The following is a 72,089-nucleotide window of genomic DNA, read 5'->3' on the forward strand; positions in this document are numbered from 1 at the left end:
ATGTTACGAATAACTATCAGCCCATAACCCTACATATATATGGTGTTTCCCCACACCCTTCCTCCTCCAAAAACTCCACAAGATAGTAGTAAAATACGCAGCCCAACAACAACGCAAAACAGTCCACAAAACAATAACATTACTACCAAACCTTTCGATATATATCTCACAAGTTCTAGCTTCAATGGCTTAGCCGCAACTTGGATAATCTTAAATACATATAGAGTAAGAGGTTCCTTACCTTTATACAGAAAGAACAACTCCAATTTGACCTTAAATTTCCATGAAATATCCCTCCAATGCTGCCACACAACAAAAAAAATGAAACTAGCGATCAATTAGTGTTTTTCGGCACTAGAATCACTTTAGAAGGCTTGAAATCACCTAGGATTGATATTAAGAACATGAGGGAGTATTTACAGAACATAAAACCTTTAAAACAACCTCCCACACGGGCTGGAACGACACAAAAATGAGCAACAACAAGAAGAACAAGAGACTTACTAGCGCCACGGAATTCCCGACATTTGATTTGTGTTGTTTGCCCTTTTTTTGGGTCTTGAATCTTGAGAGAACCTTGAGAGGATGTTCCTAGGGTTCTAAGGTCTGAAAATAGTGAAAATAAATGACTTAAAACGGGTTGTAGTCATCCTATATAGGTCCAAATATCTTAAACCGACTTAGTGGGCCCCATAGAGAGGTGCTTGGCGCAGTCTCGCGAAAACGCGAATATCTCTCTACTCCGAGATCGTATCGATGAACGGTTTAATGCGTTGGAAACTAGACTCATAGATATTTAATTTGGTGGGTAGATCACCCCGTAATTCCTTGTAAATTATGAGAAAAGATTAGAAACATTTGACCTAATGTTTAAGTAAAATTATGAACCTAAGTTGCGACAACTTTTGTCGACTTTTGTTTCATAACTCGTTTGACTTCAAGACTTATGATACGGATATTATATGATTAAAATACCTTAATAAATGACCTCTTGAGTGTATTAAGCACCGCTAGATTACCTGAAAATACGAGTTACAACATCCTTGATTCGTTTAACTTCTAATACTGGTTAATCACCCTTATACACTCTTGTATCACTTAAGACCAATAGGATTGACTTCTTATAATCTCAAAGATAATTCCTTCTTGGATTTATGTTAACTAATATATGGCATGAACTAACACATGTGGATATGGGTTGTAACACCCTCCCCCCCTTAGGAACATTCGTCCTCGAATGTAAGGGTTTATGGGGAGTTTAAATCATCGTGGATTCCAATGGAAATTTCCGATCAATTTTCCCCTATAAAATGGTCACTAGCAAAACTTGCAAGTAATTAAGCCCAACATATGGCTTCACAAGGCTACACAAAGCATTATGCATATTTACATTATCTACATATCACCATTTTGTATTAAGGAGGAGTATTCTCAAATTATTGCTTACCTCATAGAGCCGTTTCACCTTCCAATGTATCCTGTCTTCCACCAGCATCCTTGTTATCTTCATTCTGGAATAAGTAAGGGTATTTAGACTTCATCTCCTCTTCTGCTTCCCATGTCATTTCTTCCATATTTTTGTTCCTCCACAATACTTTGACGGAAGCTACATCTTTTGTTCTCAGCTTGCGGACTTGCCGATCTAATATCGCCACTGGCACTTCTTCATATGATAGGTCCGGGTTAGGGGTGTGGACAGATTAAAAAAGGAAAGGGGAAATCGTGGCCATTAATCAGATTGATCAACGGCCTGGATTAAAATGGGTTTGGGTCGGGTAGTTTTAAATAGGTTAAGGGTTGGGTTAAATGGAATTGGGCTATTCCGAAATTGGGTTTGAAATTGGGTCAATTAGGGGAACCAATTTTGGCTATAATTGAAGCAAAATGGACCAGATTTTAAATAGCCACTTTTCCCTTTTTATTTTTTTTTTATAAAAATAGTAAAATGACTTCTAAAATAAATTAAAGGTACTGAGTCAATTAGTGATATATAATATTAATTTAAAAATATTGGAACCAATTTCATAATTATAAAATGCTATTAATCTTAAAATAGGCTAAAATTGCAATTATATGCAATTTAGCTTTTAAAATACCAAATAAATTTGTAAAAAATGTATAAAAATTACCCTAGATATATTTTGGTATAAATATGAGAATAAAGTAAGTTATTCACCAAAATGATAATTTTGGAAATAATTATTGGTTTTTGTACTGCTAAAATGGGCAATAAATCAATTTAAAAATCTTTTAGAAATTAGGAAAATTATTGAAACACTTGGACATACTTATATATGCATATATATATGCTATTTTGAAAGTATTTGCATGCAAAAATACATAGGGAAAATTGGGTACCACATCGGCCGCCACATTGGCCTTGCCCGGGTGGTACACAATAGTGATATCATAGTCCTTTAGCAACTCTAACCACCTCGTCTGGCTCAAATTTAGATCCTTTTTCTTGAACAAATGTTGCATGCTCCGATGGTCAGTATAAATCTCACAAGGCACACCATATAAGTAATGGCGCCAAATCTTCAGGGCGTGAACAATGGCAGCTAACTCAATGTCGTGAACATGGTAGTTCTTCTCATGTATCTTCAATTGTCTGGACGCGTAGGCAGTCACCCTACCGTTCTGCATCAGCATCGCTCCGAGGCCAACCCTCGAGGCATCACAATAGACCGTATAAGACCCCAAACCTGTAGGTAGTATCAAAATTGGGGCTGTGGTCATAGCTGTCTTGAGCTTCTGAAAGCTTGCCTCACACTCCTTCGTCCACTGAAATGAGGCAGCCTTCTGGGTCAACCTGGTCATAGGGGCTGCAATCGATGAAAACCCCTAAACAAAACAACGGTAGTAACCCGCCAAACCAAGGAAACTACGGATCTCTGTAGCTGAGGATGGTCTGGGCCAACTCTGCACGACCTCTATCTTCTTCGGATCCACCTGAATACCCTCACTCGATACCACGTGGCCTAAGAATGCCACTGAATCCAAACAAAACTCACACTTCGAGAATTTAGCATATAACTTCTTCTCTCTCAGAGTCTGAAGCACAGTCCTCAGTTGCTGCTCATGATCTCCCCGACTTCGGGAATACACCAGAATATCATCAATAAAGACAATGACGAACGACTCAAGATACGACCGGAACACACTGTGCATCAAATGCATAAAGGCTGCTAGGGTATTGGTCAGCCCAAATGACATGACAAGGAACTCGTAATGACCATATCGAGTCCTGAAAGCAGTCTTCGGGATATCGGGCTCCCGAATCTTCAACTGATGGTAACCTGAGCGCAAATCAATCTTAGAAAACACCCGTGCACCCTGAAGCTGGTCAAACAGATCATCAATATGAGGCAAAGGATAACGGTTCTTCACTGTAACCTTGTTCAACTGGCGATAATCAATACACATACGCATAGACCTATCCTTTTTCTTCACAAACAAAATAGGAGCACCCTAAGGTAATACACTAGGCCGAATAAAACCCTTATCAAGCAATTCTTGTAATTGATCCTTCAACTCCTTCAACTCAGGAGGAGCCATACGATACGGAGGAATAGAAATGGGCTGAGTGCCCGGCAACAGATCAATGCCAAAATCAATATCTCTATCAGGCGGCATGCCTGGAAGATCAGCTGGAAATACATCGGGAAAATCCCGTACTACTGGGACTGAATCAACTGAAGAGGTATCAATACTGACATCTCTCACATAAGCTAAATATGCATCACACCCCTTCTCAACCATACACTGAGCTTCAAGAAAAGAAGTAACTCTACTAGGGGTGTAATCTAAAGTACCTCTCTCCTCAACACGTGGTACACCTGAAATAGCCAGTGTCACGGTTTTGGCGTGACAATCAAGAATAGCATAATGGGGAGAAAACTAGTCCATGCCCAAGATAATATCAAATTCAACCATGTTGATTAATAATAGATTGGCTCTGGTCTCAAAACCACTAAGAGCGACCAAACACGACCGATAAACGCGGTCTACAACGAGAGAATCTCCCACAGGAGTAGAAACATAAACAAGGGAACTCAAAGAATCCTGAGGTACACCCAAATGCGAGCAAAATAATAAGACACATAAGAGTAAGTAGAGCTTGGATCGAATAGAACCGATGCATCTCTTTGGCAAACCAATATAATACATGTGATGACAGAATCAGAGGCAACATCCTCGGTACGGGCAGGAAGGGCATAGTATCTGGCCTGGACTCACCCTCTAAGGCAACCTCTACCTCCCCGACCTCCACCTCTAGCTGGCTGAGCAAGTGGGGTAGCAACTGGAGCTGTAACCATAGCCTGAGAACTCTGCGGGGCACGCTGTGGCTGAGAAGTCTGTGAAGGTGCATCCCTCCCAAGTTTGGGGCAATCCCTCACCATATGGCGTGTGTCACCACACTCAAAACAAGCTCTAGGAGGACGTAGTAGTTGTGACTGGCTAGGGCTAGGTCTGCTGGACTGACCTCTGAAAGCACTCCGCGCAGGAGGCGCGCAAGAAACCAGAGGTGCATAATAAGGCTCCTGAGGCCTAGAAGGAGCTGGAGCACTACTGGCTGCTGGAAGAGCTGAATGAACAGGGCAACTCATATAACCCCTACCATGACGACCTACAGCTGGGGTATGGGCACCAGAATAATGGCCCGACTCTCGAGACTTCTTGGCCTCCCTTTCCTCTCTGTCCCTAGCATGCATACCCTCCATCCTCCTAGCAATGCTCACCACCTGCTGATAAGAAATATCCATCTCCAACTCCCGAGCCATGCTAGATCTGATGTTGGGAATAAGGCCCTCAATAAATCAGCGAACTCTGCAAGCAGTAGCAACCAAGGCTGGTGCATGCCTAGCCAAACTGGTGTAATGGACAGCATACTCTGAAATAGTTATAGCACCCTGGTGCAAATGCTCAAACTCTGCGCGTCATGCGTCCCTAAGGCTATGAGGAACATACTCCCTCAGGAACAGATCTGAAAACTGAGCCCAAGTCAGTGAAGCAGCCTCATCTGGACTGTCTAACTCATAGGTGCGCCACCACTCATAGGCAGCTCCTCGAAGCTGGAAGGTAGTGAAAGAAACCCCGCTCGATCCTGAGATACCCATGGTATGGAGAATGCGATAACACTCATCAAGAAATCCCAGAGCATCCTCCGATGCTAGACCACTGAATACAGGAGGTTTGTACTTCTTGAACCTCTCAAGCCTCAGTTGCTCATCCTCGGAAGCAGCTGCCTTGTCCTCGGGCTGAGCTGGCACTGCAGGCGGTACAGGGATAATCTCAGGGACCTGCTCAACATGCACTCACTGCTCAGAAGTGCAGGCGGCGGGAGTCTGTGCTCCTCCCCCGGCCTGGGATATGGCGGCAGCAAGGGGAAGCAACCCTACCTGAGCCAAGGTGGTGTACATGCTCATGAACTGTGCCAAAGTCTCCTGAAGAGCTGGAGTAGTAGTAGCAGTAGGCGTGTCAGGTGCCTGAACTCCGGCTGGATCTGCTGGTGGTACCTCGGCGGCAGCTTGCACAGGTGCTCTGGCTGCACCACGTGCGCGTCCTTGGCCTCTACCCCGGCCCCGACCTTTGACGGCTGCAGTAGGGGGCGCGGGTGCCTGATCATTTCGAGTAGCACGTGTCCTCACCATCTGTGAGAGAATAGAAGACAGAAGTTTAGAATTGTGATGTCAAAAATATCGCACGACAAGGAAATCAAATGAAGAGGAATTGTTTTCCTAATAGTTACATAGCCTTCTGTAGATAAGTACAGACGTCTTCGTACCGATCAGCAAGACTAATAAACCGGCTTATGATCCATGACTCCTATGAACCTAGAGCTCTGATACCAACTTGTCACGACCCCGGTTTGCCCTCTGTGAACCATCTTGACGGCACCTAGTCTCTACGACTAGGTAAGCCTAAACTTGCGGAAAATAACCAAACTTACGGAAGTAAAACAATTTAAAAACAAAAATAAAGCAATAACAGTGTTTAAATGTGCCGCTCGGCGTACACCATGTTTAACTCTCAACACCAAACATAAATCCAAGACTCGGAAACCCATGAATCACAAGCTAAGAAAAGAAAGTCTACATAGCTCTAACTCCGGAATTTGTCTAATAAGAACAGAAAGTACAGAAGGGCTAAATACTAAAAGGCAGGAATAGAAAGGGATTCATCGGTCTGCGGACGCGGCAGATGTACCTCGAAGTCTCTAAGTAGTCGCCTCCCTCAAGGATGGTAGGACTGAGTAGAAGTACCTGGATCTGCACAGAAGGGGCATGAGTACACCACAGCAGTACTCAGTAAGTGCCAAGCCTAAGTTCGATCGGGTAGTGACAAGGAAGGTCAGGGCCCTACTTAGGTTAAATACAATATAAGGGTTAACAGTGTGGAATAAAACAGTATAAATAAGTGCAATAGTAAGAAATAACATAGAATTGACAGAACAACAACAACAACTAGAACAGAGACAAAACAAGCCACGGAAAGAAATAAAGCTCAACACGGAGATAACAACCGGGGCACCTTCTAGGATATCGTCCTGTAGTCCCAATTACAACTGCCCATTGGATCTCCCGGAATACCGTCTCGTAGTCCATCATATATATGTCCAAAGGATCTCCCGGGATCTCGTCCCGTAGTCCAACTATCAATGTGCGGGGATCTACCGAATCCCGACCCGTAGTCCCAAATATAAATACCCAGTACTGGGAGAATCTACCAGGTACATTCTTGTAGTTCCATATTACTGTGCAGGGGGATCTATCGAGAATCTAACCCGCAGTCCCAAAGTAAATATGCAGGGGATCTATCGGGAATCTAACCCGCAGTCCCAAAGTAAACAGACAAGGGGGAGCTATCGGAATCCCACATCCGTAGTCCCAAAGTAAATACATAGCAACAACAAGAGGTATACAGAAATGACAAAATTTCATATTAAGGCAATAAGTGATTCTAGCCTAGCATGCTGCACAGAATTCAAGTAAGGCAGATTGAATCAATTAAAGCAATTAAGTCACTTAGACATGCTTTCCTAAGCTAATAACATGTTTAATAATGCAAGAAATAGAAATAGAAAAGGAAACATACTAGTAATTACTTAAGAAAACCGGATTTCCAACAATTAGCACAAGTACACATTCATCACCTCACGTACAAGGTATTTCAATTACCAAATCTACCAATCCTAAGGGGAAGGTCCTCCACACAAGGTTAGACAATCCACTTACCTCGAACCGGCTCAAAATCAACTCGACACCCACGTCTTTGCCACGAGTACTCGACTCCAAATGGCCCAAATCTATTCAATTCAATTGCATAATGTAAACAACACTTCAAGTAACTGATTCTACAATTAAATTCTAAGCTAATATGCGAAATTATGTAAAATGACCAAAATGTCCCTCGGGCCCACGTCTCGAAATCGGGTAAAATTTACATTTTCAGAAACCTCGTACTCTCACGAGTCTATACATAACAAGAACACTGAAATTGAAGTCTAAATGGCCCCTCAAACCCTCATTTAAAGGCCTTTTAAACTCAAACCCTAATTACCCATTTTTCCCAAATTTTTCCACCACTAATCAGGTATTAAATCACATAAAAACGAGTTATGAAGTCAAAAATGTTACCTCCAAGTAATTTCCCTTGAATCCCTCTTTAATCCTCTTCAAAAAGCTTTAAAATTGCCTAACAATGGAGGAAACTAGGCTAAAATTCGCGAAATAACCCTTTTTACCCAGGTATATTAATTCCTTCTTCGCGAACGCGGTCAAGGCCTCGCATTCGCGAAGCACAAAAAGTCGTTAACCAAAAGTCCTCTTACGCGAACGCGACACTGCTCTCACGAACGCGATGCTTCCACTGACCAACCCTTCGCGAACGCGTTAAACCTTTCGCGAACGCGAAGAGCAATTCCACCTCGAACCCAACTGACTACTTCCTTCTATGCGAACGCGATACCCTTCCCGCGAACGCGATGCTCAAACATCACCACCCTTCGCGAACGCGGAGACTTCCTCGCGAACGCGAAGGCAAAATTCCATCAACCCCCCCCCTCCCCACTGACTCTTCGCGAACGCGAAGGGTAAATATCTGGAACAGCTGAACTTGCAATTCTGCAACAGCTGAACTTGCCATTCTGCAACTTTTTGACAACTAAAAATAATCCGTTGAGCATTCGAAATACACCCGAGGCCCTCGGGACCTCAACCAAAGGTACCAACATGTCCTAAAACCTTATTCAAACTTGTACAAATCTTCAAAACACCTCAAACGACATCAAATCAACCAAAACACATCGGATTTAAGCATAAGCTTTCCAAAATCTTCCGAATTACGTTTTTGATCAAAAACCCAACCAAACCACCTCCGAATGACCTGAAATTTTGCACACACATCCCAAATGACATAACGGAACTACTGCAACTCTCGGAATTCCATTTCGACCCTCGTATCAAAATCTCACTATCGAACCGGAAACTTTCAAAATTTAACTTTCGGCATTTCAAGCCTAAATTAGATACGAACCTCCAAAACACAATCCGAACACGCTCCTAACCCCGAAATCACCCAACAGAGATAACGGAACCATCGAATTTCCATTCTGAGGTCGTCTTCACACTGTTCCGACTACAATCAACTTTCCAACAATTAAGCTCTCATTTAGGGACTAAGTGTCCCAAAACTCCCCAAAACTCAAAACCGAACATCCCGACAAATCACATTAGCAGAAATAAACTTGGGGAAAGTAGTTAATAGGGGATCGGGACGTTAATTCTTAAGACGACCGGCCGGGTCGTCACAATTATAGTCTGCGGCTTTATGCACTAGTTAATATTCGAGCTGAACAAAGTGAAGTTGCCAAACCGAATAAACCGAACCGAAATCGAAAGGAGATAAGCCCAACCATACCGAATTTAATTAGGTATGATATTGTATAATATTTTAAGAAACCAAATACCAAAAATACCGAACTAAAATGTCTAAATACATTATCGTACCGACCGACGAACACCTCTACTTTTTGTTACTTTATTTTGTTGTCTTAATTTTTTATTGTATTCTTTATTTTTTTAATTTTGTTGTTTCCAGTAAAATCTCTTCATCCAAAATATAATTGTCACTCTTTTTTACTTTTTTTTAATTATCTTTTTCCTGTTTTATTGTTATTTTTTTACTTTATTTTTTCTTTTTAATAAAATTTTGCACTCTTTTTTAGTTTTTTATTTTATTTTATTTTATTTTTGTTGTTTTTAATTCTTTTTTTGTTCTCTCTAGTAACAATCCCTTACTCTAGCACTTTCTTTTTCTTGTCTTTATTTTTATTAATTTTTATCTTTTCACTAAAATCTATTCGTCCAAAATATTTGTCAGTTTTTACCCCCTTTTATTATTACTAGATTAGAGTACGCACATTGCGCGTGTATCCTATCTAAATGAGTAAAAAGTCTTTTAAAAAATTATATAAATATTATATTAAAAATTATATTTTAATTATTATAGATTAAAAAACTAAGAGAGATATGGTAGAAATCAAAAGGTCATTATATAAAAAAGGATGTTTTGTTGGATAATGTTCGCTTGGACATTAAAATATGTTAACACTGATATCAATGATAAATAACCAAATTATTTAAAGCCAAGCTAATTAGTTTATTTGATAACAATATGAAATAAGAGCACGAAGAAATGTGTTGATCACATTAGCTAGCTTAATAAAAGAATAAATTCTATCCCACTAAAGTTCTCAAGTGCCTTATTGATTTACGTTTAGGATCGAATTCTCGTCCTCTTAAAAATGTATATTAATACAGATAGTGATTATACGTTGCACATGTATTTCGTGTGAATTTAAAGAGCATATTCTTTAACATATCTTATGAAATATAATTTTTATTTTAGTGATCTAATACTATATCAAAACTTTGTGTGTGAACTTGCTAATTCGAAAAACAAAATTTGTTAAATATATTTTGTTACCCACATTTAATAAAATTCCGACAAGATAAGTAAACTAGAACTTTTAACCTATCGAAGCAATGATGAATCTAGCTGAATAAAAGTAGGTTTCTGATCACGCCCAACTCTAATCCTAAAAAGGATAAGCGGTCGCTACAAATATAACCTGGCTTATGAGTCTAGGGTCAAATCCCACAGAGAACTAAGGCTTAGCTATAACTATTTAATATTCCTAAGGAAACAAGTTCAAACAATTTTCGAGTGACAAACAAGTTCAAATATAACCCGCTCGTACCCAAAGTTAGGATGCACATTTCAAATTTATTTCTAAATCGTTTTTCGATACAAATGCGGAGAAAAGATCTGAGGGTAATAAGTAGAGCCGTCAAAATGGGCTTGGCCCGTGAGGCCAGCCCAACCCAGCTCGCTATTTAGGTAGGGCTGGGTTGAGATTTTTTAGCCCATTTAAAACTAGGAATTTTTACATTCCTATGCCATATAGAAAACTATATTACCCTCAATGTTTAAGGTTTGATATAATTACATTTAGTATACCTAATTACCATTTATATACCATTAGTGGGTTTTAAAGGTATTAATTATACTCCTAATTTAATGGTACCGTATATTCCTTCTAATACCACTCCCCCCACGTTTCTCTCTCCAATTCCCACACCTTCACCCACGTTTTCCTCCCACACCCATGATTTATGTATCAAAATCCCATTATTTCTTCCATAGCCAAGGCACCATAGGCACCTCTGCAATCTTGTTCCAATGTTTTTGTGCCCGGGGAAGATGAGCACAAGCTTGGTCGATTTGATGGTTATGATTTCGGGTTCCTTCTGTAATATAAGAGGAAAGGAAAAGAGAGCAGTAATTCCACCATTGACAGCCATTAAAAAGCTTTGAAGCTTTGAATTCAAATTTGGATTTTCAAGAATCATTATTTGTTTGGAATGGTTGTTGTTATAAATAATTGGGAATATGGTTTGGAGTTTATATCTCAATTTTGAGGGGTTTTGGTGAAGATTAGACTTGGTTTTGGCTGAATTTCAGATTGAAACTCGAAGAAGAAGAAGAAGAAGAAGAAAAAGAAGATGACATGACATATATTATATTGCAGCAATTGTAGAAAAATTGTAGACTGTTGTTTATTTATTTTTGAGCTTTTATGTTTTTGTGTTAAAAGTTTTGATGGGAGCTTGTTATTCCATTTCGTCTGTTTTGGAGATAACTTGTGCAAAGGAGAAGATGTTTTTTAAGTTATATATATTGCTATACCTTTAAATTCAAGAAAGTATGGTTGTATTGTATTTAAAAAGGCGTGAATTTGTAGAATAGGTTGAATGTGAGTAATGAGTCAAATAAGACTCATAATGACTTGTTTTCTATATTTAATCTACAACAAAACTACATATCATTTGAAAAATTAATATGAAAATATAGAATTTCAATGTTTCTACAAATTATCTACAAAATTTTTACAAACTGTTCATAACAGAATTTATCTTTATTTTCATGCATGTTTGTCTGTAACACTAAAGTTACTTGATATGCCAACATCTCCCGTTATAGAGGAATACAACTTATCTATAATTTTCTACAACTTTCACACATTATTTCCACCTAGTTAAATATAACTACAATAACATAAAATTTGAGATTTGTGTTTTTGTGTTAAAAGTTTTGATGGGAGCTTGTTATTCCACTTCGTCTGTTTTAGAGCTAACTTGTGCAGAGGAGAATATATTTTTTAAGTTATATATATTGCTATACCTTTAAATTTAAGAAAGTATGGTCATATTGTATTTAAAGAGGCGTGAATTTGTAGAATAAGTTGAATGTGAGGAATGAGTCAAATAAGACTCACAATGGCTTGTTTTCTATATTTATTCTACAATAAAACTGCATATCATTTGAAAAATTAATATGAAAATACAAAATTTCAATGTTTCTACAAATTATCTACAAATTGTTCATAACAGAATTTATCTTTATTTTCATGCATGTTCGTCTGCAACACTAAAGTTACTTGATATGCCAACATCTCCCGTTATAGAAGAATACAACTTATTTGCAATTTGCTACAACTTTCACACATTATTTCCACCCAGTGAAATACAACTACAATAACATTAAACTTACATACAAATTTTATACAAAATTATACAATATGTCTTTTGTATATTTTGTATCTGATTTATACATAGTAAAAATAATTTTCATACAACTAATTATATATTATACAACTTATGTACAAATTATCTACACTTTTCGTACATTATTTCTACTAAGTTATATACAACTATAATATAATACCACTTAAATATAATTTTTATACAATGTTGTTCAACTTTCATACAATAGCTAAATGAATAAAAGAAAAATAAATAAACAACGGAATACAATTTTTCTACAATTTCTGCAATATAATGTATGTCATGTCTTCTTCTTCTTCTTCTTCTTCTTCTTCTTCTTATTCTTCTTCTTCGAGTTTCAATCCGAAATTCAGCCAAAACCAAGTCTAATCTTCACCAAAACCCCTCAAAATTGAGATATAAACTCCAAACCATATTCCCAATTATTTGCAACAACATCCAATCCAAACAAATAATGATTTTTGAAAACCCAAATTTGAATTCAAAGCTTCAAAGCTTTTTAATGGCTGTCAATTGTGGAATTGCTGCTCTCTTTTCCTTTGCTTTGTATTACTGAAATTTGGACATAATTGTATTTGATGTAGAAGAATTGTAGAAGATTTAGTCGTTTTTGATTTGTGAAATCAGAAAAAAGTTTAAAACACAATGTATCAAAAAAGCAGAGACGCTAAATTTGAAACAAAATTGACGAAGAAGATTAATGTGTGTGATTTGCGTTGTGGAAGATCTGGAAGAATATTTAATCCCCCAATTTTAGCACGCCTAAATAAGGAAGTCTACAGCTACAATGATTCTTTATTTAATGCATTGTCTATATTATGTAGAAATACTATTAGCATGAAGGGTAATATGCAAACTATAAACATATTTGGTAATATAGTTTCCTATATGGTATAGGAACGAAAATTTCCCTTAAAACTAAGGCTTATAAGCCCAGGCCAAGTTAGTCCGCTGGCCCTTGAGGCTTGACCGAGGCTGGGCCTGGGCCTGGGCCGGCCCGTGGACCAAAAATTAATTAAATTCAAATTTAAATATTTAGAAAAGTAAAAATTAAAAAAATCTTAAATATAATCCCCATTTTCCAACCTTAGATTGCTTATTTACCTTTCCATATCAACTAGAATTTATATTTTGATATGCATGCAGTTGACAAGATTAGTTTTTCTTTTGCTTAATTAACAACGAACTAGAAAAGTTTTAAGTGGTCATTAATAATTTTTTCAAAAAGAAAATATTACTGTAAGTGGCCAATGATCAGTTTGGCAACATATTATTAATTGTTAAATTGTCCTTCAGTAGAAAAAGATCAAGTTTTAATAGCCAAAGAAAATTAACAACGCTAGCAGATTTTATTAATTTTAAGATTTTTTTGGACTATAATGATGAAATCAAAAAATAATGTTAAACCTAAATTAAAAAACCTTAACATATAAACTTATTGAAGCAATCCTGAACCTAAAGAAAGTGAAAGGAAAGTACTAAAAAAATATTTATGTAACATTAAAAAAAGAAGAGCTAGAGATATAGAGAATTTGCATTTCAATTACGAGATTCCTTGTCAAATACCAAGATTCTTGTACACTCTAAATAAACAAAAATCGTTCATATGATTAAGAGATTATGCCACGGAAAAATATATAAAGATTTAAAAAAAAAAAAATTCTAAAAAAATTAAAGGGTCGGCCCGCCCTAGCCCCCGACCCTCTTAGGCCTGGGCTAGGCTGGGCTGTCCATTATAAGGCCCGTATAGATGGAGGGTCGGCCCGCCCTAGCCCAGAAAATTTAAAAGCCCACGAGGCTTGGGTTGGATTGGGTTGGGCTAGCCCGTTTTGACAGCTCTAGTAATAAGCCTCGTTGTACCTCAAATTGCTGTTCCAAATCTTAACCTAAATGATCCAACGACGCCAATGAGTCACAATCTACGTATGCGAGCTCACATGCATCAACAATGTATCTCAACAATATCCTTTTAATCCACAAGTAGCCAATACTTACATTAATTTCTCTAAATTTCTTAAATTAACCCATTTAGGTGATATCATGAATAATCGCTTAAAAAACTTCAACAGTGGTGTTTTTACATCTATTTAGATCCTTATAAACTAACATTAAAGTCCCAACACCACTATCCGTCATCTTTTCCACCAAATAATCAACCACAATTAATGCCAAGCTAAGATGACACATTATGACCTCCAGCCACCAACCAATGACTTTTAAGCATTTATTCATACCATAAATATTCATTAATCTTCCAAATGTTCTTGGTAGATTTTAAAAATCCAGAAAAATTCCATGATTATTTGATGTTAGTAGATGTTCTAAAACTTGTATTTAACACTAAAAATAAGGGTAAATCTTACCTTAGTTGATGGGGTTAATGTTGGGTGGAAGGATTCTTGAAGTTCTATCCAAAGGCCCCTTTTTCCTTTACAAAAAATCCATCGCTTCACCATAGACTTCTTTCACTTTTCCAACTTCCATTTTCGTTCCTTAAGTATTTTATATCCACTCATACACTTTCATACCACAGTACAAACACTTTTATACGCTTCTACAGTATAACTTTATTTGTTTCTATAATTTGGCATGCATAACAAGGATTTTAATGTCTGTTAAGCCTCTAATGGACTTTAAATATTACGAAATTTTCCAGAATGCTACACTCCGTCCCTACTCCTTCCCATTGAGGTTTGTCTATCGTTTCATTTGGGTAATTCCATAGAAGTTGATATTTCTGTAGTTTTGGCTTTACCTGAATTGATATCACTACAAGAAATCTAACTTTACAAAAGCAATTACCAGATTAATAGGGAAAAAAAAATTGTGCTCTTAAGCACATAAATACACATGCAGGGGAGCGAACCGTTGGTATACTTGGTCGTAGCTCTGAAGCAATCTCATAATTGCTTCACCATCTATAATGTCCGTAGGAGATAATAAAAGAGTATCGCCTTTCACAAGGCCAATATATATCTGAACAACATGCACTTGCTGACTTTTGAGCAAGCTGAAAAACTTTCTCAAGAATATGGAGAGCGGGACTCTTTAACCTGGCAAAAGATAGATAAAGAAATGCAAAAATGGGAGTCGTGGTTTATGCTGAATTTTTTTTCTTAGATAGAATAAATAGAAAAGGGGTGCGTATGTTGTGGTTTTCGTAATTGCAAGAATTTTTTTTTCGAGAAAAAGTCCCCTCCTTCAATATCATGATTGGGTCGACCAGGCCAAATCATGAGTGAATAGGAAAAAAAATGTGGAAATACTTGGAATAATTCGTACATTTTTCCCCACTTCAATTTACCGGATCGTGTTATTTACCTACTTATCCCTAGGCCATATCATCTGTTCTTTAGCCTCATTCTTCCCAAGCAATAAGCAATTCTCGCAGGAAGAAAAGTAATTTAAAGATGCTGCTTAGAATATGATAAAGTGTTCACTGGGAACTAATCTATTCATATTGAGATCTAAACTGGAACTGGGAATTTATTCTTTTTCAGCAACTAAACTTTCATTACCTCAGTCTCACTGCTGTAGTTAGTCGCGAAGCAAGGTGCATTTTGCTCATACTTTTGAGGATCCTTCTTCAGTGGTTGTAAAATGATTCAGTTACATGACAACTCATGAAATTCACGATCTATCATGATTCTCATATCAATCTATTATGCGCCTCTTCAGTTCCAAATCAGCTCCGTAAAGTGGCAACGTATTTTTTCACATTAACTAGTGTTTAGATTACATATGCAGGAAAACTAACATCTTCAATCACTGGCCTGGAAACCATGCTCTGTTTACGGGTAATGGGCAAAAATATAACAGGCATCAGAACGCACCATACTATCGAGGAACTTACAGAATTAGCCATACATATACTAGTATCAGTGTTTTAAAAGGCGTGGGCGTAAGGCGAGGCATTTTACATATGCCTCGGCAAGGTGTAAGCCCCGTAGATATTTAATTTTTAATATTCTATAAAATAATATAATTACAGTAAATATTTATAAACAAGTAAAATTGTATAAAAATTATAGAAAACTATAAATGTGCAAAAAATATATATAGATGTGCTCCATCCCCACAAAAAACTAATCAAAACAATCTATTATGCGCTACTTACAAGCACAAGTAACATGAATTGAAAAAATAAAGTTCTTTACATGGAGGAACAAAAAAGATTGAATATTTGTAAAAGAGAATTTTGAAATATTTGAACTTTGAAATTGCTGCTATGAAAGAGAATGAAGTTCCCTTTATATTTGTAAAAAAAATTGAATATTCGTTGTTTTTGGAAGATATTAGCAGACTGGTAGACAAATAAAGAATCGAGAAAGACCATAAATTAGGATTTCAATCAATAACAAAGGTCTTGACTTTTAAATTTAATACATTTCAGAAGAATGAAGTCTATCCGAATCGAATTAGCACTTCTCAGATCAAGGCCTCTCCAGCTGAGCTGGGCGCCGGGGCCTTGGATGCGCTAGCGATTGGCACATAGGGGAATGGTTGCCCGGGTTTCTCGGTCTGGTATCCTGCACCTCGCGTTCATGATATCTATATTCAACTGTGCCCCGGAAACACGGTCAAAGCACTTACAAGCTGACTTTGAGAAATTGGGTATTATATGAAGGAATTATTCAATAAATTTTGTTTTAATTCGAAAAAATCTCTTGAGCTTACACCTTACTGCAAAAACGCGCCTCAAACGCCCGAACGTACATACACCCGGGAACGCCCCGGCACACGCCTCTTGAGACTTCCGCCCCACACCATTACCTCAGGACATTTTTGGTGCGCCTAGCCCCAGGTCTCACCCCGAAAACGCCTTTTAAAACACTGACTAGTATAGTGCAATATTTACTTCTATAAACCTTCCTTTTTAACTTAAAATTCAAATACTCACTATTTTTCCAAACATCGACCAAATGCCTCTAAGTATGAGCAAACCAAACATTGATTAAGAAAAACACAACAAAAGAAACACATGAACAGATGATACCGTCCCTAGTATAATACAGAAAGATGAATGGACCATTTACAGCTGCATTCATGGAACCCCAGAGGAAAAGGGGGGGGGGGGGCGTGCAAGCCCATGTAATCTTGTCAAGCTTCCTCCTTTTACCTTTCTCTTTTTTCTTTTTTATAAATAATTATTCTTTAGATCCATTTTTACAAACACATGATAAAGCTGACCCACAGACAACAAAATAAACTTCATCGTCAACAAGTCACTCATCATCAGACACACAAACAACATCAGTTACATTAGTAGCTATGGCTGAAGAAGTAGAACCTCCCTGTACACTATCCAGCGTTTGAAAGTCGGATAGGTCCAATGAATCAAAGTTAGAGCTCATATCTGGTAGAGGTGGCATAATGTTCCGCCTGTTTGCATGAGGTCGATTCTCCATATTCAAAAGCAGTTCCTGCGCAGACATAGGCGGATTTCGTGGAGCAGGCAACCTGCCAATGTCATGCTGCGAATTCATACTCCGAGAAGCAGAGAGATCTACCACAGTAGAAAGATCTGTAGCTAACTGTGAAGGGGAGGATGTTGTTTGTAGAGAAGCAAGTTGGGGAAGTGAGGGTGATGATGCAGCCATGTTAGTGGATAGCGGTTGATTTTGCAAACCATGTGCAAGCGTTGAGGGGCTGCTCGTAGACATGGATGTAGGAGTTCTGAAAGGCTGCAGATGGGGGGCTGGAGCACGGATCTCACCAGCTACCCTGAGATTGCCAGTGGAAGGGGTAATTGCACTGATGAGAGGCGGCCTGCCAGGAATTCCAGCAGTAAATGCTGGTGAACGACTAACAGCAGCGGTCTGCTGAATGGGTGCTTGTTGGCCAGCTAAAGACAACCCGGTAACAGGTGTAGATCTAAATGCAGGCTGAGGAATCCCACCAGAATTTACTGAACGATTAATAACTGGCAAAGAGGGGACAGAAGGCTCCTGTCCAACCTGTGCTTGGCCAGCTGAGGACAAACTGGTGGCATGAGAAGCTCTCAAAATACCTGGGGCTAAATTTTGCTGGTTAGCTGCAGACGAACCAGTCACAGGAGAAGACCTCAAATTAGGCTGCTGTGACACCTGATGTAGATGCTGCATATAACTAGAAGGCACAACTGCAAAAAAAAAAAAAAAAAATACGAAGCTTCAGTACACAAAGAAAACTTTTACTTGAGAAATCACAAACCTGACTTGTATAACCTAGTAAAAATTGCCAACTAGCACTACCTTTTATCACCCTGATAATAACGTATTCTAGATAATATCTGGACACAAGTGTCAGTTCAAAATTCTGACAGGAAAAGTTAACTACTCTCCTAAAAATGCATAACCAACAATGATTACATACCTTGACGGATGCCTGGAAGCCCCGAAGGTTTGAGATTCATGCACTTGCATCTGAAAGCGTCTGCCAAAAGCTTATTCATGAGAACTTTGTTCAGACTCGTATCAAGTTCATTCTTCTTCCGAAGAAATGCTGCCTCAGTTTCCTGAAGATTAAGATCATACTTTTTACGGATTTGTGCAACCAATTCCTCTATCGCCTTCTCGCAATCAGATCTCAAACGCAATTTCTGCTCAAAAAGAGGAAAAGAGCTTGAAGAAAATAGAGAAGGACTAGGAGCAAATACTCACAACGAAGGAAATTGGAACTAACCGTGTCCTCAAGAATTTTAGTGGCTTGTTCTCTTTCTTTATGTATCCTTTCCCATTCTTTATGCAGAGGATCAGCATTGAAAGGAAGAATTGGATTCCCAGCGGCCATCTGATGGGCAGGATGAACTGGTATATTCCTAGGTCCTTGGACGAAGGCAACATTAGTGTTATGTTGCAGGACTGCTTGACTAGGAAGCTCAGCGGAACCTGGCACTTGAACAGAAGCTTCAGATCTCTTAGAAGATGCACCCTGTTCTGAAATGGGTCGAGGATCCACTCTACTGATTTCTGATAAATTAGGCCGATCACAGCTCAGAGGCGACATCTCAACATCGACAGATGGACACTCTCCCGAATTACCACCAGCCTGCAAAGTTTCCATCATCTCTCCATCCAAATGACGAGAAGACCCAATGTTTGGGATAAAATTCCTTTTATCATCATGGGTTTGACGTGCAGTGCCGCTTGGTGGCTCGTGAGCAGCAAGAGAAAAACCATCAGAAGCTGGCTGTTGTCGCTCGGAGCTATTAATTAACACGGCTTCAGAACTGTTGGGTCCACATTGGCCAGCATCAACATCAGCTTGTGTTCCACTCTGATTTTCTTGGAGTGGCATCTCATGAGTGAGTGTTTCATTATATCCTGAAGACTGGAAACATACGTACTGATTTAGCTGATCCAGTTTAAGTGCAAAGCCATCCATAACAGAACAGCCAAAAAAATTCTACAAAGTATCGGGAAAAAATGCATTGGGTTGGCAAATCACACATATTATTTTTTGAATGGTAGAACTGCAATTCACCAGGAAAAAATGATCCAATTACTTGTTTTACGGCTTGGAATAAAACTAGAAAGTTAAAACTTTCCTAGGGAGAGCTTATATACATGTGTCCAGATTCTGAATCCAGATGTTCTACAGAAACAACACAACACAAGCACCTCATAAATTGGGAAGACAAAGAGCACTTACTTGATTTTGAGGTATAGAACCACCACCATCAGAAGTAGGAACTGCTGCTGCCAAACGCAAGTCCACTACCACTTCCTCAAGAGAAATTTGGTTTCTATCAGTGGAGCTAACTGCATCTCTCGAGTTTTCTTCATCATTTGGTAAATGAGAATTATTTTCCAGACTACCATGTTCTGTATTCAATTCTTCAATAACATTATTTACTTCTGAATGATCATTCTCCACAACTACATTAACACCTGTTCCAGATACTTCCAACATATGCTCTCTAGTTGGATTCCCTAGTGGAACTTCAGTATGTTCTTCGGAAAGAAGAGGAAATACAGAAGCAATTTTCTCTGAACCACCACCTACTTCATTAGGCTTCTCGTATCTAGCAACCAACGCTCCAGCCGTGGACGCAATCTCAACTTGCTCCTCTGCTGCTGGTGCTGCTAAAACATTTGTATTTCCAATAGGACGAATATTTGACTCATTAGAGGTAGATGAAGGTACATCTGGATCACCTACTTCATTAGGATGTTTGGATGCAGCAACCAAAGCTCCAATTTTCTCTGAACTACCACCTAAATCACCTACTTCATTAGGCTCCTTGGATGTAGCAACCAATGCTCCAATTTCCTCTGAAATACCGCCTGAATAAACTACTTCATTAGGCTGTTTGGATCTAGCAACCAATGCTTCAGCCGTGGAAGCAATCTCAACTTGCTCCTCCATTGCTGCCGTTGTTAAAACATTTGAAGTTTCAACAGGAAGAATATTTGACTCATTGGAAGTAGATGCAGGCACATCCGGGTCACCTACCTCATTAGGCTGATTAGATGTAGCACCAAATGCTCCAATTTCCTCTGAACCACCACCTAAATCACCTATTTCATTAGGCTGCTCCAATCTAGCAACCAACACTCTAGCCATGGATGCAATCTCAACTTGCTCTTCTGTTGCTGGTGTTGCTAAAACATCTGTAGTTTCAATAGGAAGAATATTTGACTCATCAGAAGTAGACGTAGGTAGTTCAGATGCTACCCTGTCACACTGCGTTCTATCCACAATATTACCATTCAGTTCCTCAACATGTTGTCCAGATACAGGGTGAACAGTCTTGGGACGATTATGAGAGACATTTACATTTTCCTGAGAGCACCCTATGTCATCTATAGGATTAGATCCAACACCCCTAAAGGAATTTGCTTCCGCCAACCAAGAAGCCGCCTTTTGCATTTCCTTGTACCTCATAGCAGTGTGTTCTACCTCAAGCTCTTTAAGCTGTTGGTCCTTGAGGCATTTGAGCTTTTGTATTTTGCTTGAAAATTCAGTTTCTAATATTTTTTGTTTATCCTTTATTGCAGCATTCTGACCAAAGATAGACCGAATAACAGAAAAATTCACTCTGTAATCCAGCTCAAGCTCTTCCTTCTTCTTCTCCCATATTTTCTGGAACTCTTTGATTTCCTCCTTTTGCTTCTGTACCAGCTTTGACATTCGCCTGTCACATCTATACTGGACCTCCTTAATGAATTTTTCCCTTTCAATATCCACAAGTTCTTCTTTAGGTGTGACAATGCATTCCATGGATAAGTTTTTAACTTTAAATCCTTCAACCATTTCATTTTCCACATTCAGCTGGGAAGATTCTACAGCTTGTGACATGCTTCCCTTCGATGGCTCTTCTGGAACAGATCGCGCAGCTAATAAAGAAGACTTAGAAGAACTTGAAGCATTATCATTTTGATCCAACTGCTGCAAGAACATCTTTTTCAAGGAATGGATCTTCAGATAAACACCGTTTACCTCTTCCTCGGTGCATCCGAACTGTAAGTGCTGCTTCGCCAGCAAGAATGTCTCCTCTTTGTCAATTTTTTGCTTTAACATTGAAGCTGCAACCCAACACTGATAATTCACAGTAAACGTCAAATAAAAAGAATCACATCGACATGTTTTTCTTGAAGCAAGAAGCACACTAAATATATATGATAAAGTTGAATGCTAATTTAATGATAATCTAATAAGACTTGAGCTTGACATCAAACTAAATTGGCTGTAGCACTACCATCAATCTATAAGACATGATTGAATTCGAGAACATGCATACTGCCAGCTTAATGGGATCTGACAACTCGACAGGTTAGTTGATGTAGAGTGATAACTAGACAAATATGGAATGCCAGTTTGAAACCTAAACTGGACTGATACGTCAAAGTGAGGCAGTAGAAACAAGAGCCGCAAGTGCGGAGTTTGGAGACGAGATTTTCACTGTTGTATTCATCCTGACAAGATGAACCAGAAGTGAGTGGAACAAAGAACACCAAAGACAGACACAACAAGAGATGTAGTCTCCCTGAAAGAATCATTGAAAATAAACAAAGATAGTAAACTAAAAAAGTAAAGAATAACTTTGGTCGAGCGGCCTCCAAAGAAGCTACTTAGATTTCTACCAAGATTGTAGAAACTCCGATACCGAGTTTAACTAGAAGAAATAAGACACAAAACTTCTTACTGACGGTACGATTAATAACAGGCTCCTTATATAGGAACTTTGAGCCGCATGAAACAAAAAAGTACCTCATTTTTTAGGATTCCTAGTTATTATGACGTGATTATATTTCACCTGAACTTTTAAGATTGTCCATGAAGAGAAGGATAAATTCCACTGACAAAATAACATAATTAAAAGGATGCAAGCAGATGATATGGGCAGTGAGGCAAGAAGATACTAACCAGAGATAACTGGAAAGCCTGTAAAATTGTTGCACATTCCCTACTAACATGATGATTCTCCATGACATATTCCAGAAACTTTTCTACAGTATGTTTGGCATCGTCCTGCATTTAAATTTTGGTCATCTGGCCAGCAAGCAAAAGACTAGAAGGAAAAACCTTGGCTTACCTATTCCTTTGGTATATTATACTAGGGAGTGTTTGCAAGCAGGAAAAGCCACAACTATGGCAATCATTCCGCAAAATATCCTTTTTATTCATTTACATAGAGTACCAAGTTGTTCTAGCTTGAAGCGTGGTTGATATAACCAATTAGCAGTACGGAATTTGGTAGTGGCACAGAACCTGGTTCGTATTATTATTAAGATTTGTAGATACTAACAATAAACCACTGTCATGAGGATTGAATTACAGGATGAGATGGTGATAAACAAACAAGACGGCACATTATTTACGAAAAAAAACCATTTAAGGAAACAATTAGAAATCAAAAGCATACACCAAGCAAAGAACCAGGTGGAAGGCCTTCAATAGAGCCATAAGAAATCAATGACAGCCTTTATAGAATTAGCAGCAGAACTCTTCGGATAATAAAAGAAATATAAGAAAATAAAACCTCAAAGTAGCTAAACTATTGGAGTTCTGTAAAATCCAAAAATTTGAGGAATAAAACACAAACATAAAGTTGCTGCCCTTTATCACAAAGACAGCAATGAAAGAAGTTCCAAATAGCAAAATTTGTGCCCTTGATTAGTTTTGTAGAAACAATTTTACCCATTTTATGGGAAGATGAACTAGTTTACTGGCTAATTTTGAAGTGGTCTCAAAAATGCAGATGCTGCAAGTGTTAGAAAAAAGAGCTACAGCAGCACACTGTCCTGTCATGTGAGTTCCCAAGATGAAAAATGCAAGATGCATATCACTCATGTATTCCTGATTCTTTGTTACTTAACTTAAAGCTACTAAAACAAAGATACAAAAACCCATTTAACAACTACGACATACACCTTTACGACAGATGGCACAAGCAAATGAAGAACACCCTTTCTCATGCTACACATGTCCTATACCATTTGACATAATAAATGTATCACTCTCTGCATTTTGGCAAATTAACTAGGGCAGTTAACCCTCCCTGAGCACAGCGCGATGGCGGTCTTAACGACCATACTAGGTTTCCAAGATTTAAACAGGTTTGGATGTACGAGTACCGCAAATGCAGAAAGAATGTAATGGTGCTTACCATTGTGCCAAAAACTGCAGTATTATATATCTACTTGAAGAGAGAGTTTAATCAAAGAAAAATTGCTAATCCAGAGGCAATCACAAGACCAGGACTCATAGAAAAAACGATTAAACCTTTGACAGGTTAATATAACACTTATTCACCTTATCAAAAAATAAATATCATACTTATTCACTAGAAGCTATCAACAAATGCTTACAACTCTTTTGCCATGAATACGAAAGGTATGATTTCCCAAAATGAAGAGCTTTATCTTTTATACATAACAAATGTTTCACAGATTCAGAATATGACCTTCCAGAACCCACTCATTATGATTAATCTGGACAAGCAAAGATTTCTATTTTTTTCATTGTTCATCAAAGAGCCTATATATGCTCCAAAGACAACATATAACTCAAAAAATTATAACTTCTAAGAAAGGGCAGGCAGGAAATGAATACCGGAAGTTTTAGCACTTCAAACAGTTTTGCAAACTCAGCTTTCAGATGGATATGAAGGCTTTTCTGCTGTATGCGTCCTTCTTCAGGCCGCCCAACAAGGTTTACCTCATGCAAGACATGAGACGGAGACCTAGAAACATGCTTCGCACCAATACCATCCTTTTCATGAACACCTGGACCGAACCAAGAATTAGCAGCTGATATTTCTTGACATATTTAAACTTATGGAATAACAAACAAACACTAACAGGAAATATATTGAAAATAGGTTAATGAAGTGATAGCTCCTTTGGGAGCTACAATTTCACCTCTTTCAAGCGTGCGGTGAGTGGGGTTTGCATCCACACTATGGTTCATTACCGCCTTCCTGCGCTTCTTTCCTATATCATCATTTCCATTAGGTGGATCTGGGGATTCATCAAAGTATTGAACTCTCTTTCTGTTCCTTGGGGTTGCAATGCTTAAATTTCTCCACAGTGGATTTCTTCCCTCCAACAGCTTTCTCCAAAAAACATGAGGTTCTTCTCCAACTTTCAACTCCATTTTTTTCTCACCAAACAGCGGGATATCAACACTGTAAGTTCCCATGCTCATTTGAACTTTTGAAATAATGGAATGGCATGTGTCCTTGTAGTCAGAGCTTTTACAAATTATTGCAGAGAACTCGCTAATAACATCATCTAAACGCAACTGTCCTGATGAGTTATTTGAAATTAAGGTCGGACTGCCTCCAGAGTGGTACTCATCCAATCTACTGAACAAATTTGAGGCTCCCCACATAAGGGTGTTATTGGGGCTCCGATTTATGATATGCAAGTTACTATCAAGATTCAGGTCCTGTTTAGCAAGGAATAGGGCTTTTTCTTCTACAGTAAAACTTGAATACAGCCGGAAAACATATGTGTGCTTAGACTGCGAATCTATTGACAGCTTCTGTAGTTGTCTCAAATCATTCGTGGGATTTGTGTCACTATCATATATAATAACACTATCAACTGACAATAGTTTAATGGTTTGATGGCAAACACGATTCTCTAATAAAAGAACAAAGCGCCCACTTTTCTTGTCGTTAAACCTGTTAAGAGAAGCTTGTTTCTTGGAATGAATAACACACGTCTCAACTCTTTCATAAGAGTTTTCACCAAATCTTTGACGCAGAAAATCATCCAGAATATCACCAATTGATGCCCCGGAGCCAGCAATAGACTGCATTAATTAAAGGCAGGAACGAAGATTTTAACAATCAGGCGAAGAAATTAAAGGCAAAAGTGACAAAACACTTCCACAGAACATCAATCAGGATGCAGGTCCACTTATCGTGTATGTTTATCTGTGTATGTGCGCATGTAAGCATATACACGCGCGCACACACACACTATCATATAGAAAGAGGAGACGCGTAGCGATTTGTACTACCGGAGAAGTTTCGCTAACCGGCAGGCAATAGTATCAGCAGATAGCCGCAGGCAAGCGTAGCGAATCACATTGATAAGCCCCTACCTGCCCGCACATAGATGGATAGGGCGGGCAAAGCACAAAGAGGATGGATGTCTGAGCGGTTGAAGGAGTCGGTCTTGAGAACCGAAGTATTTATAGAAATACTAGGGGTTCGAATCTCTCTCCATCCGCGAGGTCATAAGTTCTCTCTTGCGTTATCTATAGAAAGAATGAATTGTATATATATATATATACTAGTCTTAGCGTGCGCGCTTTGCGCGTGTCCCCATATCAATGTGTAAATAATTATATAAACTTTTAAAAATAATGTGTTTGAGTTATAAAATAAAAATTAAATTAGAAAATGTAAGTTCCTAAATATAATTTAAATATAATGAATGTTAATTGCATTTAGCTAGCTCTATAAACAAAAAAAACATCGAGTTGTCATTTGTTGGAGTGAATGCAAGAATATAATGATAATAATAATAACAATTAATGATAATTTAATTAGAATACAATTTGGTCTACAAATTTCTTCCTATTACTTCAAACGTATCTAACAGCTTGCTTGGATAGTTGTTACACATTGTTTTATAATGTATTGTATTGTACTGTATCGTTTGATGAATATAATGTTTGGATAGATTGTACCGTTTTCCGTTGTTTCATGATATCACACACCAGCAATAAAAAGAATAAACTTGCAATATTATAAAGAAAAATTATGAGACAGAATAAATTTATTATATATAAAAGGTAGGGTAAATGATAAATTATCAAATAATAATGAAGGGTGAGATGGGAGAAAAAGATAAGATAACGACGCAACCACACCAAATCGGTCGTTACATAAAGTGGCACATTTCGTCTTTACGTAATGACGGATTTAACGATACGATACAATAAAATTTAAGTAACAACCAAAACAAACATCGTATTTAAAGTAACAATTCGATACAATACAATAGGTAACAACCATCCAAACAAGCTGTAAGAGTTTTGTCAACTTAAAAAATAATTTTACTTAGAAGATGCATTTGAAAAAATAATTGAATTGTATTTTTTTGGCAAATAATTAATTCAAAGACTTATTGTTGGTTCTTATCATTATAGTAACTCGTTAAAATTTGTTAATTCATATAAGGTAATTCAAATTTAAATAATTTTAAATTACAACATAAATTAGCCCAATAGTTTCTATGATGCTCAGCTAGATTTTCTTGCCACCATGGGACGTGCAAATGTTGAGTACAATTTTGATTAGGTGAGTTTATTGAAGCAAGTAAGGAATCAATTAATAAAATTTTAGTTGATATCAAAATCTTAAATAATAAGAAACTAAATATGAAATGTATTATAGTTATATTAAATGATTCAAATAAGGAAAGAATTTATGTAAGGTAAAATCTTAAGTTATTTTGAACTCCTAAATATTAGGACTTTATACAAAATTCAAATAAGGAACCAAGTCCTAAATATTAGGAAAATAATTTAATTTACAATGTTGAACAATGTGAAATTTATTTTTAAAGTGTAAAAGAAGGCGCAGAATCTATCAGACAAATATTTAGGACAACCAACATGATGATTCATGAAACTTCACAAAAGGAGGGCAGACTATGTAATTTTTTCCATAGGTGATGTAACTACCAAATAGTTTTTTTTTTTTTTTTTGTGAGAAGGTAACATAATGTAACTACCAAATATTAATAGGCTATTAATAATAGCTTTGCATCCAGAAACAACCCTTAAAGGGGAGCCTTGACGTAACTGGTAAAGCTGCTACCATGTGACCAGGAGGTCACGAGTTCGAGCGGTGGAAACAGCCTCTTGCAGAAATGTAGGGAAACTGCATACAATAGACCCTTGTGGTCCGGCATAGCGGGAGCTTAGTGCATCGGGCTGCCATTTTTATCTAGAAACAACCCGAGGCAGCACCCTACGACTTCTCAAGGTAGTTGGGTGATAGTTCTTTTAGTTTGTTTTTTTGATAAGTTAAATGGTGCCTCGGATAATAGCATTCAAGGGGGATGTAAACCGTATACAAAAAGAAAAGCCTAAAATAAAGAGAACAGCCCCTTCACAGTGGTCATATTTAAGATGTTTGCTTGACCTACATGGCATCGACACAGGTGCTGATCCAAAGTGTCAGATTTGCAGCGACTTAAATATTAGGTTCAGGGCTACGGATAAGCTACGAGTGTAGTTACTGGGATTTGAAAATGCATAAATATTATATATGATGATTAGTTACTTAGAATATTCAAAAAACATCTCATTTCTTAGTTAAAAATGTGTGATTGTTATCAGATTTGTATTTCACAGATCGTTATAAAGTAATTGTGATTTAATATTCAATAAACCTGGTTTTTAATTAATTGAATGTTCTCAAAATATGATTAAACTTCACCAGCTACATTGAAACATTATTGAACTTAGATATCTAATGATGGAGCCATAAGCAAATGGAAAAGAGGAGAGACCCAATAACCGATATAGGCCTTTATTAGAGAAACGTCAGGGTCAGACAAGTCCACTACATTCTAAAAGAATCTGGGTCTCTTTCCAAATTGTAGAAGAAACAAAAAGTTAAAAACCCAATGAAAACGCAGAGTTGGTGGCCCAAGACATAACGGATTCTCTTCGTATCATCCTAACAAAAGAACACATACAGGGACAACCACAAATGCAGCCGCAGCCACAGCCACAATCAAACCCTAGGAAAGGATCATGTATCTCAAAACCTTTTATAAGCCTTTCAAGGGTCTAGGTCGACCCATAATCCAGCGCCTCTAATCTCTAAAATTGGATCATTTAACCGGCCCGGCCCAGCCCAACCCAACCCATTTTTTAACCAGATCAACCCCTAAAGTAAGAGGCATAAACTATTCCAATTTGAATCGTGAATTGGACCCAGGACCAGTTATGTGAAATGAGAACCAAACTCATACCGGACCAGCCCAGTTACATAAAAATCCTACAGAGTGATGAAAGGCTTGCTTGACACTCACTTAAACCCTAAAGCTCGGTGAAGCCCAAGTTGTCTGCTTTGGCGCTTTAGGTAGGCGTTTTGGTGCTAAGGTGTGGGAGCTTCCACCGCTACCTTCTATTTTTAAGGTAATACAACATACATATAGCTCACTTAAAGTGTTTTCATTCTTGTGTCCAATTTCAAATAATTGTTTTTATGTTTATAGTTACATTTTTGTGCATTGCATTTCTAATTTATTTTTTCTTCATCGACACATTTATTCGACAAAACCCACGCTTATATTGCGCTTTGCGCCTAAAGCTTCAATAGGCGCGGGTGATCTTTGCACTTTTGGCTTTGACTACACTGATCCCAATATCCCCACCCAATTGTCGACTTGACCATTATGCCCCCTCCACTTTGCACCTCCCACTGATCCCACTCACATCCTAGTCAATTTGACTGTTAACCCCACTCACCCCCCCCCCCGCCCCCTCTCCCTTCTCCCACACGGCCATCAAACCATTTCCCCCCTCACCTCCATTTGTTTTTTATGTTTCAAGAATTGCAAATAGGCTCCCCAAATTTTTTTAATAAATACCCCCACCTTTTAAATTCCTAAATCACACCACCTCCATCATTCTATTATCTCTCTCAATCTCAAAACTTCTCAAGGCTCTTAGCTTTCAATATATATATATATATATTATACTATGATCATTCATCGGTAATTTGGGATTAAAGTTTGAGGGAGCAACTTGAAACGAGTCAATTCAAACTTCATTCAATTATATCAATTTCTGAATTTCCATCTCTTTGTAATGTTTTAATTCTAATTGTGTTATTTGCTTCACATCTTCTTCTCAATCTAATATTGGTAGAAAAGGAAAATGTTAAAGTTAAAGAGGAGAAATATGAAGAATTGAAATTACAAGAAATATAGATTTAGATCATACACTAGATTATGATGACACAGAACTAAGATTTTGGTACTTGTGGAAGTGGTGCTACAAGTAAAAACAACAAAGTTATAAGAGAGAACCTCTAAGGTTAAAGGTATGACCATATCTCGATCGAATTCCCAATCAAGATAGGCTAGTATGTACAATATGCAGAACTACACATAAGATAGGGAGGGGGTGAGGGGAAAATAGATCGTCGTCGGGTAAAACTATAATCCTTAGGAAGGTAACTAGTTTAGGTACCAGTGGCGAAGCCAGAAATGTTTCCAAGGGTGTTCAAACTTGAAAGAAGTAGAAAAACAATTCCAAAGGGTGTTCAATAAAGGTTTATATATCTAAAATTAATAATTTAGTTATATACACAGTGTAATTTTTCGTAATTTTTCAGCGAAGAGTGGTTAGTTGACCACCCTTTGCTAAAGGTGGCTTCACCCATGTTAGGTACTATTCAAGGTATACTACTCTCTTCGTCACGATTTATGTGACGCTCTTTTCTTTTAAGCCAGTTCCAAAAAGAATGACAACTTTCTATATTTAGTAACAATTCTACTTTATATTTTCCTTTTTACCCTTCATGAGATGATTTCTAGCCACACAAATTTTATGGTTTGTTTTAGACCCCAAGTTCCAAAAGTCTTCCTTTATTTCTTAAACTCCGTGCGCAGTCAAACACCTCCACACAAATTGGGACGGAGGGAGTAAAAATTAAACTGGTAAAACCTTCAATTATAACAAAAAGATGGACAATAATTAATTAGCAAAATATATAAGTACATAAACCTTTTACCACAGGTAAAAGTCCTCAACTTGCAGAATATATTATTGTTGCACATAATCCTTTGTTTTCTCTAATCCCTAGAACAACTCTTAGAAGATATTTTTATTAAATACTAGTCTTACAGTATAACCATATTAATGAGCACACAAGTTTTTAAATTAAGAAATACGTATTTAAGTTATCTGATAACATTATCTAAATGTTATTAGATAATGTATTTGAGTTACTTAAAAATATATAACAAATATTAAAGAAATTCCTGAAAATGATGAACGTTGTTCTTATTTAGCAAGTTCAATATATGAAGAAGTCATTTCCCTCAGAAGTTAAGATAACTTATTGTGTTTTATGAGGCCTTATGTGAAAATATTTCATGAAAATTGTTGTTATTTTTGCGACCTAATACTTGAAATAAAATATAAAAATAATTTAATCACGCTTCTTTAAAGATTTGTGTATGAAAATGTTGGCCCTATATGTTTCTGAAGCTGTTATGTAACGCTGTTCAAATAATATAATGATTTAGATATGATAATTGAAATCTTAATTGGTTTTAAAGACTTCCTACCTACTTCAAATAAATAAGCATTTAATAAGTACATTTTTAGTTAATTTTAAAATCTTAAATATTAAAAAAATTAACTTGGATGTATTACAGTTAACATGTTGATCCATCTTCACCTTTAAAAATAGATTTTACCAGTGAATAAATTTATATTTTATTATTTTTATAGTATTTAGAACTTTAAAATCAACTATTAGTTATTAAATGTTAAAAAGGTGATTTAACCAATTGAATAACAAATCAAGTGAAACACATTTATGTTATCTTTCTCACCATATAATATGCATATATAAAATATACTTAAAATATTAAAAAATATTTATTTTTGGCTTAGACGTCTTAATTAACTATTTATTTATCAAAATATGATACTAATGGTATGGACTCAAGTTAATTTGGTGTTGAATTTTCTCGATCTTTTAGAAATTTTAATAATTTGCCTATGAGTTGATTTTAAAATTCAAAAATTAACATGTACAATATTATATTTATATTACATAATTCAAATAGAGAAATAATTTGTGACTTTAAAGTCCTTAATATTAGGACCTTTCTACCTAATTCAATAAGGAAAGATTTTAATAACCAAATTTTAGTTGATTTTAAAGTCCTAAATGTTAGGAAAATAACTTATTAATTACATATTTGTCCCATGTGAAATCTATTTTAGAAGGGTAAAAAAGGCGAACGACATTTCGCTAAGGGTCTTCGTACTTTAATATAGTATAGATTAGAAATATCAAAGTATTTTACATGAATTACTTCATCATCTTAAATATAGAGTTTCATAAACTTCCAATATTGGATATGCCAAAAATAATTTAGAATTTTTTTAGCTGTTACTTGTCATTAGATTGATCATAATTGGATAATACAAAAAAAAAATTAGCTTTTCATGCGATTGATGAAACGAAAACTGGATTTGTTATTTCAAGAAGGGGAAAGGTCCTGATGCCCTTTACTATCCAAAATTATTCAATTTTTCTATCCACTAAACTTTTAGTCCAATTCATATGCTTGCTTTCTTCATAAAGAAAGAATATGTATTGGTTGGGCTCGAACCCCAAACCCAAATTCATATTTGGTTCATTCATACGCTTGCTGTTAAAAATTCTCATATTTGCTCTTACCATTGACGAAGCTCCATGGTGAAATTGGTGGACTCCATGTGTCAAAATTCTTCGAGAAAAAAAAGGCTCAAATTCACCCCTCAACTTTTGAAGTTGGTTTAAAGTTGGAATTCAGTTAGGGCAGACGTTTTATGGGATAAGATTAGACCAAAAGTCTTACCCGGGGGGGGGGGGGCCAAAATTGAGCAATTTCAGATAGTGCAGGAACAAATTTGACCCTTTTCTCTTTCAAGAATGATTAGCAACAAGTTGCTTTTTATGGATTTGATCTTAAAATGCTCTAATTTGCTTTTGACAATGCTAGCAACAAGGTTTATTTTTTGATACGGAAATGCATATATTTAGCTTATGTTTCAAAAGTCTTGATTAATTTCTTAACTCTCTATCCCATCAAACACCTTCCTATAAAATGGGATGGAGGGAGTATATTGCTTTATTTAGTTGAAAGTTCACTATTTCATAAATTTTTGAGATGTGAGTTAATTGGACCTGCTATTCCTTTTAATGAAAGAAAAATTAAGAAAATTTGTCTATCTTACTTGATCCATTCTATAAAGGAACTCAAATATGATTCTAAGAATAATCAGGCAGTCCTCAGACAAGATACAGGAAATACATACCATGATACAGGAAATACATACCTGAAAAAGGATAACCACTCTGTGCTGTCGGAGCCTCATTTCTGAGAGCATCTTGTCAAGGAGATGTAGTTTTCCACTTGCTTTTATTCCGACTTCAAGAATTTCAGCAGGAGAAAGCCCCTTATTGAAGGGTTGCAGGAATGGATCCAGAATATATGGATGATCACAACACTACAAACAAAAGCAAGAACATATAATTCAGATAACTATCACTATAGGAGTGGCTTTCATTGACTTTTGACCAGGAGGATGAACAATGAAAGTTAATATTGTCTATGGAAATGGAACACCAACAGTTCTACGTAAATCCTAATTTGAAAAAAGTGCTTTTCACTTCCATTGTGCCATTCAGCAAACTTTTTTTGTTTTCTAATTTCTTTAAAGTGGTCTCAGAGCCGGCTCCGGTGCACCTCGACTAGAGATAACCAGCACAGGTACCAAGTGACTCTACGCACGAAGGCTGGGACAAATGGGAAGAAATTACCTAGATTTTTTTTTTGCCTCAGCTAGTATTTGAGCATGAGACCACATGGTTCTCCTCCCACTTCCTTAGCTACTAAACCACTAGGCCATACTCTTGGGTGCCACTAAGCTAGTTATTTAACAATCCTCAAGATTAATGTTTCTATTTAGAAACTCCCTTTTTCTCAACATTCACTGCCGCTAGAACCAATCACCTTTGCCCACCTCCAAAGGAAAACAGAACAAAGAAAATGATAACAACACAACCATCATCCAAAAATGTAGTAATGTCAAATGAAATGACACACCTAACCTTTCGCACAGAGAGAAGAGTATCGCGGAGAGCCCCAACAGGATCACTTTTATAGAAAGTGCGAAGAGCATTAGAATTTGTGAGTAATGTAGCACAATATTGCTCAAGCTGCAAGTCAGACATCTGAACAGGAACCCAATACTCCACAAACTTGGAAGATTCAGGCTTGCTGCAAGGTGCAGTGACCTTTGAGAGTCCTTTCAGTTTTCCAAGATGGTCACTGATATCAGATGCCAAGCCACCAGTCTTGTCCAAACCAAATTTACATTGGAGCAAAGAGAGTAGATTAATGTACTCAGATGAGGTGATCTGTTAAAATTAGAGGGTCTAGTAAGGACGATGTATTAAATGAAAGCAGTTCTATTAAGGAAAAAGGCAAGATGCGGAAGATACCTTCATAGGACCATTAAAGAGAAGCACCCTTAGACCCGTAGAAAGCATTTTAATTTGCTCCACACCAGCAGATATTCCTAAGTTTTGGCAGTCATCAATAACAGTCACTTCCCAATTCAAACCGCTCAACATTTCTACATCCTGCAGAAATAAGAGACTGAATAAAAACGACATGGCTACAGAACTTTGAAGCAGTAAGAACTTTCAAATATTTGGGGAAACACAAGAATTAGAAACTTCCCACTTTTGGGGGAAACAAATGAAGAATCCATTCAATAAAAAGACTACAATCTATCTAAATCACAAAAGAGAAACTTTAGGGCAGAATTTGAAACGTCATGTGTGAGTGACTTCTGCAAGTTTCATCTTCTTACCCAAACCTAGGATTTAGGAAGTTCATCAGCCATCAGGAAATATAGTTTCCTTTTTTTATAAGGCCATCAGGACTATAGTTACAGTCAGATACTAGGTGTCGAGTCACGCAAGCGTGCACTCGAATTACTATTTAATAGATTCATGCTCTGCCTTAGTTACACTTATTACACCAAAAAAAAATTACAATTTTTAATAGTCAACAATGGTGCAAACCCCGTCTCCCTCATCACCACTGTAGACCAGCAAACATCCAGCTAAGAAAGAAAACAAACAATATTATAATCCAGATCTAGCGTTTATTACATGGATCTAGCGTTTATTACATGGATACCTCTACAATAACTACAATCCAATTCCCCGTACTAAAATATAGATTCTAACACAAGCACAACCAATACCCCTTTTCCTTCACATGATTCCTCCATCACGCCAATTTCAAACCAACTGTTGACAAAAATTATAAGCTTACATATCCAGTTATCATCACCAAGGAAATGTTTGAATCATCACATACTATAAACAGGTTTTATCAAACTTATGATTAATGACAGGTTGAATAGCAGATTTTAGACGTATAGGTCACACGGGACCATCATCCTCAACAGATTTTAGATGCTAGAACAAACAAACAGGTTTAGTGTAAATGATAAAGGAGCATCAAACAAACAATTTCATTTGTACAAAAGTCAAAACGCAATACTCTAACCAACTCTTCAACCTCTGCCTCTATGATGTGCGTCAACGTCAGAATCTCCAATTCCTAACTTACAGGTTGTGTGTACACCACCCAATCTATCGACATACTTTAGGGAAAACCAGGACCCACCACCTCCCAGCAGGACTTTAGCCACATGCTGCCTCTACTTCAAGTATAGACAGCTCAGCAACCACATGATAGTGTTGGAACCACAATCCATAGCCTCCTAGACCCACCAGCTCCCCCCCCCCCCCCATAACCAGGAAGAAAAATAAGAATGGGAACTTCTCTTGCTATACCAATAAAACTTAGAATGGATGAGAATGACAACTTCTCTTGTTAAACGGATGAAAATCCGAAACCAAAAGGTTCTACAAAGATCTATCAAGGCTTTTGTGAGAAAGCACGGGGGAAAATATTATTGATTATCTAAAGTGTTGTACAACGCCCTATTTATATATAGCGATTACATAATAATAGGTATCTACTTCCCGTTGTGGGACACTATACATGACTAACTACTTTTTTTTTTTGATAAGGTAAATTGTATTAATCAAAAGGGGGAGAAGTCCCGTATACAGAAAGTATACCAAAAAGTAGAGAATTTACATCAGAACATGATTCTCTACAAAAGACACCCAATCTTCTATACAAGTAGGGGCTATATGAGTGCACCAAAAAGCGATCAAAGAAAAAAAATACTATTCTTAAGATGTGAAAAAGTAGACTCAATCCCCTCAAAAGCTCTCCTATTTCTCTCCCCAAACTATCCACATGAGAGCTAACGGGGCGAACTTCCACGCCTTTTGCTTTCTTCTTCTACGGAAACCTGCCCAACTATATAACATTTCCTTTATGGTTAACTACTTAACAGCTTTATTATCAAAAAGTTCACAGCATGAAGCATAGAACATCACTTGAATTAGGATCAAGGAATATATAAAGATAAGAACGGACTAAGGAAGCCAAAATACAGAAGAAAGAACAACTACACCAGGTGCAGAGAGGAAAAGGGACTGTTACCCAAGGGTGCTTGTGCTCGAACTTTTTCCTTATCACAAAATCATGAGTATCATAAAATCATGAGAATCAGAGAGTAATGGTTGGCCTCTCTATTAAGTCAACAACGCACTGAAAACCCGTTAATAATGGCATCAAAGGCTTTCTCGCCACAAACACAACATAACAAGAAAAGAAGCAACAGACAACTTATAGAAACTATTCTTGAACTCTAAAGCCACACACCTAATGACACAATGACGACACCCAAATTTTTTTTTTTTATGACACAATCACATAAAGAAGAAATTTGCACCGTTTGGCACCAAGGAATTCAATGCAATATAAGGGTAGTATGGCCAGAAAACCTTTTCAAACTGAAGCATCACGTTGCTATTACAAAAATACGAAAACTTCCCAACACAGAGATTCCAAAACTGAATTGGAAGTAGCTAGTTCGTTGACTAATTCCTAACATAACTTTAACCTAGCTATGAACCCAAAAAATTAAGAAGTCTAAATTAATTTTTAAAGTAAAAAGTTGCTTGACCTGAAAGGGGGCTAGGATACTAAGGAGGAGCCTTGAGTCCAAAGGCAGCAAATTTTAATTAAAATCTGCAATGCTGAAAATACAAGAGAACTTGCACGAGAAAGAAACTGAGAGAGACATCAAATACAAAGCTCTATTTGCATTAACAGGGCTAATATACATATTCATTTTATTATATCTTTATAAAAATGAAATCTTAATTTTAATCCAAAAGCAGCTCTCTACAGGGTTGTAAAAAGCGAGCGCTTCCTCGCTTAAAGCGAGGAAGCGAAGCGAGGCGAGGTATCTGGCGCTTCTCTTAGTTGAAGCGTAGCAGATTTACAAAAGCGCTCGCTTCCCCTGAAAAAGCCAGAAGCAATGAAGCGATGCGAAGCGTAAGAAGCGAGCGCTTTATAACTGGGCTGCCAACGTATTTAATTTAGAAAGCTGTCTTTTTTTAAAACACCATCGGGCGGCAGCAGCAGAGGAAGAAAGAGGCAACCTAGGGTTCAAGTTTTCTACACTTTTCAACTTCAAGATCATCAAGTTTGGTCCCAGGTATGTGATTTTTTCTTCCTCCTCCTCCTCCTTTTTCTTTCACTGTTTCAGCGTCCAAATATCAGCAAAATACTGGCAAAATTTTTTTTTCCCTTCAGTTCTTCTTTCTCATTCTTCTCCTCCTCTTCTTCTTCTTCATTTTGTTGCATTGTTGTAGAAGAATAGGATGCTCATTTTGTGCTTTAATTGATGCTACTCTTTAGTTTTTACATTGAAGTATTGAACATTTGCTTACAGTAACATGTGTTGTCTATGCAGTATTTATTTTAATATTTTTTTGTTAAATTCCGCTTCACTTCAAAATAGCGAGCGCTTCGCTTCTCGCTTTAAGCGAAAAGGGGCTTGTTGTTTTTCCTCGCTTCACGCTCTTCACAACACTGGCTCTCTACAAGTACCACACTTAGATAGGATGGAAGGTATTGGGATGAACGCAAAAATAAGGAATAGGTAAGAAAGAAATGCATTTCTTAGTCAAAATATACTTGGTCATTATTTTCCTTTCATTTACATCATCACAAACTGACCCCCAAAAATTAGGTGAAATCCTATTCTATGAAAACAAATAGTCATGTATTATCCACCAAGCATCCTATATAAATAATAAATAAATTTTATCACTTTGTTGGGATTTAAAATTAGCCAAAGGAGGAAACTTTTATTCGGAGCTGCAAGAATCATGCAAATGCATAAGCTGCTTGAATGAGTTTATACTTCTTGCGAAGAAGCACGTCTGCATAAATACAAGTCAATTTCCAATAGACTCCCGCTTTCATTCTCTGAGAAACATGAATCCCCAAGAAAGTCGGAGCTAAAATAACAATCAACTAAATATGATATGATTGAAAAGTAAAACAGAGAACATTTCACCAAAATGATACATCTTTAGCGGAACGTTCAATATTCCTGATGAAAACATCATAACAGGTTACTTAATTAGGAATCTTGGCCCTGATTATCTGTCGAAGTCCTGATATCTAAATTAATTCTAAAATAATCTATTTTTAGACAAACCTCAATGACGGCCTCCAGAGATGATAAAAGCACTTGAAGCATCATGAAACCCCCTTCGTCATAGAACTCCAATGACTTGATTCTTCTTCTAGAATCTCTGTTTCCACTGTACACTACAACATCAATACTTGGTGCCCATCGTCTAAATTCAGCTTCCCACTGGGAAAGCAAACTTGAAGGTGTGACAACAAGGAAAGGACAGCAGACATCTGACATAGATAGAATAAATAAAACCATCTTCATTGTACGATCCTGCAGAAACAATTAGTCATATTAGTCAAACCTTTCTTATGCACCCATAGATGATCACATTTCAGGTTATTGTCTTGAACTAAAGAACTAATGGTAAAAAATGCAAGTTAGCAGTACTATGAGAAAGAATTTAGACTCGCAACTATAGAGAATTGATATGTGAAGTCCAACTACAATTATAGGTTTACAAACATAATCTTACTGCTATTTGATTTTGATGTTGATGGTAGGACGAATAATCAAAAGAGGAACATTAGAAGCAGCGGAGAAAGAGGAGAATGGCAAGCAACTCATCCAAAAAAAGGGAAGAATGGGCTAGCTCTAGTTTTCTCGTGTTTAACCGAAGGTAAAGGATTCAAGGAAGCAGAAGTCTTAAACGGGGAGATTAAATATTGTCAATTCACTTTGATATAGATGTCTTAAGCAAAATGAATTGTTGGAGAGGACTTCAACTTGGTGAAGAATTCTTAAGCCGAGGAAGAGAGCTTCCGTAATGTCGTCAAAGGCTCGGTCAAGGCGTACTCAGGTTCCAGATCTAGGTGCATAACACGTTGAGCGATTTGGCTCGACTAAACAGCTTATTAGTTTAGGCGTTAAGGCTCGAGTCTTATCACCTATGGTTCTTCTAAAGTGCAACAATAATCAACAACTATTTCACTTAATAATGATATTTTCACTTCTTTAGTCCTAATAATTGTTGTTTGGGTTTATAGTTATTATTCTTGAATTACATATATATTTTTTATTTTTTATTCTTTTGTGATATGCACATAGACAGATGTCATGGATTTTTCTTCACTTGTCAGCTTTGATAACACAGATCGCAAGGACCTCCTGTTTTGCAGTAAATACTCCTTTTGGAGAAAGAGACTGCTCTGCCAAATTGCCTATGGCTCAACCATTGTGAGTTTTGCTTAGATGAGCACTTGTCTCTCACCTCTTTTACAAGGCTAACATATTCACTTTCAGTTAGCTTCAACTACAGCCTTCCACAACATAGTAATCCTTCAGGAAGCAGTTTTTCTAGTAAATTCTATGAGAGACAGAAATCAGTGTAACAACCATTCTGAGGTTTATTAGTTTTTAAGTAAGTTACATAGCTCAACGTGAAATTTCCAAGTACAACCGTTCGAAGACAGACGAAATGCTGCATCATCAGTTGGACCAAAAAGAGACGAACTCTCTGGATGTGAACTAGGTAAGTAAATAGTTATGCATGAACATCAATGAAGGATAACCGGTGGCTCATCTCCTAGTTTTAGCAATCACAAAAGAAAGGATTCACCCCATGAAGTATCCTTTAGAAATGGATGCTAACGAAGTTCCAAACAGTTCGTCAAAAGCCAACAAGAAAAAACAAGCCATCACAAGAGCGGATAAATGAAGAGGAAGATTTTAAAATGAAACTAAATACACAAGAAATAAGGTCCTAGATAAGGTGAAGAAAGCATCAAATGACAACTTCAAAACAATCAATCAAACTCGACATTCAAATCCTTTTCTACTGCTTTGACGTGTATATATAATAGTGATCCATTATTTATTCACATTATATAGTATGTTTAGCAATATCTCATTACCCACCTAGAAGAGCATTCCCTGTAGAATGAACTCACCTGGTCATCAAAGACAGCAGTGTTCTGGCACTTCAACCAACACTCCCGCAGCTTGTTAACATTGTTCAGCAGACTAGAATCTGTTATATGTGAACCTCCAGCAGAAAGTTCTGATAGTTTGACAAGTGGCCCCTTATGATTCTGCAGCAGCAGAAGAAGACATACAATTAGTATTACAAAGTTGACGAGTACTACCAATATATGACTTCAGGCACACAAACACATAGCAAGTTTCTTCTGGACTGATCACTCAAAATATCCTCAACAAACGGCCAACCTCTTATGTTTAGTTAAGAGATGTCCTATACCCTTTTTGCCGACAGGCAGCAGGAAACTGAGGTTGCATAAACAGTAGAGCAAAATGCTGGGATTATAAGTTACAACACCAACTAGTACAAGACATAGATACTTATCCATTAGCAGACTAAAGAAGTGAAATCATAGAATAATTTTAGCACTACCACGAAAATCATAAACACCTTGTCAATTCTTCGTTTTGCCTTTTCGCGGCGAATATTGAAATCCTTGATAAGGCTTTCACCATGCTGTGAGTTCAGTAAATTAGCATTCCCCAATTCCCATGTAGCATACTCATAATCAAGGCCCTGCCATTTCACAAGCCACTCAAACAGGCATTTGCTATTATCACCTGCATCTTGACAATGCAGCTTGGAGAACATCAATGATCTTTTCTTCAAGAGACGATGTGGCACTGTCCACTCTGAGTTCCACCTCACATCCTAAAATGATGGAAAAAGTCACTACTCGTGAAAACTATAAAAAGTATTTGTTATGCTAGATGGATATCATTCTTTGCATGTGTTTGGCAAATAATGATCCATTTACTTAAGTTGGCAGAAAATATGAAGAGAAGAAAAAAAAAAAATGAAAATCTTCAAAGAAATAATTCTGACCTGATTCTTATGATTATAGTTTGCAATAAGCAATGGTGCATCAATAAGCAATTGTGTCTCTGCAACCCAATGATTGTGTGCATGAGCAAGACCCTGGTATTTAACAAGATACTGCTTCTGCCTATGCATTCCTAACATAAAAGCAAAGAAGAAAAAACAAAATAATCAAGAACGAGAATTAACAGGAGCAAAGCAACATTAAGAGATATGACAAACGTTAAAACTATTCATATCACATAGTCATCCAGCTCCCGTACAAATGTCTACAGCATGTAAATACTTGTCCATCAAACCTTTGGTACCTGCTACTTCCACTTCTCTGACATCCTGGATTGATTCTACTCCTTCCGTCACTGAATGTACACCAGATTCAATCTTTTTCTTGACACACCAGGAACAATGCCAAGCTCCTGGTGGGAAATCATCTAATGGAGGATCTAGGCAAGAGAGGTGGTAGCATCTCTTGCAACCTCTTCCATCACAGATCCTAAAAAGTATGTCAAGTACAAATGATAAATATCAAGACATACACATGGCCATTCTAAGTCGGGCTTTAGTACTACTTGACAATTATTAATGCATTACCCAAATGGAACAATCATTATTGGGTGCATCCACAATCCAGTAACTAGAAAAAGTCTAGGGAACAAAATAAAAACAGAAAAAAAGTCAAAACAAGTTTTCTCCCTTTTGATTAATACAATTTACCTTATCAAAAAAAAAAAGTCAAAAACAAATGCTTTTTAGATAGAGCCGATTTTTTCCTCAGTTATGGTTTGAAAGATCTTTATTGGCCATCAAATTAATTGTGCATAGTTGCAAATGGTACCCACAGTATCTCTCCACCTTGCTTGCATACGGCGCACATTTTTTCATCAGCACCCCTTTGAGAAACTGCAAGTGCCTGATTTAATTGCATATTGCATCCTTCTCCAGAATCCAAAGGAATTGCAGCTTCAGAACCAACTCCATCCTAAAACGGAACGCATTTGAGCACAAGAAAATTATAAAATATTGAGAAGCAAACTAATTACAATAAAATAACTCTGAAATGCTTGGCAAAAAAGGATATGCACAGCTGCTAACCACATAACAGAAAATCCCTTCATTCTGACATGTGATTAAAGAATAAACAGTGAAGTGGAGCATAAACAGTGACAATAAACGAGGAGAACTGATATAACATGTCTCATTGTTTCCTAATTCAAAAAAAAAATCCTATTAAAAAAAACATGTCTCGTTACTGTTAGGACAAAGTGGTAAAGACACGATGATGCTCATACTACAAAGAAGAAACGAATAATCGCAGTAACTGACAGCTAGTTGACCATTTTTTTCTTCCCAGCATTTTGACAACCGAAAAAGTTTCTCAAATTGCTACAGTACAAAATGTGTTGTATTCAGCTGCTTCTATGTTTTTGTCATATGTTGTATAGCCTAGGTTACGTGTCCAGTAGGTCTTATAGGCTCCAAATATATTTTATGACCAATAATCTCCAAATCTTATAGCCATTAGCTTTCTTTTGCAGTCACAGAAAAAACTGTTGCATATACTGTATATGGATCCTATAGTAATTTTAGATAGTCTATTGGGTCTTTACAACCACTACGTCTACTATGAATATAAGCTGCTTCTACTTCTCCACGTCTTACAGCACGAACCTTGAGCCTAGATAGGTTATAGTAATCCCTGCCTGACATTCCAGCACATGAGCACAGCTCCGCTTCTGGTGAGTCATGATTTACCCTGCAAGTTATGAATGAGAAATAGTAAATAACTGCAGAAGAAAATAATAGAAAACTTTAAACCATACTTTTGTCTCTGGCAGATGGAAGTACAGACTGTTAACCTGATAAACTATCCAAGTCCCAAAAGTAATAATACATCTAGCATTATGATGAATAAAAGATCAAGGATGATTTAGAAAAACCTAGAAATCCAAGACCAATGATGCAAAAAAAAAAAAAAAATAAGGAGCAACTTCCCTTGCAGGGAGGTATACAGTCTTATCAGACTGAACTCTAAAGAAGGTTAACAAACCTCATCAACTTGAAGTTGAGGCAAACATTAGATAAATTACAGTTGCTCGATGCTTAAATTTCAAATATCTAAGCTAAGATGCATGATACATGAAGATGTAACACAGAGAACAAGAATAGGATGACTGAAATGAAAGTGCACAAAGTGTTATGCAGGTGAATATTGGACATCTACCACCCAACATATCCACAAGTGTGTGGTGGAAAGTACAATGTTAAGAAGGATGTGTTGTTATCCAAAATAAGACAGGATTAGAAATTGTTGAAGTGTGTGACCATCTCATCTAAAAGCTTAAGGTATTAAAGAGAACACACCATTATTTACTTAATTATGTCTTTAAAACACACCTCACATGCAGCCTGTTTCTTTTTCATGGCCAAGCACGTGATATTCTTTTTAACAATGGGGTGGCGATGTGCTCGCACTCAGGACCTCTTCTTGCACTGTAAGTTGTTAGAGGAGAACAAAGTTTTTATTTAGTTAATTAAGTCTTTACATAAGGCCCAAATGGAACACAAAGGATAAAATAAAATAATGTTGCCCGAATGCTTTTGTCAATTGCAAAGGCCCATAGGTGTGGCACGGTAAAGATTGAATGCTTTAAAAGATAAAATCATGTTGAGAGAATGTCTCAAAAGGACCTATAATCTCTAGGAATTCACAAGAACTTAGTGTAAAATAGGCGAAATAACTAATTGGTATTAAGGTTTAATCGTTGTTGGTACACTTCTGTTAGGTTTAGTGTTTGTCAGGAGTCCTTTTTGTTTGTTCGTTTGATTAGAGATTGTATGTCAGTATAGTGACAAGTGTGAGATATAGAAAGTAGTTGGTGTAAGAACCCCTAATTTGTTATCAAAGACGACAAACTCTCATTGTGTGGGCCTTGGAAACACATTAGCAAGTTGTGGCTGCAGTCAAGGGTGAGGTTACAGGTTGGTGATGGTGAGAACACCCTATTCTGGAGGGATAAACGGCTAGGCACATACCTCTCAAAGATGAGTTTCCAGATTTATTTGGTTTAGCTAATGATACTGAAGCTACAGTGAAACAGCTTAGGGTAAATGGGACATGGGACATGGAACATCAATTTCAGGAGGCATTGACATGACCGGGAAGTAAAAAACGTGCTGGATTGTTTATCCAGAATCAGACCCAACAGCAACAGAAAGATTATTTTGGGGAAACAAGGGCAATGGTATGTTCTAAGGAATGTTATGAGGAATTAGTAAACAGCAGCAACATTATTGAGGAATGGCCAAAAATTAATCTGGAGAACTAAAACCCCCACTAAGATTGCTTGCTTTAGGTCGGTGGCAGTGTTAGGAGCACTCTGCATTCCTAACACAGGAAAATTTAAGGAGTAGAGGAATAACTTTGTGCAATAGATGCTACGTCTATACAAAAGACAGTGAGGATACAGAGTACAGACCATTTGTTTCTGCACTGTACAATGACTAAAGATATATTGGACAAAGTTTTGTAATCTTTTTATATAAGCTGGGTTATTCCGAAGACCATGAAGGAAACATGTCATCTGTAGCTGTGTTAGAGTTGGGAAGTCCATCAAAAACATATGGAAGATGATCCATCAATGCATCATTTGGAGCATTTAGAAGGAAGGACATCAGAGATGTTTTGAAGGAACAGCAACTCCTACACATTTTTTAAAATCTAGATGTCTGTTTAATCTCTTTGCTTGGTGCATCCATTTTTATGTAAGCAATTACCTTTTGCTTCTCCACTTTGTAAGCTCTTTGAGCAGTAGTAAGTAGGAGTGGCAAACGGGCAGGTCGGGTCAGATATGGTTCAGGTCAAAAGGGGTAATGAAAAAATGGATAAATTATCCGACCCGACCAATATTTAATACGGATAAAAAATGGGTTAACGTTAACCGGTAGATAAAATAGGTAACCATATTTTTTTTGATAAGGTAAATTGTATTAATCAAAAGGGAGAGAACTCCCGTATACAGGAAGTATACCAAAAAGTAGAGAATTTACAAAATAGGTAATTATATTATCCATGACTTCTTGCATATGATCATTTTTGGGAGAATTCAGTCTCCCTAACTTGAGGAACCCCCAATTTGAGGCTTGACAAATATAAAAGTTAGACCCATTGGTTATTCATTTTCTAAATGGATAATATGGTTCTTATCCATATTTGACCCGTTTTTAAAAAGTTCATTATCCAAGCCATTTTTTAGTGGATAATATGGGTGGTTAACTGTTTTCTTTTAACCATTTTGCCACCACTAGCAGTAAGGTGCTAGAAATTCTGCGTGAGGCTTACTTTACTTTTATTGCACTCATTCTCTGAGCAATTTTACTTTATTTTTTTTTGAACAGGTAAATGATGTATTATAGCACAACATTAGAAGCATTGCACTAAGCTAGTGCCAGGCTAATTACAAAGTTTGAAACCCTTTCTGTACGAAAACAAACAAAAGGTTTCCACCAGAATATGCTCCTATGCCTGTATTAAATCTATGAACTCTAACATACTATCTTCATTTTTAACATATTGTAAATTACACCAAAAATCCAAAAGCCATAAGCACTTGAATTTGAGCCAAAAGCCAAAAGCTATAGCGTTGAGCCATCGTTGATGTTGTTCTTGTTGTATAGGGCACAATGCCACATTTTATTTTATTTTTTGATGAAATAAATTGTTGTATTAAAAGGCATCAAGAAGATGCAAGAGTACAAGAAGCTACTTACAAGAAGTAGATATACAAAAACAAAAAGTGAGTTGCTAGCCCCTATACAATGTCTAAATCTAGGACAAGAGAGCTAATAAACTCCAAAAAGTGTTCAGTACTAACTATTGAGAACAGCTTTGTCCAGCAAAAAAGATTGGTTAAACATTTGGCTTTAATAGAGTGGTTTGGAGTTGAGATGCCATCAAAACATCTTTTGTTTCTCTCATTCCATAGACACCAAAAAATAACTGCAGGTATCATAATCCAAATCTTTTTGATGGACTTATCAACTGGCCAAAGACTCCAACTCAAGTACGCGTCTCTCAGATTTTGTGGCATGACCCAAATTATCCCAAAAATACTATAGAACATGTTCCATATATCAATGGCTATTGGACAGTGCAGGAAGAGGTGACTGATAGATTCCTGGTTCCTCCTGCATAGATAACATCTATTAACCAGTTGAAACCCTCTTCTGTTGAGATTATCTTGAGTTAGGCAAGCTTCATGTAAGGGCTGTCCAGTTGAAACCAATGACCTTCACTGGTAATTTGGTCCTCCATATCAGCTTCCAAGGCCATGCATCAAGAACTTGATTCCGAGAATTGAGTTGCCTATAACATTCTTTGACAGTGAAACTACCCTTACTGTCCCATCTCATCATGTCTGAAGCATTCCCATCAATATTGTAAGCCTCCACTTTGGCTATCATTTCCATCAAGCTTTCAATCTCCCAGTCTTGAGCTGCTCTTCTAAAGTGCACATCCCAAGTCCAGTCTTGAGCTGCTCTCCTAAGTGCCACAGTTTTGCCAATAACTTTTTGTTTTATCGCAAAAAGGGTCAATGGGGTCACTTCAACTTGGTCTTAGGAAGCATACTGCTTTATATCGTTTCTAAACTGATGCCTAAGAAAAGGGACTAGCAGTCTGGATGATCAAACACATTATCCCTGAGAGACACACAGAGAGAAACTATTTTTTTCTTCCTTAAACATCCTCACACCAATTGATTTCAGTATTAAGAAAATACTTGGAAGCATTTCCACACAACTAAGGTCAAGATACACTTGCAGGATCTGCACACATTCAAGAGATATTGTGGCTTCCCTCTCTATTGGCATATAATGGATATTGTGAAATCCTCTAGGGGCATCAGGATCAGAGTCCCTGCTGTGATTTGGTGGACCATATGAAGAAAAAGAAATGCTAGAGTTTTTGAAGACAGAAGGGCAATGTAGTTAATCTTAAACAGATGGTGTATATTTTTGCTTAGTTTTCAGTGCAATGGGGCCACAGTAAATGTGTTAGAGCTGGACGTCTTGGTTGACTTCCTCAGTTCTTAACACACATTGTGAAGTTACTTTTTGGATGTATTCTTCTCCTAATGCTGGTTTACATCAATAATATTCTTACATTACCTACAAAAAGACTAAGAAGAGAGAAATTTTGGATATCTCCAGAATATTTTATAAGTGAAGTGCAACATCAATTGGTATGTAATAAGTTTGAGTCTTTAGCATATGTGACACCTAAAATATCTGAAAGGACACTGTGCTTCTAGGTTTTAAATGTGATGATTCACCAGGCTAAAGTCAAGTTAGTAAAGCAAGGCAGTATAGGTAGAAACAAAATGTAAATAGAAAGAGTGGAAAAGTCACCTTATCCGTCTAGAGCATGAAGCACAAGTCCCACCATAACCAAGCTTTTCATGGTCAGCAAGTGGTGGAGGAGAAACTTCAGCCAAGTCACATGCATTTTTATGCGTTTCGGAACATTTACCAATGCCTAGTTCACCACTTTTCAGAATAATATCACCACCTGTAGAAGTGGAACATGACAAGTCAGGGATATGCAAATTATCCTCAATCACAGAGCAACCCTCTGGTACCCTTTCGGAATCACCAGAAATTTCTCCCACACTGCAACCATTTTTAGATACTTCCAAACCATTTTCTGCAGGAAGAGCAGCAGATTTTCCCTTAGAGCAGCATCTGCGGTTTGAATCTGGCAATATCTCAACATCATTTACCGAAGCATCTGCATCAGACGCTTCTAAGCTAGAAATGGACCTTGAAGAAGCAACCCCATCAGGATGTTCTTTCAACTCTTCTACAACTCTTTCCTGAGATTCATTATCCCCATTGATTAGCTTGGAGTCAGTCTCATCACTGGCAATGCTATCAACTCTTGATGACTTCTTTGGTCTTTCCAACTTGTCAATAATTTCTGGTCAGGGGAAACAAACATCTACATCAGTATAGAAATTTCAGCAATTCCAAAACACCAAGTTAAGACTATACCAATTCAGTTATCTTTAAACCTTCACTCTTAGCATCGAAATTGTAAAGGCTGAGTACATATATGCCTCGAAGTTATCCACTTTTTTCATTTAGACACCTTATCTAAGGGTGTGACCTGTTGAAAACCTATTGTTAGTGGAAGACGTGTCTATTAAATACACACTAATGACATGGCACAATAACTGACTTTGAATTATGCTGATACATGGTGGTGGAGATAATTAGTTAGTTTTTGCCATGATAAAGCTATAGTCAATTCAGTAAGTCTTTTTACGCTTCCCAGCATTCCAGGAGAGAGTGTACTTCATAATGCGTTCTGTTATTACAAGAAGAAGGAGAAACAAGGAAAACATTGACAAGAAACAATAGCGCTTGTTATAGGAGGATGAGAATTACAACAGAGAGATTAGTCTACCTGCTGCAGTAGATCTCTTTCTTTGCATTTTGAATAATGCCTTATAACTCCGGGCATCCATTAACTTCCTTTTCAAGCCTACAGAAGCTGCACCATTTTCCCTCCTAGTGCTAACACTTTCAGATTCCATTATCAGCTCCTTCACACTTTTCTCTTTTTGTTCCTTCCTCTTGACATTAGATGAATCGGGTCCTCTTCCTACATAACTAGATCTTGACAAACTAGATGGGGTATTTTTCTTGCCCCTGTCAGACCTTCTTAAAGGGCTCGGAGTATTCTGTTTCTCAATTACTCCAGATTTCTTCTTAACAGCTGGCGGGGATGGTGACTGCTTTTCAAGACGCTCGGATTTCCTTGTACTCGATGGGCTTGAAGCTGCTTGCTTCGTTTCTCGAACTGACTTTCTTAAGCTATCTGTCTTTCCGGAGCCAGAACTTATTGATCCTTTATCTGATTGTTTGTTCTTTGATTTATTGCACTCAGTATGCTTATTTTTCCTCCCAGACCGAGTCTCACTAGCCATCCGTTCAGCTGGGAACAATAAACCATAAATTATTTCAGACTATCCTTATAATTACACAGTATCCACACTATAAACAACAGGCATGGAAAACTAATGATCTACTGATGACAACTATTAATAAAGATTAAAAAAAACGAAGAGTGTGATATCAATCACCATCCATTAATCATAATATATTAAAAGCCAAATTACAGATTTGGCTGTAAGTTGAAAGTTGAAAGTCAAATTACAGATTTACCCTTATCATACTAACTTTTTTTTAAAAAGAAAACCCTACAATTACCCGCTACAACTCAAGCGTCACCTCTGCTCGGTGATAGATGTGAAGAGAACTAACGATCATATCCCAACAGTTGCACTGTTTAAATTTTTTTGTCTTTAAAAATTTGAGCCCCTATGGTATCCTCTATCAATCTCGCTCTTCTCTGTTAAATCAACAGGTTTGGAATCAAATTCTCCTTCGCCAAATTGTTCAATTTGTTCATTAGTCATCTATTTCTCATAGTTTCCTAGAATCTACTTGCTTATCAGATTTTTGAATGAAAGGGTTAGAATTTGGAGATGACTAGCGTTTAATTGAGTATTAATTTTCATGGCTTGAATACAGTTTACTTTAGTTCTAATTTTTACAGCCTAACTTTTCTATATTTCTCTTTTGCCTTTGTTTATTGTTGTGCAATTTGGTGATTGAAACTTTTACAAAATGCTTCATAATATTCATAATCCTCATGATTTATTTGCAATATAAATGGTTAGCATGACAACTCTAAATCAATAAAACTTAGGTATTTGGTGTGTTCATGGAGAACAAAAAGAAGGATTTGGGGTTAAAATTTGCTGTAATAGCCTTTCTCTTGCTGCTATCTGCTATGGAAAAGCTCTATGCGACCATGTTCTGTACAAAATTTCTTCCCTAAAATTAAAGCATAACAATGACAAAACATTCGTTGATGATGGTTTGTTTGACGTTGTATGGTCTAAATGCCTACAACCTTTTTTACAACAGCCCAGTGATCTTGCAACCTTTTCTTTTACAAGGAAAAATGCAGCCTATTGTTTGAAAATTATTTTTAAACGGCCACGTTTGAAAGGATCTTATTTAAACTGAAGCACGTGACATGTTATAAAACTATTAAATTAGATGCTTTTGCTCTATAATTCTGTTCATGTCCACTTTACAAAAAGTGCCTAAATTAAAGTATTCTATATTAATTCTACCCATATCCGTGTGTGTAGATATAAGTGTTGTAAACAGTCAATCTTATTAAAGGAATCTGAATATTTTTTTATGCTCATGCTAATATAATAGTGCTTTGATTAAGATTCTGCAAACTGGAAGTTAAATTTTGGAACCCACTATATACTCATGCTATTCTTCGGAACTATCTTTGGTAAACCTTTATAGGAATAAACAAATCATTTTCGTACATAAATACTTGATTCTTATCAATAATTTTAATCTCATGTTTTTAGATACAGGTTGCATGGTTAGTTACAATGAACCGCTTATTGGAGAAGGGTGCAGCAGGAGAAGAAAGATAATAGTTACAAATGAAAAACAAGCTAAAATCACAAATTTCAATGAAAAATGATCATTTCACATACTATATATATATGGATAACAAACCACAGTTAATTTAATTGGAAATTTTAAAATATAGATTTAATTATACAGTTGTTACTTTATGGGGTAATTTTACGGGAAAAGATCGATGAAATTCTTGAAAAGATGAAAGATGATAAACCAATCGTTAGCTTTATATCTAGTCTAAATTTTTTCCTTATTTAACTAGGGAATTTTGGAATATCAACTATTCATGTTAGTAATGTGCTAATCTATCCGACAATTCAAAAAGCAACAGATTTACGCAATTTGGTAACATAACTTTATCATACTGACTTCTAAGTTTAGGTTACATATGCCAAACTTTGCTGTAAAAAATTTGAAGAATACACTAGCATATGATAAGCATGCTCCTGTCTTAACTTTATTCCTTTTCATACCATTTGATTATCCGATTTTGATGGTGATTTTACCATTTGCAAAACTGTAATATCCTCACACGAAAATTTACATGTACTACAAGCAAGTAATTAGTTAATTCTAAAAAAATTATTTTCACTCTCTTTACCTGTTGTTAGCCCTTTCCCCTCCATTATGATTGGGTAACCTCTGTGCTCAGCCATTCACTCAGTTACCGCTGCTTTATGCGTGAATCCTTTAACAGAGCTACAATCATGATGTCTACATTTTTCTGTATATTACTCTGATCATAATTTCGTTCATATTATTTTGTGCAAATTTTTTCCTCCTTTAAATATATGAGACAATTTAATAACAGAAACTAAAATACAGGCGTGATACCACGAAGACAGAAATTAAAGATATTGCATTAATACCAAATAAAGTAATAAAACAATCCAAAGAGATAAAGTTAGTCAAGATTACGAATGGTTTACTTGTTGATGCGCAGGTAATTCTCCTAGAATATATTGGTTACTTGTTATGTCCTAGAATCATATTACATGATATATTCATATTACAGGTCCAAACCACAGGGTCAAACAATTCCCATATTGAATTTTATCTGCCACAACGTATTTTCTCACATGAATTATGTTTCACTTTCAAGAGGGATATATATCAATGTCGACCACAAGAGTCCTGATTATGACAGAAAAATCAAAGTGGATGGAAGGAACATACACGAGGAATATCGTCTATAAGGAAATATTAGATGAAATACACATAATTACATGTTTTACCTCATAAAAACGAAATAAGTATGCAACTCATATGTATTTAAGGAGGAATAATTCACCTAACGATGATTCACATTGATCATGCACAAAACTTATACTATATTTTTTCATGTACACTTACTAAAAATATTATTTTACGACAATGTGTACTATATATCTTAGCATACACGTGCAACGCACGTGCAGAGAAACTAGTAAGCTATACAAAATAACAAAAAGTCTACATAAATATGTCATATTTAACAGTCTACCGAAACAGTTATCCTGTGAAGCATTTCATTCAGTTGCACCAGTTAACCAAGCTTTCCCATCCACCCCCAGTTCACCTTAGAGGCGGATCTAAGATTTTATGCTTATGAGTTCTAGATTCTAAGACAAGAAAGCAACTGGTTCGAGATAGCTTATTTATGCATATTAAGTGGATTTGTTAATACAAATAGAGGTCTGGGCCAAAGCCACTGTATTCTACCAAACTCAAAACTAATGCACTAGGTCTGCCCCCTGTTCACCTACATGCCCTATTCTTCAAAACAATGACAAATTACTTACTTCCTACATCCAAATACTTTTTCAACAAAAATTAGCTTTAAGCACAAATGCCTAAACATCCATAATTCAATAGGTTGTGTTTAGGCCAGCTTGCATGCGCCTACTATTCTACCGGGTAACTCTGCTTACTAAGGTTTACGCAGGTGGGAAGAAATCACCACATGGTTTTTGGTTAATATTAGAAAAGAAAAGTGCTACAATTTAACTATATTTGTTTAAGCACAAGGGTTTAATGTCTGCAAGTAAATTCTGAAGGAATATAACAAAAATCAACAACAGTAGAAAGTAGTAACATTTAAGCTCCATATCAGGATGTGAAACTCTATGGTTGCAATGCTGAAAATATAAATATAATTACCGACATTTCATCTAATTCACACATTAACCAAAAACCAACTTCTGCATGTAACTACTGAAGAGACAAATTGAAACAAAAACCAAAAGTAAAATGTGTCATAATTAACTGAATATTCACTTAAAGAAAAATGCATACAATATACAGAATGAGGGAAGAAAAGAAGTTACCTCAAAAAAAAACCCTAAAGTCCTTCAACTGCCTGAAACAACAACAATAGTTTCAGTCAAATTGTTCTGAAGAAAAAACCCTAGTTTCAACCCTTAAACTGAAATTTGTATGCGAATTAACACGGGACATTACAGTCTCCAATTTCTGGTAGAGTCCCTTAATCTGCTCGGCATATACAAGGAGAAGAAAAAACAGAAAATTTATGAAGGATGAAAAGCATATAATAACAAGAAGAAAGGAACTTTTGGTGTGTGTTTTTTAGTTCCTATTTTGCCCCCAATTAACACGTGGAAGTGAGACGCAAAAATAAAACTAAAACAAAATACTTAACCGAAAATATCGATGTACTGGAAAATACTAGTAGTAGAACTTAGTATAAGGTGCTTGTAAGCTATATGCCTAAGGGTCTGAAATCTCCTACTTATCCGAAAAAAAGTTGTGTAAGCTGATACTGCAAGTTGTTGTTGTACTAACTACAAATAATCTTTTATATGAGTAATATTTATATATAATGGAGCACCTGTATTGGAGAAAATAAATATTATACGTGAAATTAATTATGTGACTGACATGGCAAGATATGTGGATCACTAAAAAAACAACAGCTGTAGAAGAATATTTGAAAAAACGCGAGTTTTAATAGGTACGAGCAAAACGTCTAAGAGATAAGAAGAAACGGTTGCTCGAGTCTCTCTAGCAATTTAAAGAGGCACCGGTGGAATGAACCAAGACCATAAAAAGGGCAGATTCATTGATCTTCAATTAATGAGCATGAATGGTTACAAACGTTACAAAATCTTCACAAAACCGTTACGATTACCAATTATAACGTTTCATTAATGTCATTAATGCTCATAATGACTCGATCATAAAAGGAAAAGGACGTTGTACTTAGAGATGGTTATATAAGGAAAAAAGATGTCATTTGTATGGATACGTTTTGATTGCTATTGGAATACAGTTATTTATTTTCGATTTCTATTGATTGCTTTGCTATTCTAATTTTCTCTCTTACTACAAGAATATCAATTTCGTTGATTATCAGTAACCCGAGTACTTTTAAAAATAGGTTTGATCGAAATTCCTATTTTTTGGTTAGATAAATTGGTTCCATTATCGGGAATCTGATAATCTTTTCACTTTCCAAATTCATTTTTCTGTCAAGAAATCATGTCGAACGTTAACAACAACAACTAACAAAATCAACAACATCAGTTGAACCAGCAAAATCAACAAGGGGATGTCACTCCAGTCCCTTCACCACGAAACTCTCCTCGACAATCCCGAGAAGGGACACCTGACAGATCTGAATCACATATGAATGACCAACATGAGGATGATCAAGCTATTGATAAAGAATTAAAGCAATTGATCGTTGAACAGGTCAACAATGCTCTTCAAGATTTTGTTAGTGGGTTGCCAACTGTACTATCGACTCCACCTCCGAATACACCGCAACCATAAAAAAACCATGCTAGGGATTTGCCAATTCCGGCGGTGGAGGAACTCCTAGTGAATCTCGTGATGGAAGGTTAGGTATTCCAATTAATTCTGATTTACAAAGTTTAGTACTAACTTTGCAGAAACAGCTCAAGGAGCAGAACGATCGCATAGAGCAGATACCTTGTGTTCCACCTATAATCAAAGGAGTAGACAAGGATAAATATTCTCAACAACCTTGGAAGCCAAGTGTCGCTCCTTTTCCTTCCAAAAAAGTTCAAGATACCCGATATCCCGAAGTATGATGGGACAACCGATCCACGAGACCATGTAACCGCGTTTACAACCGGCATGAAAGGCAATGATTTGACTAAGCAAGAGATTGAATCAGTGCTGGTCAAAAAATTCAGTGAAACACTCACAAAGGGAGCACTAACATGATATTCTCTTTTACGTGAAAACTCTATTGATTCTTTTGCTGAGCTTGCATATTTGTTTATAAAAGCACTGTATACGGTAAAATCGGAGGGTCCAATTTTCGGTCAATACGATGCTTCATAAGCACGTTTCCATAAGCTCGAGATTATGGTCGAGATTAATACCCGAGGGGTTATCGACGTCGAGCCTCGAGGCAGTGTAGATCGATAGTTATGGTGAAAAAGTGGGAGACTCCCAAGGCATGTGACTAAAGCTAACCTAGTCTATTTGGCTAGCTCAAGCTCGTACCGTGGCATTAAATAGTTATACTAACCATGTATCTTTGTAATAAATGTATTTGTACTATGTTAGGATTCTCCCTCATATATAAAGGGGACCCTTGTCATTTTGTAAAGGAGCTTATATTCAATATTAAATATACAAGAACATTCTTTCTGCTCTCTAACATATTCTCTTGATCTCATTTATTGCTTATATTCATTGTTTTCTATTTATTGTTTTTCATTTATTGCTCATTATTGGTCATAAAAGGATTCCATCAAGGCTATCATAACTATTAATCCTCCATCGATTGCCCTCGATCGGGCGTCCGATTCGACTTCGAGGCCCCGTGTACGCAAGCTCAAGGCCCCGATCTCCAGCCATTTGGTTTGATTATTACACTATCTACAGGCTATTATCTCATTTTATAATCTCTTACTTAACATCCATTGCCTAACAACTAGCATAAAATAGATCATATATTTTTAGAACCACAAAATCAAATCAAATTATAATTACCATTTTCAAGGTAAACAGTTTGGCGCTGTTGATACCCAATTTTTCCCTATATATTTTTAATATGAAAAATACTTTCAAAATAGAATATGTATGCATTTATAAGTATGTCCAAATGTTTTATTATTTTTCTTAATTTTTTAAAGATTTTTAAATCAATTTATTGCCCTATCTTATCAAGAATAAAACCCAGTAATTATTCCCAAAATTATCATTTTTGGTGATTCATTTGTTGGACTCTCATATTTATACTAAAATATAGCTAATGTAATTTTTGCATATTTTTACAAACTTATTTAGTATTTTTAAAGCTAAATTGCATATAATTACAACATTAGCCTCTTTTAGATTAATTATCTTTAGGTCTATAAAAATTAGGTCCAATATTTTTAGTTTGACAATTATGTGTTATTAATCATTTTAGTACCTTAAATTTATTTCCAGAAATTATTCTACTATTTTTTATAAAATAAATAAGGGAAGAGTGACTATTTAAAATATAGCCCAATTGTGTTTCAATCGTAGCCTGAATTGAACCCCAATTTTAAACCCAATTACCCAGCCCAAATCCTAGCCATACCTAACCCATGACCAATTAGAACAACCCGCCCGGATCCCCTACCTACCCATTCAATACGGCCACCACCAACCCTTTTCCTAAATTAATTCCCAACTACCCCCCAAACCCTAACCATTTCTCGCCTACAGCCGCCTCTAAACCCCCTTCTCTCTCAATCGTCTCTCAATCCCCTCTCAAACCCTAGCCGCCGCCCTCAATTACCACCTGAAAATCCCCCAAATCCATGGCCTCCGAAGCCATTTGAGGCATGTATCCACTTTCCTTGACTTCTATGTGTTCGAGTACTATGGTTTCAAGGCCAGATCGGGAAAGCCCGGCCCAGACCTTGGTCAGTTTCAGTTCTTATGGCTGTCTCCGGTCATCTTTGACTTTGCTCCAGCCAGCCATGGCTATTCAAGTCGAACTCTTGACTTCTACTGCTTAGATCGATGGTTTCCAAGCCTTTCTCACCATCTGGGGTTCTTCTGAAACCCTAACCTTTGAGGTTCTTCCGATTTCTTTAGATCTGTGTTTACTCTAAACTTTTAAACGCTTTCTCAAGGTTTCTTCAAAACTCTACCTTCAAGAACCCTTATCTTTTCCGATTTGAGTTTCTGTTAAGTTATTTCGAAGCTTTCTCTGATTTTCTAACATGTTCTACTGTGTTTCCTTATGTTGTTCTTTTACTTGAGTTTGCATGTTAAGGGTTTTGACCTTTTGAGATTTCTGAATCTATTTTGTTAGTATTTGTCCGATTTACTTGCTTTTCATCTCTAGAACTCGATTAATGGTGAAAACCCTAAAATTTTGGGTTCATTCGAGTCTTGAGACTACTTTCTATGTGATTTACTTGTTCGTCATACTCTGAATTCGATTAATTTCAAAACCCTAATTTCTCTGGACCTATTCGAACTTCTAAAAACTGCTTCATCTGTTTGAATTAGCTCGACTTGATTCGAAGTCTTTTTTGTTTCAACTTCTGTTTCTCTATGTGATTTGGTTTCTTGCAAGCATCGAAACTAGATTATAGTTTTCAGAAAAAGTCTTTTTACCCGAACTTTTGCATTCATCTGATACCCTTTTTCCCTATTACTAAGTTGACCTATGTGACTACCATGTTGCGATAATTCACTATCTACTGATTTTGTGATTGTTATTCTCTTTGTCACAAGTTCAGCCTCGCATGCCTAATGTTTATGCACTCTTTTATATGCTAAATTCCCCTCTAAAATGACCTTCAATTTTGGACTGATTTCAAACCTCCCGTGTAATTCTGATTGCACTAGTGTAATTGATTCTTTCCTTGTTTTACTGATTTCCCTGTTTTTTGAATTGGTTTGAAAACTTCCCCTTAGACTTTCGATTCTCTTGTCTTTAACTTGGTTTACTTGTTTATTCTTGGGAACCCATGCCACTCTCCTTAAATCAGTGATTTTGAAATCCTTGACTCCCTGATTTGCTATGTACTGATTTTCGATTGTCTCCATATGCTGCAACTTTACTTTGTTTTCTTACCTTATTTGGCTAACCGAGTATTTCAAAGATTCTTTCCTTAATTAAACCTCTATGCACTCACCCCTAATTGTCTACCCTGCACATGATGCTTACTTGATTTCTTTCCTTAAATGTTTTCTGCTCATTGCCGTTTGATTTTAACTCCTTAATTAAAGGAAGTCCTTATACTGATTTGATTTTAGTTGGTACATAGTTCCATAATTACTGCTAAACTATGATCCTTGCCTTATTTTCTGTCTGTCTTCAAACTAGAAATACCCTGCTCTTTCATTAATACAGACGAACACACTTAGTTATGAAATCACTTACACTCAAAATATTCTCTCTTGCTACTTGTTCTGTGGCCTATCTTCAAAGTCCTGCTACCTGCTTTTACTATATTTTGCTTCTTTGAACTGGTATGTTCTGATTAAGATTTCATCATCATAACAATATGTTTACTTAATACTTTTGCCTTCTTGTTTGCCTACTGCTTGTGTTAGTCCAGTACTTAATTTAGCATGTTGTAATTTCCTTCTACTTGTTTTGAATCTATTATGTGTCCTAAACCCCTACCCCAATGTGTTTGATGCTGATGGTTTATTTGAGGCATGGCAGTAATAAGTATTACTGTTTATGACTCAAACGTGATTCCCCTGGGATCATAACCTTTATGTTACCATTATGTGATTGTGTATTCTGATTGATTTTGTAAGCATAACAACACTCCTTATTATTATGCATGCCCAGAATTAACTAATGCCTAAGCGCATAGGCTCTTTGTAATCCCCAATACCTGAACCCCTTTGTGTGAAGTTCTTAACTCTGTAACTGTTTCCCAACACCTCTTTCCCTCTTCTTTACTCTGTTTCTTAACCTGCACTCTCTCTTAGACTTAAGTTCTGCCCCCCCCCTCTTGTGAGCCTTGCCTTGGGACCCATGAGCTCCCTATGAACTTGGACACTTGAGGGCTGACACTTCCACACTGCAATTGTCCCTATTCTGGTAATACAATTTGGGTGTGAGCATTGCCCGGAGTCCCATTAGTCTCTTAGGGAACTCTGACATACTCAAATTGGAGAAAGGCTTTGGATCAATGGTCTTTGAGTTGGTTTATCTCGTAACTCAGAGATGAAGTCAAGAATCAGGCCTCCTCTGATTGTACTTTCTTTGTATTTTTCTGTTTTGATGTAATTTGTTATTCTGGTTTATAATAAGTTGTAATAAACACTTGGGGCTGGCTAGTGAAAAGGGTTGGGTAACTATGCATGCAAGAGTAGAAAATATGTCTATAGGGTGTTTTAACTTCTGCATATTCAAACTTCACGAAAACCTGCCTATAGGGTACTTTTAATGCTGCATATTCAACTTCATGTAGAAAACCTGCCTATAAGGTACTTTTAATTCTGCATATTCAAACTTCATTTAGATGTCATGCCTATCAGGTTTAAAACGAGTAATGCATAGAAATCATGCCTATAGGAGTTTCTTAAATCAATCTGATTTGCTATCATTCGCAGTCAATGTTAGATAACATGCTCCTAGGAATTAAAGTCAGTAATAGTAGATACTACCACCTGCAGAACCTGTAACCAGTTCACTTTTTTTTTGTTCATTCTTCTTCTCTTAATAACTTAATTCCCTCGTTTAACAAGGTTTAACAAGCATGCTTATAGGATTTCGAATAATTTATTTCAAGCTTCTACTATCTCATCACCTTTTAAATGCAGTAGATATCATGCCTATAGGACCCCGTCTAAACACTTAGGCAAATCTTAGAATAATAACTGTAAAACTGAATCTGTTAATCACTACAACCAGCAGGCAGGCTTGATTCGGACTTCTTATCTGAGTTATGCAATAAACTAAAACTGCCTCAACAATCTCATCTCCCTCGTCTTTAATACTTTTCAATCAGACCTAAGCAGTATGTGTAAGACATGCTACTTTGGGGTCGTTTGGTAGAAGGTATTAGAAAAAATAATGCAAGCATTAGCTCTATGCATTACTAATACATTGTTTGGTACCTTTTTTCAACTTGTGTATAACTAATACTTGTATTAGTTATACACCATACTTGGCATTATCCTATGCATAAGTAATGCATAGAAAACCATGACATTAGTAATACCAAGGCTTTAATGCATGCATTAGCATGGTTAAAAACAAAATTATCCTTAAAGTCCCTTAAAACTAGAGAATATGGAGGGCATTTTTGTAAGTAACTATTTTTTTAAAAAAATTATGCAATGCATTATAATTTTAATACACCACACCAAACAATAGATAAGAAATAATATTTGCATAACTAATGCTTGCATTACTAATACATGCATTACTAATACACCTTATTCCGCACTATTCTTATACACCCTACCAAACGACCCCTTTATGTGTTTGTTCGAGGAGGTATACTTGAGCCTATATGCTTATGTGTTTCCCCTTTCATATGCAATATGTGTTTTTGTATGTCGCCTTAGAATTTTTACCTTTGAAACTCCAAATAAGCCCAGCATCCCTCCCTTTTAGGATTAGTAGTCCTAAGTGTCTCCGGGATTGATAGGAATGGAACGGGTAATAACATGCAATAAGTAATCGAGACCAATCCGCGCTTTAATACCTTAATGGGGTGGGAAGGGTAGATATGAATATGATGACCACGCGATAATGTCACGTGTAGACCCTCATTGCGGGGTGATTACCGGACATTGTGTGGGGTGATCCATATTTTTAATAAACCCAGGACCCCCTTTCCTTTATTCTTTATTCTTTTAGCAATTTAACTCCTTATTCTAAAAAAATTAGCTTTTCTAATTGTTCTTTCAAAACTTGTTTACTTTCAAACCATTATGTGTTGAAATTCTCTATTATTTGAGCCTTATTTGCTTATACGTTAATTGCACCTCAATTCACAATAATTATCTGGCCGGGAACCACACTAATGGATTTTGAGGGGTGCCTAACACCTTTCCCTTAGAATAATTTCAAGCCCTTACCTTATCTCTAGTTATTCAAATCGAACTCTTTTGGTGTCCTAATGCACCCTAATCATTAGGTGGCGACTCTCCAAATTCAAACCCAGTTCCCAAAAGGAATGAGTTGTCTCTCCAAATGTCATAAACCCGATTTCCGCTTAGGAAAAAAACGGGGGCGCGACAGGTGCCCACCATGGGGCTAAAAATAATAGTGATTATTTTCTTGCTGGTTTACTACATAACGCAAGTTACCTTTCAAACTTTTTCTTGTCCAAGATATTTGATTTCAGGTCAAAATGTCTAACTCAGAAAACGCACGTGAAAACAACAATCGTGAGAACAATGGAGAGAATGGTGTGGATGTTCCGGGTGTTGGTGTACCACCACGAAATCCTGAGAATGCACCAGAACTAATTCCCGTGGACATGGTCTCGCGCAACGCTCCTCACATCGAAATAAGCTCCCACACCAACAAGAGCATACACTAGGAAAATCAAGAAGACGCTAAAAAATACACGGCTCAGGAAGAACAAGGGGTTAGCTTTCACGTCATCTTCGAAATGTTACAAGCACAACAGCTAGCAATTGCTCAGCTGCAAAGCCACTAAAAGACTCCCAGCACGGTGGCTCGGGAAACGGCTCCTCGAGCCTAGCAGGTACCAGAAAGATCAAGCAACAATGGGTCGGTAGCCGACCCCGCCATCATAAAGATGCTCGAGGACCTCACAAAAAAGATCGAGTCAGGCGAGAAGAAGATAGAAGCCAACGACAAGAAGGTAGAGACCTACAATTCTAGGGTCAATCAAATTTCGGGCACACCCCCGATTCTGAAAGGTGTAGATTCAAAGAAGTTTGTACAAAAGCCGTTCCCACAAGAAGCGGCCCCAAAACCCATTCTCAAGAAGTTCAAAATGCCCGACCTTCTGAAGTGAAACGAAACCTCGTACCCCAACGAGCACATCACTGCTTATACTTGTGCAGTGAAGGGCAATGACCTGAAGGACGACGAGATCGAGTCATCCTACTGAAAAAGTCGGAGAAATGCTTTCAAAAGGGGCAATGATGTGGTATCACAACCTGGACCCAAACTCGATAGATTCATTTTCCATGCTGGCAGTTTCTTTCATAAAGGCACATGATGGTGCCATCAAAGTAGCTACAAGAAAATCCGACGTCTTCAAAATCAAGCAAAGGGAGAACGAGATGCTGCGAGAGTTCGTATCTCGCTTTCAGATGGAACGAATAGAACTACCATCGATCTCCAATGATTGGGCGGTGCAAGACTTCACTCAAGGTTTGAACAAGCGCTCAGTAGCTTCGAAGCAGCTGAAGCAGAACTTAGTCGAATATCCCATCGTGACTTGGTCGGACGTCCACAACCGATACCAATCAAAGATCAGGGTCGAAGACGACCAACTAGGAGCCCCCTCGGGCTTAGTATACCCTAGCAGGCTTCCGACAAAGGAGTCAAAGCCGAATAAGGAGAGATACCAACCATATACTGAAGATAGAAGAAATTCCCCAAGGTGCAACGTACCCCACAACGAACGGAGGATGGATTGAGACCAGAATCCTCGAGGACTCGTTAGCAGGGCTGGATTCGATAGGCACACAGGGCCAACAGAGGCGCCCCGCTTGTCGGAATACAACTTCAATGTCAACGTTTCAGACATCGTATTCGCCATCAGTAAAATCAGAGACACCAGGTGGCCAAGTCCTGTACAATCAGATCCTTTTCAAAGAAACCATAACTTAGTATGTGAATTTCACAACATGCACAGTCACAGGACCGAAGGTTGCTGGCAACTCCGGGATGAAGTAGCCCTATTGCTCAACAAAGGTCACCTCCGAGAATTCCTTAGCGACCGGTCCAAAAATCAGTTCCAGGAAAGAGAGGCGACCAAGAAGAATGAAACAAATGAGCCGCAACATGTCATCCACATGATCTTAGGAGGCATTGATGCTCCACAAGAACCCATGATCAGAAGAACAAAAATATCAATCACTAGAGAAAAGCGAACTCGAGGTTACATACATGAGGACGCTCTCACATTCAGTGATGAGGACATCGAGACCTTGTCTCAGCCTCACAACGACGCACTAGTAATCTCTTTCCTTGTAAATACATTTCAAATTAAACGTGTACTTATGGATCCAGGTAGCTCGGCCAATATTATCAGGTCGAGGGTGGTAGAGCAGCTCAGACTGCTTGACCAAATATTTCCCGCCTCTCGAGTCCTCGACGGGTTCAACATGGCGAGCGAAACAATGAAAGGAGAAATCACCCTCCTAGTCAATGTGTCCGGCACAACCCAAAATGCCAAATTCCATGTCATCGAAGGAGACATGAGGTACAATGCCTTGTTCGGGAGGCCATGGATACACTGCATTAGAGAAGTACCATCCACCCACCATCAAATGATGAAATTCCTGACAAAGGATGGGGTAAAAACTGTGTACGGGGAACAACATGCGGCAAAAGAGATGTTCGCAGTGCATGATGTGGCACCAATACTAATACCTCCACCATCAAAGGAGCCAAAGGATAAGCAAACAGTAAGATAGCGATAGCAAGCTACATTTTTGGCTACGCCTGACTAAACAAAACGAAGGACCGTACCGGGTCCTCATAACAAATGATTGTATCACATCGTGGTCCGAAACGTCGTCAGCACTAAGGTATGATCATCTCCCTTTTTCAGTTACATTTTATACTAACCTGAGTGTAGGTATCTGATCGAAACGGCCAAAGAGCTTTCCAACTCGAAGGCCTTAGGTTCCAAAAGTATATATTTCACTCTTTTCATTCGATCGGGTTTTTATCCCAAAAAGGGTTTTACCGGCAAGGTTTTTAACGAAGCAACATCTATATGCTACCCAAGGAAGACTCAACAAATATTCAAGGCTTCTTTTTCAATCAACCTCGAATATTGGGGGGGGCATCCTGCCAGAAGGTCACCTCCTCGGAGAAGCCAAGATGTGCTGAGCGAGGTCTCGACAGGAAAATGATGTATCGGGCCAAACGGTTGAACGAACCATATCCATATAGAATAACCGAGCCCTTAACAGCAAAAACATGTGTACTTGTACCAAGTAATCGAAGAATACTTTCCCATCCATCAAAGCATTTCGCATTTCTAAGGAGTTCGGTATTTTTTGCAAAAACAGCTCCAGTGCCAAAAATGTCCCGAACACTCGGGGACTGGCGTCAAAAAATCGAAGCTAAGCTCTCAATGAGGCAACATCAAGTTTATAAAATGGCTCTAAAGCCAAAAAACATCCCGAGCATGCGGGGACTGGCGTCAAAAACTCGAGGATGTATGACCTCTAGGTCGGAAGATTGGAACTCGTAAGCCCTCGATGAGGCAATACCAAGTTTTCAAGGAATGGCTCCCGAGCCAAGAAACTTTCGACGACTCGGGGACTACCGCCAATCGCCACCCCCATCGACTTATCAAAAACCCGAGGCCATAAGACCCTATATGGGTAGCCTCGGTTTCGTAAGACCTATATAAGGCAACAACAATATCTGTAAGACCTCAAGCAAGGCATGAACCATACTTGTACCAAGTAACCAAAACTTAAGACCTCAAAGGCATGTAAAAATTTGTAAGACCTTACGAAAGACATAATCCCGATCTTAAAGTTAAGGCTATATATCGAACTTATAAGACCCCTAAAAAGGCATACCCTCGATATAGATGCTGAAACTACTTCACTCGGGGATTGAAAGGCTCTGGCCAAACACAATGACTACGGTCACAAGGCTGTACTAGCCAAACTAACGTGACTCGGGGACGCCCGACAGTCGCTATAAAATCACAGGCCTTCAATTACTTCGAAGATACTTTAAAAAGAACCGGTTAAACATGCTGCCCTCAACATAGGTAAAAGAACTTCTACCATGTCAGCTCCAAACTATGGGTTTCGAAACACTCAGCCACCGAGCAAAACCTCCCGAGGTGCTCGATCATCGCCATATAACGACTCACAATCTAGGTTTCTATCAAACCGTCGAAGAGTCAGGCAAACACAATTTCAAAAAGGTCTTTAACGAGGGAAAAATAAAGCCTATATGAAAGGTCATACCGACTCAATGCGTAAGAGCCACTACTGCCAGCCCATACTAGAGGTCGTACCGACACAATGCGTAAGAGCCACTGCTGCCATCCCATACTAGAGGTTGTACCGACCCAATGCATAAAAGCCACCGTCGTCAGCCCATACTTGAGGTCGTACTGAACCAATGCGTAAGAGCCACTGCCGCTAGCCCATATAAAAGGTCGTACAGACCAAATGCGTAAGAGCCTAAGGGCCAGATTTAAATTCAAAAACTTAAGGGTCAAATGAGCTCGAGTCGAAACCCGACTCGGAGACTGAACCCGAAATAGTTAACTAAATATGCCTAAGAGAAAAAGCATAAAAGCTCAAACACCGGCTTATACTAAAAAGTCATGCCGACCAAGCGCGTAAGAGCCTACGGGCCAACCTAATGAGCCCTAGCTTCATATTATGAATCTGAGGATTTCTTTAACTCGAAGACTAATTCATCTGGCTAACGACTAAGAAACATCAAGGCAAAAGGAAATGCATGAAAAATAAAATCGTGAGGATTCCTTTTATACATATATGTGAGTTACAAAGTTCTTTGAAAGCACTATACATAAAACAAGAAAGGAGAGGCCTAATCTACTTCCCCCTCGGGGACTATGGTCCGTCGGCCTCTTTCTCACCATCTTCGACATCGGACAGAAGGAACTTAGCATCATATTCTTCTGCCTTCACCTACTTTATCTCTTTCGAGAGATCGAAGCCCCTGACATGAATTTCCTCGACGGTTTCCCTCCGAGATTTACACCTTACATACTCTTTATTCCTACCCTCCTAGTCGAGAGCCCCTCTTAGCTTAGCACGAGCGTCGGCAACATCCATCAAATAAACATCCACCTTCTTATTAGCCTTAGTTCGGATTACTTTGGCTTCAGCCCGGGCATCCACGACTTCGACTTTCATCTTCAAGAGCTCAGACTTGAGCCTTGAAATCATGTCCGTTCGGACCAAAGCTATTCTCATAAGCATTGCGAAGTTGCACTTCAAGGGCGGAAGCCTTGGCCAAAACATCTTTCTTAGCTGCTACCTGAGTTTCCACCCGAGCCTTTAGCTCATCATGCTCGCACTTGGCTTGACCAACTTTGCTCCTAAGGCAATCTAGGTCCTCCGTCTTTTTCTGCAACTGAAGTAAACAAAACAGTAGCCTCGGAAGATAGAAGAGGAAACACGCAGTCCCTCGAAACAAATATTACCTGCTCCTCGAGGTAGCTTTCATAGCTCAGACTTCGACTCGCCTCATACCGCAAGTGTGCCAACTCGTCTTCCTTTTCATCGTAAAGGAGCCTGAGGGATTTCTTCGCATCAACCCCCCTCTCGCAACCTGGTCTCACAACGGAGCAACTCAGACTTGAGCTTGTTAAAGGCCTATAAAAGAGAAACTCGATAAGAAAGTAAAAATTACCAAACTATAAAACCAATACGATCGGCCAAAACTCACCTCAGAGTAGAGCCACTGAGCTTCCTCGAAAATTGAGCGCACATCTACTGGTCTGGCTCTATCAACCCCGGTAGAACCACCCCCGGTGAGGATACGATCGCCTGATATATGCGACCCCTAGTGTCGAACATCCCTCGAAGTGCCTTCGATAGGAGAAGAAGTCAGCGGCTGAGAACCCTCGTTCCTCAAAGTACCTTCGATGATAAAAGAAGACAGCAACAGAGGAGGGATCGTTTTTCTAAAACCAGAAATCTCAGGCACTGGGGGTTCGGTTGATGCACACTCTCTAAGCCTCCGGGCTAAACTCGTCTTGTTATAATCATCGTCGCCCTGTGAAGGCCCATTCTGCTTATTATTATTATTATTGTCCCTCGGCCCTAAAGCCGACGATCTTTCTCCCTCTCCTAGAGGGCACAATCTCGCCTCAAAGAACTCCCCAATGCCTACGATGACGGAGTTAGTACGCGTAAAAAGAAAGTGCCTTTCAAAAAAGGAGCAAATCACATAGCACATGCCATGGTATTTTTCTTCCCATCTACCCTTAGACAAAGCTCGTCACTTACGCTCATTATAAGTCGAGTGGGTCGCCAGCTTCCAAGCTCAATCCGTCAGATCGGGGACCTCACACGGCATCCATGAAATTGCTGCAGGAAGGGAAAGAAAGGCGCATTTATGGAGCTCGCCTCCGCCATAAGCAAAACTACGAAGGCACAAGTGTACCACTTACGTGTAAAATTCCATTCCTCAGGAAATGGTAGAAACTCTATAGGGATAATATCAACAGTCCATACTCGGACGAATTGGCTCATCCATCCCCGATCCCTGTCTTCTTCATTATCAACAACGAAAGGCGTGGTGGATCGGCATCGTAGGGTTAGCAGACCTCGATGGTAAAAAGGTCGGTACAACCTGATAAGATGGCTAAAAGTGAATTCAAACCCTGCTTCTTCCACAAAGAACCTCATCATCAATACTATCCTCCAAAATGACGGATGAACCTGTGCCAAGGTAACCTGGTACTTTTGACAGAAGCCAAGCACGACCCTATCAAGGGGTCCCAGCGTAAAGGGGTATGTGTATACGTTTAGAAACCCCTCGGCATGATCCCTGATACTCTCTTCTGGGGAAGGTACCCACAGTACTACCTTTTCCCCCATCCACAATCTTTCCTCACTAACTCAAGGTGCCCCTCTCCTATTAAAGAAATAAACTTCGAGGCATACTCCCAATGACCCCGAACATTGGGAGGTTCTTCTGATGGAAAGTGCCCCTCGAAACAAAATGTCTGGAGGTTGGCTCACCTGGCACTAATGGTGCATCACCAACCAGGCAGGAACCAGAGGCGGAACTCCCTTCTCCTTACCGAGCGGACCCTGGCGTAGCAGCCATGATTGTGGTAAAACTAGGAAATTGGATCGGGAATTTGAGCAAGGGCTTCAAAGTTGAAATGGTGAAGAACCTAACGCAGGAAAGAAAAACTCTATAAAGGAGGATAACTACTCAATAGCGGAATCCTCAAAAGAGGGAAGACATCCCTATATATGGAGAAAGCAGTGACTATCTGCCTGCCTCAAAGGCTAATTAAAAATCCTGGCTAAGCCATTTTTTGCTTAGAGAAGATGCATCAGCGGGATTGCCTTGGTCATTTCATAACCATGTCATGCAATTAACACTATCGTGCGACGCTTTGGGGATCAAAGACCCCCGCATCATTACAAGCCTCGAGATGGTACCCGATCTCGAGGATTCCCGTCAAAAGAGAAGAAAGGCTCTGAGGAGCCATCAATATAATTACAAGCCTCGAGATGGTACCCGATCTCAAGGACCTCCATCAAAAAAGAAAAAAGGCTCTAAAGAGTCATCAAAACCATTACAAGCCTCGAGATGGTACCCGATCTCGAGGACCTCCATCAAAAAAAGGATAGGCTCCAAGAAACCATTAATATCATTACAAGCCTTGAGACGGTACCCTGATCTCAAGGACCTCTGTCAAGAAGAAGATAGGCTTTAAGGAGCCATCAAAATCATTACAAGCCTCGAGATGGTACCCTATCTCGAGAACCTCCGTCAAAAAATGGATAGGCTCTAAGAAACCATTGACATCATTACAAGCCTCGATATGGTACCCGATCTCAATGACCTCTGTCAAGAAGAAGATAGGCTCTAAGAATCTATTAATATCATTACAAGCCTTGAGATGGTACCCAATCTCGAGGACCTCTATCAAGAAGAAGATAGGCTCTAAGGAGCCATTAATATTATTACAAGCCTCGAGATGGTACCCGATCTCGAGGACTTCTGTCAAAAAGAATATAAGATCTAAAAATCTACTCATATAGGCCTGACTTCGAAGTGGTACCCTACCTCGAGGATTTCTGCTATTGCAAATGCGAGACATCTACCCGACCCTCTGGCCCTCGAGCTACCTGAGCCCGAGCCAATTTGCACTCGAAAACTACTAATAAAGCCTTAGGGCTATTTCTCACCTTTGGATCAAGTTAAATGCCCCCTCAGTTATTTTAATCCAAGGACTGTCTGAGTCCAGGCATACCCTCATTCGGTATCTATCTATAACGCCTTAAGGCTATCTTCGCTCTAAATTTGAAATAAGTTCTCAAGTCGCCCGAGCTTGAGCGAACTCTCATTCGGGACTGCCTTTGAAAGCCTAAAGGCTATCTTTATTCTCAGGCATCCGAGCAAGTGACCCTTCGAGGACTATCGACGGGGTCTGAAAGGCTAAGTTTCGTTCTTAAAATTTGAAGCCCTACTCTTATTCAACTCAAAGTTGAGGGTCCCGACAACCTAAGCTCGTATCAATTCAATTCGACCTCAGCCCGAGGAAAGATAAAAGGCTTCATAGGATATCGTATTAACCAATCAAGGATCGGGGAATCACCTATACCCGGACCCGGTATTCAGACCAATCAATAGAGTCAAGCACTCAGATTCTTCATAAACGCAAGTAAAATCAGGTACAAAATTAAAGAAACACTTTTTCATTAATAAATGATGATTACAAAAACCCACGAAGGGTCCTTACACATGATTACAAAAGCCCATGAAGGATCCTTACACAGAAATAGAGAAGCCAAAGAAAAAAGAAAATATATAACAGCTACAAGCCTAATCTGCTTTGGGGGGTACATACTCGGGGGCAGTGTCTTCGAGAACCGTTCTCTCGGGGTCTCCTCTCTATCTTTCAAATGGTATCGTTAAGACTAAAGAAGAAGCAGAAAATGATGAGGAAAAAGAAGAAAAAGATGAAGAAAAAGATGATGAAGAAGTAGTAAAAGATGAAGAAGTGCCTGGGTGAAAAATCTAGCGAGTATAAGTCTCGCCAGCACTACTATTGTGAAGCCACTTCTTGAGACGTTTCACCGGTGCGGGATGCAACAGTTAGTAGATGGCACCATCTCACTCCGCGAAAAGCAAAAGGAGCGACATGCCACACCGGGTAATTAGGGGAGATGAGTAGAAGTTCGTAGTCCGCATATCCTTTTATACAAAGATAATTCGAGATTTCTCTCTCATTACCTCGGGCCAACAACAACAACAACAACAAATCAGTACAATCCCGCTCAGTAGGGGAAAGCTTTGGGAAAGGGCCATGGCGTAACTGATGAGAACACTGCCATATGACCTTAAGGACACAGGCCTCAAACATGGAAGATAAAAGTGGATGAGGATGAAGAGAAGGAAGGGGTAAAAGGCTGTTGAAGAACATTTGAATGAAGTTTTGGTTCAAAAAGGCTTCCATTTATAGAAATGGTGGTAGCGTAACCAATGAAACAATCAATGACTTTGAAAATGTACCGACATGCGCAATCAATGCATTTTGGGAACTGGACTGGCGATGATATTATCACTTTGGAGAATATGAGTTGGTAGTACATCGAATGATTCTGGAAAGGTGAACCGACAGGACGCCTCAGTTATCACAAAGGCTTTCATCGTAAGTATGACATCATCATGGGAAGTTCGAGGAGATGGATATCAAAGTTGTTTCTTATCATTTCACTCTAAGAAACATGGAGACTATCTGTATACGATAAAATCGAAAGGTCCAATTTTTGGCATTATGATGCTTCATAAGCACGTTTCCATAGGCTCGAGATTATGGTTGTGATTAACACCCGAGGGATTATCGACCTCGAGCCTCGAGCAGTGTAGATCGATAGTTATGGTGAAAAAGTGGGAGGCTCCCAAGGCATGTGACTAAAGCTAACCTAGTCTATTTGGCTAGCTCAAGGCCAAACCGTGGCATTAAATAGTTGTATTAACCATGTATCTTTGTAATAAATGCATTTGTACTATGTTGGGATTCCCCCTCATATATAAAGGGGACCCTTGTCATTTTGTAAAGGGGCTGATACTCAATACTAAATATACAAGAACATTTTTCTGCTCTCTAACATATTCTCTTGATCTCATTTATTCCTTATATTCATTGTGTTCTATTTATTGTTCTTCATTTATTGCTCATTAGTGGTCATAAAAGGCTTCCATCAAAGCTATCATAACTGTTAATCCTCCATCAATTGCCCTCAAAAGGGCATCCGATTCGACTTCGAGGCCCCGTGTATGCAAGCTCGAGGGCCCGATCTCCAGCCATTTGGTTTGATTATTACACTACCTACAAGCTGTTATCTCATTTTCTAATCTCTTACTTAGCATCTATTGCCTAACAACTAGCATAAAAATAGATCACATATTTTTAGAACCACAAAATCAAATCTAATCGTAATTACCATTTTCAAGGTAAACAAGCACACTCGGGAGCTCAGAAAGTTGAGAAGAGGATGGAAGACATCTTCAAAACAAAACAAGGAGATACGGAACTACTCCGGGAATTCGTGGATAGATTCCAACATGAAAGAATGATGCTACCATGCATACCTGACAATTGGGCGGCTATGGCATTTGCAAGTAATTTAAATGAGAAGAGCCTATAAGCCACGAGGAGACTCAAAGAAAGCTTATGATAATTCCATGCAATAACTTGGAATGATATTTATAACAGGTATAGCACGCAATTGCGGATAGAAGAAGATACTATCACTCAGTCCCGGGGAGATGAAAGAGTAAGTTCGAGTCGACCAGAAACTGAAAAAAGGTTCGGTAAGAATAGGTACGAACCTTACATGGGACCAGCAGGAAGGGATTCATGTTTAAAACAAGAGAATTTGAGGTACGATTCCAGAACAAGGGACAGAGATTCGGGTTCATCGTCCAGGTTTGGAAAATAGCGAGACATGCGAGATGCGTGGGACAATGACAGAAGTTCAAAAGCAAAGATTGGTGGTTACAGTTTCAATGTTAGCACATCTGAGTTGGTACCTGTTTTAAAAAGCATGGGAGATAAGGTGCAGTGGCCAAAGGAAATGAGATCGAACCCAAATAGAAGAAACCCTGATTTCTGGTGCGAGTTTCATAATAATCATGGTCGCAAAACAGCAGATTGCAGATTGCTACAAGGTGAAGTAGAGCACTTATTAAAACAAGGATACTTAACCGCTTTGTTTAGTGAGAAGGGTAAGCAAGCATATATGAAGAATAGATAGGAGCCACCAAAACCTCCATCACCAAAAAGAATAGTTAATGTTATAAGTGTAGGGGAGGAGGTCAATGGCATGACATATACGGCTACAAAAAAGGCATCAAAAATCACAGTTACCCACGGGAAGCAAGTTCGCCAAGTTTTGGAAGAAGACAATATAACATTTGATGATGCAGACGCAGATGGCGAGTTAATCCCACACAATGATGCACTGGTAATATCTTTACTTGTACATGATACTAATGTAAAACGAGTTTTGATTGATCCAGGTAGCTCTGTATCATTATTTTAAGAGTGGTAAACGAGATGCAAGCTGATGACAAGTTGGTACCCAAAGCACGTACCTTATCTAGATTTGACAATTCAAGAGTTGCCGCAAAAGAGGAGATAATACTCACCACATTCACAGAAGGAGTAGTTAAAGATACGAAATTTCAAGTAATAGATATGGTTATGGCGTACAATATGATCCTTGGCAGACATTGGATTCATGAGATGGATGTTGTTCCATCTACCTTGCATCAGGTTATCAAGTTCCCTTCGCAAAGAGGAATAAGACAAATTTGTGGTGATCAATAGGCTTCCCGAAGCATTAATTCAGTGGCAGATTCAAGCGCAAAAAATGACATTGCAGATGAAAAATAGCAATTACAGAATTCAGTTGAGGGTTTAGTAGCACAAACCTCAACTGCAGATGGACAAACGGAT

At 37.8% G+C, this 72,089-nt stretch overlaps 2 protein-coding genes across 6 annotated transcripts; one reads left to right on the top strand and one right to left on the bottom strand.

The window, feature by feature from the left end:
- Positions 1-17,066: 17,066 nt before the first annotated feature.
- Positions 17,067-52,804, bottom strand: LOC104218037 (helicase protein MOM1-like). Of its 5 annotated transcripts, none has more exons than XM_070168405.1 (22): positions 52,726-52,781; positions 52,593-52,624; positions 50,888-51,022; positions 48,233-48,763; positions 47,176-47,743; positions 42,439-42,523; positions 41,610-41,749; positions 41,079-41,263; positions 40,777-40,907; positions 40,342-40,602; positions 39,863-40,003; positions 37,995-38,246; positions 33,826-33,966; positions 33,433-33,741; positions 32,658-32,828; positions 24,479-25,376; positions 24,171-24,343; positions 22,482-22,586; positions 19,764-21,653; positions 18,795-19,442; positions 18,486-18,711; positions 17,067-18,252 (listed from the first exon to the last, which is right to left on the bottom strand). In XM_070168405.1, the coding sequence occupies exons 3-22, from the start codon at positions 50,940-50,942 to the stop codon at positions 17,357-17,359; spliced, it is 7,806 nt and encodes a 2,601-aa protein (XP_070024506.1). In that variant the 5' UTR covers positions 50,943-51,022; positions 52,593-52,624; positions 52,726-52,781; the 3' UTR covers positions 17,067-17,356. The 5 variants fall into 5 exon arrangements, with proteins under 5 accessions (XP_070024506.1, XP_070024507.1, XP_070024509.1 ...); XM_070168406.1 differs by having other exon boundaries at positions 50,888-51,010; positions 52,726-52,774; XM_070168408.1 differs by lacking the exon at positions 50,888-51,022 and having other exon boundaries at positions 52,726-52,796.
- An 18,272-nt stretch (positions 52,805-71,076) lies between these two features.
- LOC138886145 (uncharacterized) lies at positions 71,077-71,673 on the top strand. Its single transcript, XM_070167181.1, has 2 exons — positions 71,077-71,356; positions 71,438-71,673. The coding sequence occupies exons 1-2, from the start codon at positions 71,077-71,079 to the stop codon at positions 71,671-71,673; spliced, it is 516 nt and encodes a 171-aa protein (XP_070023282.1).
- Positions 71,674-72,089: the final 416 nt, after the last annotated feature.

Source organism: Nicotiana sylvestris, chromosome 2, assembly GCF_000393655.2.
Source record: "Nicotiana sylvestris chromosome 2, ASM39365v2, whole genome shotgun sequence".
Classification (NCBI taxonomy): domain Eukaryota; kingdom Viridiplantae; phylum Streptophyta; class Magnoliopsida; order Solanales; family Solanaceae; genus Nicotiana; species Nicotiana sylvestris.

Excerpts from the sequence above, each read along its gene's own strand:
- LOC104218037 (XM_009768436.2), bottom strand. The coding sequence starts at position 50,942 with ATGGCTGAGCACAGAGGTTACCCAATCATAATGGAGGGGAAAGGGCTA. Across the intron at positions 38,247-39,862 it reads CTGCTGTCTTTGATGACCAG|GATCGTACAATGAAGATGGT; the intron begins GTGAGTTCATTC and ends TTGTTTCTGCAG. Across the intron at positions 32,829-33,432 it reads CTCTTCTCTCTGTGCGAAAG|TGTTGTGATCATCCATATAT; the intron begins GTTAGGTGTGTC and ends TTTTGTTTGTAG.
- LOC138886145 (XM_070167181.1), top strand. The coding sequence starts at position 71,077 with ATGCGAGATGCGTGGGACAATGACAGAAGTTCAAAAGCAAAGATTGGT. Across the intron at positions 71,357-71,437 it reads CGCTTTGTTTAGTGAGAAGG|GGGAGGAGGTCAATGGCATG; the intron begins GTAAGCAAGCAT and ends TTATAAGTGTAG.